The sequence below is a fragment of the Arachis hypogaea genome, chromosome 3 (assembly GCF_003086295.3).
Source record: "Arachis hypogaea cultivar Tifrunner chromosome 3, arahy.Tifrunner.gnm2.J5K5, whole genome shotgun sequence".
NCBI lineage: Eukaryota > Viridiplantae > Streptophyta > Magnoliopsida > Fabales > Fabaceae > Arachis > Arachis hypogaea.
Genome location: NC_092038.1, coordinates 140,162,615 through 140,233,503, shown reverse-complemented (window position 1 = coordinate 140,233,503; position 70,889 = coordinate 140,162,615). Strand labels below are relative to the sequence as shown.

The 70,889-nt window shown below is 34.2% G+C and overlaps 7 protein-coding genes, 1 long non-coding RNA gene and 1 other non-coding gene across 9 annotated transcripts; 7 read left to right on the top strand and 2 right to left on the bottom strand.

Annotated features, from left to right (window-relative positions):
- Window positions 1–25,293: 25,293 nt before the first annotated feature.
- Window positions 25,294–26,914, top strand: LOC112736102 (protein UNUSUAL FLORAL ORGANS-like). The gene is made up of 2 exons (XM_025785447.3): window positions 25,294–26,374; window positions 26,454–26,914. The coding sequence occupies exons 1-2, from the start codon at window positions 25,377–25,379 to the stop codon at window positions 26,761–26,763; spliced, it is 1,308 nt and encodes a 435-aa protein (XP_025641232.1). The 5' UTR covers window positions 25,294–25,376; the 3' UTR covers window positions 26,764–26,914.
- Window positions 26,915–30,689: 3,775 nt separating this feature from the next.
- LOC140183661 (uncharacterized) lies at window positions 30,690–31,859 on the top strand. The gene is made up of 3 exons (XM_072232126.1): window positions 30,690–30,950; window positions 31,064–31,338; window positions 31,848–31,859. Exons 1-3 carry the CDS (start codon window positions 30,749–30,751, stop codon window positions 31,857–31,859), a joined length of 489 nt encoding a protein of 162 aa, XP_072088227.1. The 5' UTR covers window positions 30,690–30,748.
- Window positions 31,860–32,263: 404 nt separating this feature from the next.
- LOC112736101 (uncharacterized) lies at window positions 32,264–32,942 on the top strand. The gene is made up of 4 exons (XR_003168724.3): window positions 32,264–32,340; window positions 32,416–32,490; window positions 32,564–32,617; window positions 32,854–32,942. It is a non-coding gene; the product is annotated as an uncharacterized lncRNA (long non-coding RNA).
- Window positions 32,943–40,202: 7,260 nt separating this feature from the next.
- Window positions 40,203–42,712, top strand: LOC112734644 (uncharacterized). Its single transcript, XM_072233701.1, has 8 exons — window positions 40,203–40,523; window positions 40,625–40,797; window positions 41,026–41,119; window positions 41,271–41,382; window positions 41,491–41,579; window positions 41,898–41,983; window positions 42,130–42,194; window positions 42,330–42,712. Exons 1-8 carry the CDS (start codon window positions 40,272–40,274, stop codon window positions 42,434–42,436), a joined length of 978 nt encoding a protein of 325 aa, XP_072089802.1. The 5' UTR covers window positions 40,203–40,271; the 3' UTR covers window positions 42,437–42,712.
- A 2,232-nt stretch (window positions 42,713–44,944) lies between these two features.
- Window positions 44,945–45,016, top strand: TRNAG-UCC (transfer RNA glycine (anticodon UCC)). The gene has a single exon. It is a non-coding gene; the product is annotated as a tRNA-Gly (tRNA).
- A 220-nt stretch (window positions 45,017–45,236) lies between these two features.
- LOC112734643 (peptide methionine sulfoxide reductase A5) lies at window positions 45,237–47,438 on the bottom strand. The gene is made up of 4 exons (XM_025784051.3): window positions 46,900–47,438; window positions 46,304–46,416; window positions 46,059–46,203; window positions 45,237–45,662 (listed from the first exon to the last, which is right to left on the bottom strand). Exons 1-4 carry the CDS (start codon window positions 47,170–47,172, stop codon window positions 45,465–45,467), a joined length of 729 nt encoding a protein of 242 aa, XP_025639836.1. The 5' UTR covers window positions 47,173–47,438; the 3' UTR covers window positions 45,237–45,464.
- Window positions 47,439–55,012: 7,574 nt separating this feature from the next.
- On the top strand, window positions 55,013–59,631 carry LOC112734640 (cellulose synthase A catalytic subunit 4 [UDP-forming]). The gene is made up of 12 exons (XM_025784049.3): window positions 55,013–55,170; window positions 55,266–55,470; window positions 55,547–55,665; window positions 55,859–55,925; window positions 56,018–56,171; window positions 56,254–56,866; window positions 56,987–57,124; window positions 57,221–57,346; window positions 57,448–57,660; window positions 57,765–58,277; window positions 58,379–58,729; window positions 58,816–59,631. Exons 1-12 carry the CDS (start codon window positions 55,114–55,116, stop codon window positions 59,395–59,397), a joined length of 3,138 nt encoding a protein of 1,045 aa, XP_025639834.1. The 5' UTR covers window positions 55,013–55,113; the 3' UTR covers window positions 59,398–59,631.
- Window positions 59,632–60,773: 1,142 nt separating this feature from the next.
- On the bottom strand, window positions 60,774–63,737 carry LOC112734641 (lysM domain-containing GPI-anchored protein 2). Its single transcript, XM_025784050.2, has 4 exons — window positions 62,415–63,737; window positions 61,424–61,544; window positions 61,112–61,310; window positions 60,774–61,005 (listed from the first exon to the last, which is right to left on the bottom strand). The coding sequence occupies exons 1-4, from the start codon at window positions 63,079–63,081 to the stop codon at window positions 60,973–60,975; spliced, it is 1,020 nt and encodes a 339-aa protein (XP_025639835.1). The 5' UTR covers window positions 63,082–63,737; the 3' UTR covers window positions 60,774–60,972.
- Window positions 63,738–65,841: 2,104 nt separating this feature from the next.
- Window positions 65,842–66,342, top strand: LOC112736100 (probable E3 ubiquitin-protein ligase ATL44). Its single transcript, XM_025785445.3, has one exon. It carries the CDS (start codon window positions 65,842–65,844, stop codon window positions 66,340–66,342), a length of 501 nt encoding a protein of 166 aa, XP_025641230.1.
- Window positions 66,343–70,889: the final 4,547 nt, after the last annotated feature.

Here is a 70,889-nt window from a genome sequence, read left to right as displayed (position 1 = left end):
GTGGCACGCCCAGGGCCTGGCGTGCCACGCCCATTATGTGAGCTTGGTCTTCCTCTCTGGAAAACTGAACCTGCGTGGCACGCCCAGGTTCTGGCGTGCCACGGTTCGGGCGTGGCACGCCCATTTGTGTGCTTGGTCCCTTCGTTGGCGTGCCACGCCCAGAGCTCAAGTGGCACGCCCAGGTCTTCTTTTTGTTGATGGGTGATGTTGGCATGCCACGCCTGAGGCTCAAGTGCCACGCTGAAGTGAGAATTGATAGCTAGCGTGCCACGCCTTCGATGCCAAATGGCACACCCATAAGGTTGGCCTCCTAACTCCTCCTCTGAAAAATATAACTGGCGTGTCACGCCCAGTATTTTGCCTTGGCCCAGTGGCTGGCGTGCCACACCTGGTCCTTCAAGTGGCATGCCAAAGTGAGAGTTGAGAGCTGGCGTGCCACGCCTTCTACACCAAGTGGCATGCCCAACCTTTTTGGCTTGCAACCTCTTCTCTGGAAACTTGTACTGACGTGCCACGCCTTGATGCTCAAGTGGCACACCCACTTCAATGTGGCTCTTTCCAGCTTGGCGTGCCACGCCTGGCTCTTCAAGTGGCACGCCCAAGTGACTTTTGAAGCTGGCGTGTCACGTCTTCGATACCAAGTGGCACGCCCAGCCTTTTGGGTCTTCAATGTTGCTCTCTGGAATCTTGTACTGGCGTGCCACGCCTTGATGCTCAAGTGGCACGCCCATAGTATGAGGGGTTAGGCGTGCCACGCCCAGCTTGGCGTGCCATGTCCCTTTAGTGGCTTTCATCATTGCTTTCTGAAAAATTACACTAGCGTGCCACGCCCATACATTTTCTTCAATCATGCTCCTCTGAAAATCATAACTGGCGTGCCACGCCCAATTCTTGGCGTGCCACGCCCATATAGAGAGCTTGATGATCCTTTCTGGAATTTAGTACTGGTGTGCCATGCCCAACTCCTGACGTGCCACGCCCATACATTTTTGTGGCGTTTGCTCCAGTAAGTGAGGGACATGGAAAATGGGTTATGTAAGGTAAGTGCCGATTTAAACATGTTTAGGGCTAATCCTGGTAGGTAAGTTTGGTTTGGTGTTAACTATCTGTGCTTTTTGTGTTGGAAAATATTGCATAGGGGATACTTTTCAAGGGCACTTACTGGTGAGTTAGTTTATCTCCATGGTAAAATTGAGAGGTTCCCATCCATGGACTTGGATTTTGTCCATTTCAACGATTCAATAACATTGTTCAAATGATTGGAATATCAAGCATCAAAGGAGGCTTACTGGTATGATCCAAATAGTAAGGATATAAAGTCAAGGCTGCATGTACTGAGGGGAGATGTAGACATCAACCAAATGCAGCAAGCTAAGATGAAAAACAAAGACACTAATGAGTTCTATATTTTTTTATCATCCTATTGATGATCCTGAGCTTGCAGAGGGTGCTGGTAAGGAAAATGCTGAGGTAGAGGAAGATGTCGTTCAAATTGAAGTGGAGAATTTGGATGACTCATCATTTGATCATGACAGTTATGAGAGTGCGGAGAATGAGCTGTATGCATCTCCACCTCCTGGTTATAAAAGTAGCAGTGAGAGTTGTAAAGATGGTGTCAATAGTACTAAAGCTGCCAAAAGAAAGAGAAAACAAGTGCCTGATTCCTCTAAGAGAATAACTCGGCCTAAGAAATAACAAAAAAACAACCAACTCGTATGTCTCAGAGGATAAAGTCTAATGTAAGAAAAGAGGGCTGTAGTAGAGAAGGATCCTCAAGAATGAAAGAGCTTGCTAACCCAACACAGGTGGGCCTACAAGGCAACCCAATAGAGTTAGGCCTGCAAGAGAGCCCAATAGACCTAGGGTTACAAGGCTAGCAGTTCTAGACTATGTCAGTAGACACATATGATGATGACATTGTGTGAAAGTATGAATCTGAGGATCTGTATACAGTTGTTTCATCTGAAGATAAAAGAAACAAACATCATTGACCTGAGTTTAATGACCAGTATAATTTTGGAGAAGAAAGATTTGAGCTTGGGACAACATTTGCTACAATTGAGAGGTTTAAAGAGATGTTAAAGGATACATTTATTGCTAAAAGTAGGGAGTTGGCTTGGATTAAGAATGACAGAGAAAGAGTTAGGGTTGGGTGCAAGGATGAAGATTGTCCTTGAATTGCATATTTGTCTTACAATAAGCAATTACAATGCTTCCAAGTGAAGACATATAGAAATGAGCACATTTGTGCTAGAGGCCTGGAAAGCAATGTAGCTGATTAACACTGGATCAGCAAGAAGGTGGAGAAAAGGATGCTAACCCACCCACATACATAGTTATAAAAATCATATTGGACCGACCGGTTCAACTGAAAAATTGGTGAACCGGTCCTCCAACTAGTCCGATCCAGTCCAAAGACCATTTAAGATCAAGAACCGATAAGAATCGGTCAAAAATTGATGAAAATCGGTCCAACCGAACCGCTCAAGAAAAAATTTCAAAATTAATAAAAATGTGGTTTGAACTTAGGTCCTCCTTATACTGATGCTCCCCTTGCCACTAAGTTATGTTATTTCTTGTTATTTTACATGCTAATTGTTAATTATATAGTAAAATCACACAATAATTTTATTAGATATTATTTTTAATTTTACATTCACTTATATTTAAATTGATTATATTTTTATTATTCATATATATTAATATAAATATTATTAAATATGTATAAATAAAAATAGCAAATACTTTTATTAATTACAATATAATGATTTTTTTATGATTATATGATATTTATTAATATTATTTTTCAATAAATACATATAGTATATAACAATATAATAAATATAATAGTCACCAAAAAATATAATAAATATAAAAATACTTTAATATAAAAATAAAATTAAAAAAATCTTTATCATGAAAAAATACTAGAATTTTATATACTTATTTAATAATAACCAAATTATAAATTGTTGATTATAATTTGTTGAAACTTAATTATTTTTAAAATATTAATTAAGATATGTATTTTAAAGTTTAATTTTTTAGATTTTTTACTATTTTATATTTTTTATTTACATATGATCGATTCTACCGGTTCAACCAATGACTCATCGATTAAACTAATGAACCAGTGAACCAATAGCTTGACCGATTCGATCACCAGTTTGATTTTTATAACTATGCCCACATATGACCACTCATGAAGCTATTGATTTCCTGAGCGAAGAGTTTGACCTTACTGTGTAACACCCTACCATTTATTGCCTTATACTTAAGTTATAATTCAATTATGGTTTGGTGCTACGACATAAGGTAAAGATATAAATACGTATACATTGAAAGGAATATTATACTAAAAGTCTGTGAAAGGATTTAAAACTCGAGGAAAAGACAATTCATCAATCGCTCACACTCAATAATGTATATATATAAATGCATTGGAAGAAAGATAGATAATTACAAGTTCAAAGAATGAATAAGAGTAAAGAGACATATATAAATATATATATAACTATCAACTAGTCTCGACCCGCAAAGATTAGGCCGACTAGAGTTACAACAGTAAAACAGTTGGACAAACATAACATATCTCTTCAAAATACATCATAATAAGCCTCTAAAGGCAAGTCTTCAAAACAAGTGTATAATATAAGTGTTTCCAAAAGAAGGAGAGAGAGTCTAAAATTAAAGCAAAATAAAAGGTCTTCTTCGCTGTCCTTCCAGATAAACCTCCCACTCACTGAGAAGTGCCGGGACCTGCATATAAAAAGTAATAATTCTCAAAACAGGTGAGAACATCATCCCTTACGGGGTTCTCAGCAGGGCAATAATTTTAAATAGAGACTATGTAAAACCACATAAACCTGCTAGACAATCCTAATCTCCAATCACAGAAAGTTCAAGTCTAGGGTTCTTACTGATCCGATTAAGGTAGATAAACTAAATCTCAACTATATTAGTGATCTTTAAGTCTCAATTTTCCCTTATACAAATCATCATCTCTCTCAATATCATAAATTCCTAACTCATTTAGTAATTCAATAGTAAAATTTAGTTTCTATCAATTCATTCTCAGTTTCTCCACAAACCTCACTAACCACCTTTCATCAAGAACAACCCTCAACGTCACTACCATCAGTATAAGGGATCTCTCAGTTGTGCAAACATATACAAGACAATACAAGAAAAACACAAATAGAAAAAACTAATGTTTTGAAAACCAGACCAGACCGGCCGATTCGATCGGATTAACTGGGAACCGGTCATTTGTCCAGTCTGGTTAATGTCTAAAATCGGCCTGCAAAAAATCGGTAAAAAAACTGGCCGAACCGGTAATTAATCGGTGAACCAGATGAACCAGACGGTTTTTTTCATGTCTGATTCTCCCACCTAGCACAAAACAGCATCGTTTTGGTTTGAAAAAAAACAAAACAAAACAAAACGTGCACCCCCAAATGCCCGAATCCGCTTTTTCTTCTCTCTCACTCTCAGTCTCACCAAAATGCTAAATCCCTAATTTCAAAGGTGGCAGCTTTGAAGAGCAGCGGAAGAATGGGCGAATCCCTTGTCGGAGACGGTAGCGGCGGAGGAAGGAGGCGGTGGAGCTGTCTCTGAGGTTGATGTGCATGGCTTCTTCCATTGTTGCAGTGTCTCTCATGGTTACTGGAAAACAAGCTACAAAATCCCCCAATCTCTCTCACTCTCACTCTTAGTCGCCGCCACTCTTCTCATCCTTACCATCTCTGTGCTCGTCGTGAATCCCGCCTCTGTCCTTGCCGTCGTCAACCGCCTCTTTCTCGTCATCAAAAATGCCTCTGTCTCTGAGCCATCTCTTTCTCTCTCTCTCTCTCTCTCTCTCTCTCTCTCTCTCTCTCCCCCTCCCTCCCTCCCTCTCTCTCTCTCTCTCTCTCTCTCTGCGTGTGTCGAGCACCACTCTCTGTGCAACCCGTGCCGCCGTGGACGATTCGTCGTCGCCGTAAGTTCTTCAGTCTTTGCTGTCCCTCAACATCTTCTTCGTGATCTTCTTTATTTTCACTAATTTCTTCCTTTTTCACTTTAGTTTTTGATTTGTTTCCTCTGTTGTGTATGGAACGAGTCATTGATTATTCATTATTTTTATTTATTCTGATTTCTGAGTTGCTTCACTTGCTTGTTGCTGATTTTTTTTATTATAAGTTGATAGTGCTATAATGCATTGCTTCACTGCATTGTTTATGGAAATTCATAATATTTTCCATTGTTCTGTTAACGGAATACAGAGATAACAGGGCATAGAGAATAAATGTTGAAAACTAGTGATCACGTGTTATGGAATTCTATATTCTGTAATGTATTCTTCTAATAATCCTCCTAATTTTGATATAATTTTGGATTCTGGATTTTGAATGCTAAATAGAATTTTGATATAATTTTATAATGCTGAACAGAGTTGATATAGTTTTGGATTTTGAATTGCTGTGATTCTGAATTTTCCTGTAATTATTGTAATGGCTGAGGTTTTATTTTGCTGTAATTGCTGTATGTCCATTTGTAATTTGGTTTTGTTTTGTCTCTTTGTTTTATGATCGTTGAAGGTATGCTATGTTGTAAGTTGTAACTGCAACTGAAACATGAAGTTGGGTTTTAGACTTTTCTTCTGAGGTTGTATCAATTTTTATTGCTGAGATTGGTTCATAGGTATTTCTAATTAGTAATTTGGCATCAATTGAGTGAGTTTTGTATAATTAAGTAATTATTGACATTGTTATTGATTGTTGGTGATTATTGATTGAATGTGGATATAGAATTTTATGCCATGAATGATTAAATTTAAATTTTAAAAGATTTATATTGGATCTTTAATAATTTTATTTTATATTTAACAAAACTGGTTCGACCACAGTTGAACCATTAAACTATTGAACCAATTATTTGACCGATTCAATGACCGGTTTGGTTCTCGCAACCTTGGAGAAAACAAATAAAGCAACTAGTTCAATTAGCATATAGATATAATTATTCAAATAGGCAATCCAGATACAAGATATACACCTAAATAATACACATAAATGCAAATGATGTATGCCTGTCCTATGGCCAATGAGCTCATCTATCGGTTATACAGCCAAACCTGACATGTCCGATAGCTAACCCAGGACAGTCCCTCAATGCACGTATCCCCAAGTTTAAACTCATATTCATTGATCAATGTCTATAGGAGAAACATCCGAGAAGGTATAAGTGCCCAGTGCCCCAACCACATTTTGCGACGGAAGATCAACAAAATTTCAATTCCAACTGGGAGCAAGCGAAACAAAACCACCATCCTTGCATATTATCCCGAAAGCTCAAATACCGACTGGGAGCAAGTGGGACAAAACCACAATCTTTGCATCTATCCCAGAAGCTCAAATATCAATCAAACTCATTCTCATTATCCTCTTGAATAAACTCAATCTCATCATTCAATCATATCATATCATCTCATTCTCATTATCCTCTCGAATTAACTCAATCTCATCATTCAATCATATCATCTCATTCTCATTATCCTCATCATTCAATCATATTATCTCATTCTCATTATCCTCTCGAATCAACTCAATCTCACCATTCAATCATATTATCTCATTCTTATTATCCTCTCGATTCAACTCAATCTCATCATTCAATTATATCATCTCATTCTCATTATCTTCTATACTCGTTATAGGATTTACGAAAGTTTGAAATGTTAAGAAAATGGCTTAAAGGCATAAGGTTCATTCCAAATCATAGAAAATAGTTATCGGATCTCAAATAGGGGTTACAGAAATGAAACAGCGGATTGGATAGGCAAAAATGGTTAAAAATTATCATCTTTAAAAAACAGGATAGTTGTGCATACGCATACCTCATGCGTACGCACAAGTTCCCCTTTTGCGCATACGTGTAGAATGCACACAAAAAATATTCAATTCTGGAAATGTGAGTTGTGCGTACGCATGCCTTGTGCGTACGCACAACTCTATTTTTGTGCATGCGCATGAAACTCGCACGAAATCATTTCGCTTCTGTAACATCCCTCATGCGTACGCATACGCATGATCTCAGTTTTCTTCAACTTCTACAGAATTCAGTTTTAAACCCACAAATCCAAACTCTCTAAACTTTTTCTACAAAATTCTGTTTTCCTTCTTATATGGTTTTAAAGATATTTCCACTAGCTTTAATTTAAGACAAATCTCATTCAAATCCAAACTCCGAGCACCAAGTTATGACCCGTCGAAGTTGGTTAAAATTTTATTTTTACCAAATTCTCATAACCCCTCAGTTTCATAGAATCTCAATTCAATTCAACCATAAATCATTCTAAAACCACTCAGACACACCCCAAATACTTATTCAACAATTCTCAACTATTCGAAGCCTAATTCAACTCACTCTCAAACTATTTAACACACTTTATCTAAATCCTTATATTCATCAACAACATACAACATGCATATATCCAATTTCTTAATCAACTAATAATCAATCCTCTTATTCTCATACAACAATTTACACCACTTACCTTAACTTACCACATAGGGGATTTTCTCACCCTATCACGGTCTCCGGCCCAATTTTCACAAATCGCAATATTCATACATCTAATTCTCAATTAAAACTTCAACATGCATACTCATTTTCATGCAACATGACACCAACATATATTCAATATCCACTTGCAATAATATCACATCACACTCCTCAATTTCATGTCAAAACACATCAACCAACATGATACTCATACTATCCATTATTCAAACACATCAACAATCAATTCTATTCAACTTATCCTAGGGGTAAGTAACCTAGGTTTTCACATAACCTTACATAATGCCTACTCAAAACTACCACCTATACGTTAAAGTCACAATTCTAAGCTTCCAAACTTTTCTTTCCAAAATTTTTCTCAAGTCAAGCTTCCAATTACTTAATCTAACACAATATTATACAATTTGGCACAATATTAAAAACTAGAATTTTCATAAATTGATGAATCAAGAGAGAAAAAAGGGTTCCTTACCTTTACTCACTGAAATTAGTGATGGATACTACCAAGAATATAAGCTAGAGAACCCCTAGCTATAACATCAAAATCACCAAAAATCCTCAATACCCAAACCAAAAATGCGATTTCAGCTTTGAATGAGAAACTGGAGCTGGGAGTTTGACTTACTCACCATAATACTTAGGTAGAAATGAAGAGGAAGCCGAGACAAACGCGTGGCTGCAAATGGCTCATCAATCGAAGCTCCAGAGCAAAAGTTATGATAGATTGAAAATGGTGAAGTTAGGGTTTTTGCTCTCACCTCTCTCTTCTCTCTTCTATCCGAACTCTCTCACTCAAATGGGGAGAATGGTGGCTGAAATCTCAGTAAGTGTGGGTATATATATATGGGGGCTTGATCTCACTTGGGCCCGATTCATTTGTTTTAGCCCGTTGGCCCAAAATCTTTAAGATAAGCGTATTAATTTGTATCCTAAATATTTTTATTTTTTCAAATTATAAATATTAATTCTCTAATCTTTTTTTGTTTTCATTTAATTAATTTATTAGTTGTTAATTGATTATTTAGTATTTTGCGGGGTTTTACATACTGCGCATCCGAAGATAGTGTATAAAGCTGTAAAGGAGGCAAGAGAGAGGATGATGGGCAATGAAAGAGAATAGTATGACAAATTGAGGGACTATTTGTTGGAGATACACAGAAATAATTATGGGTCTACTGCCTTGCTAGATGTAATTCTTCAACCACAAGCAACCCCTACATTTGACAAATTGTATATATATTTCGAGGCTTGCAAACTTGGATTTAAGAGTGGTTGCAGGCCGCTGCTTCATCTGGATGGAGCATTTCTCAAAACCTATTATAGGGGGCAATTACTCTTGGCCATTGCACAGGATGCTAACAACTAGTTCTATGTAGTTGCATATGCAGTTGCAAGATCTGAATCGAAAGATACATAGAAGTGGTTTCTTACACTTTTACAAGAGGATCTTGGTGATGTGAGTAACCATGGTTGAAATTTTATGTTAGATCAGCAGAAGGTTAGTTCCTAATTGTCAATTCTTCTACGTTATGTGATTCTTTGGTTGAATTTTATTTGTTTGTTAACTTGATTAATTAAGGATTGTGTTAATTTTATTAGGGCCTACTACCTACATTGAAAGCGATAATGCCTAATGCACATATCAAAAATTGTGTCATGCACATGCGGAAGAATTTTATCAACTGATTCAAAGACTTGTATGTTAGAGAAATAGTGTAGGATTATGCAAGATGCACTACTATCCTTGAATTCAAGTCAACCATGGATAAACTGGAAAGAAGTTAACAAAGATGCTTGGACATACCTCATGAAGTTTGATCCAGCAACATGGCTTAGAGCCTACTTCAGCCATAGTCCGAAGGTAGACAACCTAACAAACATATGCGAGTTTTTCAGTGCAAAGGTTGTGAAGTATAGATGCAAACCAATACTCACAATGTGTGTAGAATTGCGATGCTATATTATGAGGTGAATGGTTCAACACAAGAAATTGCTAGGGATTCATGAAGGGAAAATTGCACCAGTGTAAGAGAAGAGGTTGCAGAGGCTTGTCAAACCAAGCAACAAATAGACTGCAAAGTGGATTGGTGCTAGTAACGAGCGCAAACGTTTTGAAGTGACCTACAAGGGCTCTAAAGTAGATGTGGATCTGATCAAGCATAGTTGCTCATGTAATAGATGGCAACTAACTGGTTAGTGTTACTGCTAATCCCTCTATCAATTTCATTGTTTATGTGTCTGTTTGGAGTTTTCATTGTTTATGCCACCTTAATTCTTATTGTTATCTTGCTGTAAAGGAATGCCATGCATTCATGCTATAGCTGTAATTACGAAAAGACATGATAACCCTGAAAATTAGGTGCATCCATGGTTATGTATGGAGTCTATTAGAAAGACTTATGAACACTACATCTAGTCAGTAACAAGTGAAGAATACTGGACAAGGTTTGAGTATATTACACCTGCTTCACTCATGTTAAGATGGCTAATTGGTCGTCCCAAGGTCCATAATAGACACAAATACCCAGCAGAAGCTGTCATGGAAGGTGACAAGTTGAAGAGAAGTTTTTATGTCACGTGTAGCAAGTGTGGTGAGAGGGAACACAACTACAAGACTTGCAAAAGGGCACTATCCAACCCAAACTGGAAGCCAAAGACGAAAAATCCAAAGAAGAATGTCAACAAAAGTTTCTCACTTGTGATGCTTCCATTGTCACAGTTAGCCCCCAGGGAGAGGTAGTTCATAGTTACACAGGGATGTGACTATCCCTAGGGCTAGAATTGAGTCAATAAGCTAGCTCGAGCTCGATTCGTTAATAGCTCGATAAGCTAAACTCGTGAGCTGGTGAGCCGCGCTTAAGCCTAGAATTAAGCTCATAAATTAAATGAGTTGAGCTTGAATTTGGATAATCTCAACTCATTAGCTCGTGAGCTGGCTCAATTATATATATAATATTAAAAATATATATTAAATACATATAGGATATGCATATTAATAATTTAATATATATATGTTCTTAATTATTTAAAATTTTATAGTCATTTTTTATATATAATTTTGATGTACAACATAAATAAAAAATTTATAATTGATAGATAGACAATATATAAAATTTATCTTTTTTAATAATTTTTAATATATATAAGTTATAATTTATTGATATAGAATTATAAGTTATGTTCCTATTATTTGAGCCAGCTCGTGAGCTTTCGTTAAGCCGAGCTTAAACTTACGAAATAGTCTCGATTGTTAATGAGTCAAGCTGTGAGCCAAGCTTAATTTTCGTGAGCCGAGCTTGAGCTTGGTATAGCTCGACTCAGCTCGGCTCACTTCCAGTTAAGTCTCCCCCCTCCCCCCCATAATAAATTTAGGGATTTAGTTGTCCATTTAAAATTTACTTAGGGTTTTATTAGTCTTATTAATCATTCATTTGGGATTTATATGTCAAAATTTATTCTATGCTTCATTAACACACTTGTAATTAATGGCATTTTAGAGTGGGGAGCAAAGTACCCCTGATGCAACCAACCAGAATCATGTTGATCAGAATTCTACTGACCATTTAGTAGCTAATTGGTAACCTCTCATAAGTTTTGTTGACTTTTATTTGTTGTTTCTGAGTCATTCACAATTCTTTTGAACTTGCTGCAGGTTAACCCAAATACAACATCTGCACCAATCTCTGAGCCAGTCTCTGCAATAGGAGGCATATCAGCACTATTGTTTGCAACACCATCAAGGCCTACATAAGTACCATTTAGACCTCCAGCCCAGTTTGCATCACGGCCAACTCCTAAGCCATTTAGACCTAAGCAACCCATAAGGAGGAAGCTTGTGGCCAAAACCCTCTTCATCTGGACCACATACCCAGCTTGAACAAAATCTATCGTCTTCACATTAACCAACTATAACAGGGGCCTCTCTAGAGACTTTGGCATCGGCAGGCAAAGCAACTCAGAGGCTGTTTAAGTTCATCCCCATTCCAGAACTCAACAAGCTTAGCAAGTGACTCTATTGGTGTAGAAATTTAGCTTAGAAACTCATTTTGGAAACAATATGATTGTATAACTCGTAGACTTCAATTATGCTTTATTTTAGCAGACTTCATGTTTAGACTTCTTTTATGATATTGACATCTCTTTCATGAGATTAATATATGCTTGGACTTATCTAATCATATGTGTGAAGAATATGTCATTATCTTACTTAGTTTCGTAGCTTCACATACATTCTCCATCATTTGCTGGATATAACATCGTTTAATACATTACTTTTGCCTAAAAAAATACAAATCATGGTAACTAATTCCAGACTTCATTATAACATTTTTCCTGACCTACTATTCAACTTTTCAACCAATTTTGGCAATAATGGATGCAACAATTACACTAAATACTACAACAACAATCCAATACACATTAACATTTTTCTTGCTCTCTAGCTATAACAACTTCTTCTCCAAATAAGCTAGTCTCTGTTCCACTTTTTTCTTCCCAAAGTACACTTTTAGATCATCAACCTCATTCTCAGACATTAACTTGTCTTTGCCCCCTTATTGTTGCAAGATGGTCATCCAACCATACGAAGAAATTGTAATGACTGGAATTTTTCAACCACATTTTTATCATCAGAACCAAAATTATATGAAGAAAATCCATATAATCAAAATCAATAAAACAAAATCACCAACTTACCTTAAAGAACGGGCAGTCAAGGAACAAACTGTTAGGGTTCGTCAACAACATAGCATACACTCCACATTTACACGTTGGAGCAATGTTGTCTTTCTCCTCTCCACCTTCCACGCATTTAATGGTGGACGACAGTGGAACTCATCACTACAAGAAAAATGCTGAGTAACGTCAAATTTACCGTCGAAAACAATCAGACAATATAAGTCTAGCTGGTAAATGTTTACCGTCTGAATTTTTTCGTCTGACGGTAATTACCATCGGATTTTGCGACAGATTATCAGCGCGAAGAACCAATTGGTTACTGGCGGATTTTTTTGACGATATTGTTGGCACAAAAAGGTATTGTTTTGTGTACTATTACCGTTGGATTATTCCTACGAAAATTTCGACGGTAATATCAATTTTTTTAAATGTGAAATAAACGGACAATTTTAATTTAAAATTTTTTTTCACACAATTAGTAGTCGATTTATAAATAATGAAAAACTTTCATTTAAAATAAATAATACAATATTCAAATAAATTAAAAGTCAAGTCCGTCAAATAAATTAAAAGTCAAGTACATCAAATAAATACAATGAAATAATAAAATGAAAAACTAATAACTACAGATCTAGGTAGTCATCATCGTCATTGTTGTCATCGGTCTCATGGTCCTGAGTCCGCGGCGCAGAAGACAATGATGTCTGTATGCTATCAACAGGACCGCTAGCACCAGCAGGACCGCTGCCACCAGTAAGGTCGATGCCAGCGGCGCGCATCTGGACCTAGTACACCTCTATTTGTGCCTCCATACACTGCATCCGCTCCAGCAACTCCCTCCACTCTAGCCTGAGCTCATCTGTAGACGTCACGCGGGTGAGGATCTCTTGATCCCTCTCCCGATAATCTTTAAGCTCTTGCAGCCTACGGCTACGTTGGAGCTCTTGCACCTGCAGCCTCAAATCCACACTTTCCTCGGGCTCGACGGCTAGACTGGTGGCAGAGCCTGATAACGGCCTCAACGTGGAGGTACGGAGGCTGCTGGTGAAGAATGACTCCATTCTATATACGCGGTTCTTGTACGGTGCTGATGTGGTCTCGTGCCAAGCTGCATCGAGATCGATGACTGAAGCTGTAGAGCCATCGGTGGCGTCCTCCCCACCCTGCTGAGACTGCTGAGTCGCAACCTCTAGTCTTTGTGTGTAGGACTCCTGTGTAATTAATACAAGTTATTTTGATTAGTACGGCAGATATACAATGAATCTCTAATAATTTTATAGCAGAAGATAATCAGATGTATGTTTCTCACATAATGATCCTACCGTTGATCAGCAAATGTCTCTTTGTTCTCCTTCAGTGTGTGGGTGTACTTGAACGTCTCTGCCAATATCGCCTCGTGATCCAATGACTTCGACTACAAATGTTGCATTGAAATAATATTATTAGGATGCCTAGTAATGATATTCAGAAGAATATAACTATGTTATTAACAAAATTAAAGTCACTTTACATACCAGCCTGGCCATAGTCTTCATGAAGGTTGCTGAACTGTCAGTATACTTAGATGATCTGGCCAAGGCCCTATTAGCTCTGTTGGTGAGATGCCGATGCCAGTACCCCTCGTCGGTCTCCCAATGAACAAACAGATACTTTTTTATGTCTGGTCAGAGCCAGGACATCCGGTGGTCCCGCCCCTGACGAACATCATCCAGCATCTGCTGGAGCCACCAACCCATTCTATGGTCGAATATCTTCCTAATGGTAAGGTCGTGCCCAGCATCCCACCTAAAGTGCAGCTACAACAAAGAAACTTTAAAAATAGTTAAGCAAAATAGAAGATATAAACTAGCTAAAAATGTTTGAAACTTAAAAAAAAGTAATTAACGCCCATTTCTGAAATCATCGCTCCCTAGTCTAAGCGGGGATCTTCGTGTAGCTGGGCCAGGGATGGTTGTACATCAGTTTAATGACATCTCATCTCCTGAGTACATGCATTATTGTTTGGCGCAAACCTATCAACTAAAAACAAGAGTCAACCTAAATCCACTAAACAGGAATCATAATCATTGAAACTTAAAATAATAATCAGGCAACCAAATCAACCCAAATTCACTAAACAGGAATTAATTTTCAAGAACTTTCAGCAATAAAGTTAATCATAATCATTGAAACTTAAAACAATAACTAGGCAACCATTTCAATCTAAATCCACTAAACAGGAATCAATTTTCAAGAACTTTCAGCAATAAAGTTAATCATAACCATTGAAACTTAAAAACACTAACCAAGCAATCAAATCAACCTAAATTCACTAAAGCAGAATCAATTTTCAGGAACTTTCAACAATAACCACAATAATTGAAATTGGAAACACTAACTAGGCAACCAAATCAACCTAAATCCACTAGACAGGAATCAATTTTCAGGAACTTTTACCAATAAAGTTAATCATAATTGTTGAAACTTAAAAACACTTACCAGCCAACCAAATCAACCTAAATCCATTAAACAGAAATCAATTTTCAGGAACTTTCAGCAATAAAGTTAATCATAATCGTTGAAACTTAAAACACTAACCACGGTGGTACCAAAAGAAACCCTTCTTCTACCTCGACCACGACCAGTAGGTTGATCCGCAATACCTTTACCGATCGACATGTCTGCAAATAAACAATTATCAAACAATCTCAACAATAATTTCTTAGCAAAACAATCAACAACGCAACAATTAACACATTAGACAATTCCAAACACTTCAACAATTTAGAACCTAATGTATTGAATCTAACCTAACTTAATCAACCTAAATCCACTAAAATTAGAAAACTAAACTGAACTAACTTTGAAACTGATTCAAAATTAAAATTGAAGTTCTACTCAAACCTAAACTAAATTAAACTAAAGTTAAATAATTATCAAACAATTTCAGCAATAATTTCTTAGCAAAACAGTCAATAACGCAGCAATTAACACAATTAGACAATTCCAAACACTTCAACAATTCAAAACCTAATGTATTGAATCTAACCTAACTTAATCAACTTAAATCCACTAAGATTAGAAAACTAAATTGAACTAACTTTAAAACTGATTCAAAATTAAAATTGAAATTCTAATCAAACCTAAACTAAACTAAATTAAACTAAAATTAAATAATTATCAAACAATCTCAGCAACAATTTCTCAGCAAAATAGTCATCAACGCAATAATTAACACAATTAGACAATTTCAAACACTTCAACAATTCAAAACCTAATGTATTGAATCTAACTTAACTTAATCAACCTAAATCCACTAAGATTAGAAAACTAAACTCAACTAACTTTGAAACCGATCCAAAATTAAAATTGAAATTCTAATCAAACCTAAACTAAATTAAACTAAAATTAAATGATTATCAAACAATCTCAGCATTAATTTCTTAACAAAACAGTCATCAACACAACAATTAACACAATTAGACAATTCCAAATACTTCAACAATTCAAAACCTAATGTATTGAATCTAACCTAAATTAACCAACCTAAATCCACTAAATTTGAAACTAATTCAAAATTAAAATTGAAATTCTACTCAAACTTAAACTACATTAAACTAAAATTAAAGAAATTGGAAAAGAGTTGCTCATCTAGAACCTATAATGAAGAACAAAGCAAGAAATAAGAGAAGAGGTGGATGTTGCAGTCTTGGTCACCAAAGTTTTGGTGGCGGCAGATGATGGTGACAGCAGATGGTGGTGATGGCGAAGGAGAGAGAGACAGAGGGGAAGAATTAGAATAAGGAGGCGTGTGCGTATAGAGTTGACGGCGACGGAGAGGGGGTGGCGACAGTGGTGGTCTCGGTGGCGGCAGATGATGTTAATGGCAGCTAGAGAGAGAGAGAGAGAGAGAGAGAGAGAGAGAGATGGTGATGGTGATGGTGGTGAGGATTCGAATGAGGGGGAAGAGATTCATGATTTGAATTTACGCCCCTTTTATAATTTCCAACGGTAAACCATTATGGGTCACCAAAACGCATCGTTTCACTAAATTGAGTTACCGTCGAATTTTTCTCACGGTAAATCTGATGGTAAAGGATGCGTCAAGAAAAACTAATTTTCATTTGATTCTAAAACAAATCAGTTAGAAGATAAATTTGACAATGCTCAAGAAAAACTAATTTTCTTTTCTAATTATATGAGAAGAGGACAACAGTGTCTTGAAGAAATAGTGATAGAATAACAAAATCCTGCAATATCTTCTATATATAATAATAATGAGAATACTTTTTATATATCCTTCTCAATGTTAATTTTCTAATAGTATTATATACCACGTGTCTAGGTCTTTTTGTAGAACAATAATGCTATGAAATTAAACATGATAAGGTCATGTAAGAATGTATCCTATAAAATAATAACAAATAATTAAAAAATACAACCATTTAATATATTAAAATTAAAATGTTCGAGTAACATTCTTGCTTTTAATATTTTAAGAAGTTTTTCAAAGTCCCTCTTCAATTTTAATTTAAAATATTACAAATTTTGATGACAGCTAAAACGAGAGAGAGAGAGAGAGAGAGAGAGAGAGAGAGAGAGAGAGAGAGAGAGAGAGAGAGAGAGAGAGAGAGAGAGAGAGAGAGAGAGAGAGAGAGAGAGAGAGAGAGAGAGAGAGAGAGAGAGAGAGAGAGATGGTGGTGAGGGTTCGAATGAGGGGGAAGAGATTCATGATTTGAATTTACTCCCCTTTTATAATTTCCAACGGTAAACCATTATGGGTAATCTGATGGTAAAGGATGCGTCAGTCTAATTTATTTTTCCTCCAAATATTACCAACGGATTTACTGTCGAAAAACAAAATCTGTCGATAATTATTTAACCTTACGAATTCGACGTGGTTACCACTGGTAAATTCGACGGTAAATTTGCCGCTACTCTATGACTCTAAATCTAACGGTAAATCTGACGGTACTCAACATTTTTCTTGTAGTGCGTCATGTGCTGGATGAAGCTCCTTCACTGGCCATGGAACATTGCATAATACCACTCTCAAGCTTTCACAGAAACTACAACAATGACACTGCAATTGTGATTGGGTTCAATTTGAAGAGTTAGGGCACATAAGCAAAATGACATCGTATTTTCATCCAGGGTCTTATTCGTTCCTAAATCCTATTCCCGCTTTACACGTATACACTGTAACGGTGAAGTCCCACCATCAACGCCACATAAGTTGTCTCCGTTATGTTTGAGGGAGCACTTTGCACGAGAGGCCCCATTTGTCATGCGTTTTGAATGGTCAGGGGCGATTTTGTATTTTTTAATTCTAAGGGACGAATTTATCCACGAATTAAAAGTTCAGGGAATTATTTGTCCTTTTTCCTACTTTTTATTGATAGTGTCATGAAATCATTTTTCTTAAAAGTTTAAGCTGATAAAAAGAACCAATCTGAATAGTTATATCTCTAACATTTTTCTTCAAACAAGAGCCTCTTTTAAATTTGCTTGATTTTTTGCATACGCTTTCTTTTCTCTTTTTTTTTGCCTTGTATTATTTTTGCATACGCTTTCTTTTCTCTTTTTTTTTGCCTTGTACTATTTTTTTTTTTTGGAGTTTATTAACGATCGAACTCTATATACCGTTTGAATATAAAATTTTGATACCATATTATGAAACTATTTTTTTTTTAAGAAAAATGCAATATGAATAATTATATTTCTAATGGATAGATTCAAAGGATAGAACTTAAAGGAGCATTTGAATGTAGTAATAAAAATTTGATCATACCATAGATCTTCAAGTTTCGAGCAATCATTTTTCAAAAAATTATAAAATTGTAAAGACATACAAAAATACTGAAAGATACTTATTTGAACTAATGTGAGATTCATTGGAAAATATTATAGTACACATTTTAATTAAAATAAAATATTTTGAATTTAATGCAATGCAATAAAATAAAAACATAATACATATATTGAAATATTATATAATAAAAGTTAATCAATTTTAACCGAATTTACACACTATTTTTTTTACCAAAGATAGGAGACTCGAACCCGCAACCTCTTAATTGAATATCAGAAGACTATGCCATTTGAGCTATTACTCATTGACAAACTTACACACTATTGATTTCAATATAAAAATTGTTTATATTTAAAATAATTAAAAAATTGATATGAATTTAGTAATTTCTTATATTTAAATTTTAGAGTAAAATATCGTTTTTGTCCCTAAAGTTTGGGATAAGTTCCAAAGTTATTCTTAACGTTTCAATCGTCCTATTTAACCTTTAGGGATCCGTTAATAGAATTGACGGCGGGACAAAATTGAGACAATTTTAAAACGTTAGGGATTGAAATAGTACGAAAATATTGAAAAAAAAAATGATACATAAAAATAAATTTTAGTTTTATCCTTTAATAATATCAATTTTTTATTATACATAGTATTCAATTATTTTTTAATCAAATCTAAATAAATTATATTTAATGATATTACTTTTACTCTAAAAGAAGTTTTAAGTTGCTACTATGGAACACTATAAATGTATCCCAATAAAATATCGTAATCACTTGTCAATTATTCAAAGTTGCTATCATCAAACATTATGACATAACTGATAAATCCCCAACGGAGATATGACATTTTAAAATAACAATCATAATTGACTAGCATTCTTTGACCAAAAGTGTTAACATCCAAATATTTTTAGTGACAAAGGTAAAAAAATTATAGTATTAATTTAAATACAAGATAAATATAAAAAAATATTATACTATCAAGTTGATGCATTATATCAGAAAATTATAAAAAATACATCCAAACCAAAACTTATAAAGAATTTCATTTGATTCTAAAACAAATCAGTTAGAAGATAAATTTGACAATGCTCAAGAAAAACTAATTTTCTTTCCTAATTATATGAGAAGAGGACAACAGTGTCTTCAAGAAATAGTGATAGAATAACAAAATCCTGCAATATCCTCTATATATAATAATAATGAGAATACTTTTTATATATCCTTCTCAATGTTAATTTTCTAATAGTATTATATACCACATGTCTAGATCTTTTTGTAGAACAATAATGCTATGAAATTAAACATGATAAGGTCATGTAAGAATGTATCCTATAAAATAATAACAAATAATTAAAAAATACAACCATTTAATATATTAAAATTAAAATGTTCGAGTAACATTCTTGCTTTTAATATTTTAAGAAGTTTTTCAAAGTCCCTCTTCAATTTTAATTTAAAATATTACAAATTTTGATGACAACTAAAACTATTTGTTAAAGCTAAAAAAAAATATAGGGTTCATTCTCTTAATAAAAGAATAATATTTTGATGGTATTTAATTATATTAAATACATCAAAGTTTATTATTTGTATAAAATTATTTTTCTTGCACTATGTTATTTAAATTATTTTTTATTAATTTAATTTAGTTGTAATTAATTATAATAAAAATATATAAAGAGTACATAAATTATAAATTGTTTTGAGATTACACATTGTATATTTTATATGTACTCTTACTATAATTAATCACAACTAATATTATTAAACCAATAAAAAATAATCTAAATAATACATCAAGTTATATTATAAGCACTTCTTTTAAGACAAAAACAATGTCATTATGAGTGCCTAAGATTCATTTTATTGGAAATGGAAGCCTTTTGTCTGTTTTTAGCCAACCAGTAGTTAGACTAATTGTACGATTCACTTGAAGTATTCATCACACTCTGAAATAGAAAAGTTATACTTGTGAGTTTAATCTAAAAACAATGTCATCCTTGTTTAATGGGTATTCTTAAATTGTTTTGCAAATATTATTATTAAATATAATTGTTTTATTATATAACATTTTTTGTTACATGTTATTTTAACCTATTTGAAAATATACAACGAGAGATCATATTTAACAATATTATTTAAAAAATAAATAAAAATAATTATCCTTAAAACAAATAGTAATCATTTTAGCAATATATTGAAATGTCAATGGTATTTAACTAATCATTTATAAACAAAAAAATTGCATGTGAAAAAATGAGCATTTTGTAGGGTAAGATTTATCAGTTGTATATTTTGTGTTACGACTTTCTTCCAGGGCACTAAAGTTTGTTTAGTTTTAAAAGTAACGACAAACTATATTGTATTGTAATAGAGTATGCATAGAAAAGTTAAGTATGAAAATAATTGTTAGCAAGGAAAATAATTTGATACTTACAATATAATGTTTATATCTACTAGTAAATTAATAAGCCTTGATGATGTATTTATTAATTAATTTAAGTATGAAATTAATTAAAATAAAAAATATTTTATATTGTAATAAAATTTTTGCAGTTAAGTGATAAGAGTAAGAAAAATGACTTTTTTTTTTTTTTTTTATTATATGAAAATTATATTTATTAATTATTATTTTTTGAAGAAGAAAAGGAAAAAGGAAAGAAAGTTGCATTGTTTGACTTTCCCTAAAAAAAATGAAATAATAAAAGAAGATGAAAGACAATAGGGGATAGGTATGGATTGCTTGGGAGTGAACACAAATTGCTAAATAAGCATAGTTAGGCTTTTTCCAAAAATGGGGGTTTTCTTGAAGGAGGACAAACATTTCCAAAGGTGAGGAAGGCTGCTTTTCCAAAAATTTTCTATATATCGAAGGAAAGGGAGTGTGTGTTGCTGAATGTGAATGTGAATGGCTAAAGTGCAGAGAGAGATTGACACATACAAGACATGTGCACAGTTTTTCTCTCAGAAGAGAAGAGGGAGTGGTGGGGGAAGCCTTCAGGCCCTCTCTGACTGAGATTTTCTTCCCTTAACAAAACCAAACAAAAGCCAATTGCCTTTCTGAAACAGAATATTATTACTCATACAAATAAGTAAGGAATAGTCAGAAGTGTGTTTATGCCATCCTATTATCATCATTATTTCATTGTCACGTATAATTATTATATTAAAATTATTTTTCTTATTATTATATAATTAATCACATACTGGACTTATTATGTATAATAATAATGTTGCTAGATCTCTTCTCCTCTCTCTCTATTCTTTCCCTAAAGCAGAGCAACATCATAATAAGCTTTTGGTGGTTCACGCCTCCCTGTGTTGTGCTGCTGCCACCACAAAAGAAAGAAAGAAAGAAAGAAAACCCCTCATCATTATCAGTTCGATGGGATTGGACGTATGTATTCACTCTGACATACTGTTTCCATTTCCATTTCTATTTCTATTTATCATTAATTCATGCATGTATATATCAACTTATTCCCACTATTCTTTCTTTTATATTTATAACATAAAAAGAGAAAATGGTACTTTTTTTTTTTTTTATAATGACACTTCCTCTTTTGTTTTTAAAATATATGCTCTCTACTTTTGCAAGAATTAAATAATATGTACTTTAATTTATTTAATTAAAATTTTTTAATAATAATTATTATAATTATATATATTAGTAATAATAATATAAAATATATATTTATTATTAATATAATAAATTTAATTTATTTTAAAATTTTAATTTTTTACAAAATATTTAATTTAAAATTTTTTATATATTTCATGATTAATGATAAAATCTTAAAAATAAATAAATTTATTACTTTAATAATAAATATATTATTATTATTACCATTACATAATATAAAATATTTTAACTTACTACAAAAACATTTAATCTATAATGTTTATATATTTCATGATTGATGATAAAAAATTTAAAATAAATAAAATATATTATAATAATAAATATATTTTATATTATTATTTTTACTACAATAATAATTTAACAATAATATAAAATATATATTACTATTAATGTAATAAATTTTAATTATTTTTAATATTTTTCATTAATCAGTATAACAAAATTTGAATGAAATATTTTTGTAACAAGTTAAAATATTAAAAATAAATAAAAACTATTACAATAATAAGTATATATTTTTACATTATTATTTTTTTAAATTATAAAATAATTATCACTAATTTATATGAAAAATAATTATTAAAAATATTTTAATCAAATAGGCTAAGATAGATGTTATTTAACTTTTACAGAAAAAAGAAACGATATGTTTTATAAATAAAAAGAAAAAGAGTATTATTTAAATATTTAATAAAAAATTATCATTTTCTAATATAAAAATAAATACTAAATGCACTAATTATCTAGTAGTAAATTAAATTTTCTTTCTAAGGCTCAGATATCATATTTTAGTAACAAGTTTGAGTTATTTGATCTTATTAATAATGATGAATTATTACTTTAGCCATATATACCTCATTGTCATGTTAATTCATATCTTATGCACTATTGATTGAAATAAGAGAACCTTGGTTTTTTCATAAGTACATTTTATCTGGAATTATGAATTTTTTTCATTATAAAAAAATTATTTTCAAAAATAAATTAAACTAACATTTTCTAGGTCTGAAAATTACACAATTGTATTGTATATTTTTTCATTATATTTATCTTTATTCTTCTATTTTACTATTATAAAAATATTAATAAATACAACAAATAATTACTTGTTAATATTTTTTATTGTACTCATTAGTCATTACCATCTTTAGAGTATAAAAAATATTTTTTTATTTTAAATTTAATTAATATTAGTGTATCAATATTCGTTAATATATTTATTGATTAAATATTTTTATATAAATTTAATAAATTTACACATCAGTACATATTAGTAAACTAATATTAATTAAATTTAAAATAAAAATATTTGTTATTTTATAAATATATTAATGAGTAAAATAAAAAATATTAATGAATATTATAAAAACTATTAATAAATAATTATTTTATTATGATAATTAATATTTTTATAGTATAATGAATATTTAAATATAGTATAAAATAAAAAAAATAAAAATAAATATAATGAAAAGATGAAAAATAAAAAATAACAAAAAATACCGTACAAAGAATTTGATAGTATATGTTAATGAATATTTTAAAAAATATTTAAATATAAAAAAGAAAAAAATTAATGAGAATTTTAAAAAATATTAATCAATAATTATTTTATTATATTTGTTAATATTTTTTACGGTGTAATAAATATTTTATGATAATATAAAATAAAAAATAAAGATAAATTCACCTAAAATTTGGATAACTTCACAAGAATTAAAAAATAAATTCTAATAAATATTATTCCACGTGTATTCATATCTTATTTTGTCCATTTGTATGAATAAATATCCTTTGTTCTTTTCTGTCCTTTCTTTTAATGTGTTATTGAATGCAGAATAACCGTGTGTTTGAACAAGAGCAACAAGACGAGAAAGAAAAAACAAAAAATTAAACAGTAACATGCCAAATGCTTTCTGAGTTACTTATTTCAGGACTCATGTATACATAGTTAGAGTATAACTCATGTATACATAGTTAGAGTATAACAAAATTAGTTCTTTCTAGATCGAATGTGATCATCTTTAATTCTCTAAATTAATTTTTTTCACGAACAATTTCTTTTTTTTTAAGAATAAAATAAGTAAAAAATTATTAAATTACTGTTTTATATGTATTTTCCACTCTTCATTACTCATCAATAATCAACTACTCAAATGATGTTTTATTGGAGGCTTTTACTCGCTCTTTCTTAAATAAGAAACGATACTCGTCAGGTTTTTCTTATTAGAAATTGCCATGTCTTTGGATGGATATTGATGAATATATACCATAACAAGTAATGTATTTATTTTCTGATTCTTCTTATTTTTTTTTAATTTAAAAAAAATAGTAAATGAAGCATGACCCATGTGTTGGTGTGTACTTGCATGGGTTGCTCTTTCATCAATTGCATTTCTCTCTCTCAACTTCGTCTCCAACCTCGGCCTTGACAAAACAACACCGAAATGATAGATATGCATCCATCAAAATCACTTTCCTTCTCAATAAAGACTGAGTTAATTTGACATATAATAATAATAATAATTAATAATTAATAAATAATAAATGAAATTGGTATTCTCTAAATATATTTTTTTTTTCTTACATGAAAATAAATAATAATCAAAACAAATAAATCTAAAAAAGTTTGAGAACTTAAAATTATATATTTATCTAAAGAAAGTAACAATAAAAAATAGAATTTAAAATATTAAAGATGTGAATTATATCAATTTACCTCATAGTCCTTATACTATTAATTATTTGCATTCTAATTTTACTAGTGTTTTGCATGAATAGCATTTATAAAAAATTAATTATTTGTATAAAATATATATTAAAAAATGTTAAATAACATATGTATTTATATCCAATACATAGTAATTAATTTAGTGACTAATTTTAGCATGTACGATATATAATGTTAATTTGGATTGATTTTTTTCCAATAAGAAGAGTACTTTTATAATTAGAGTACTCTTATTCAATTTTTAACCTATTTAAATACATTTAAAAAAAATTACTTTTATTAAAAAGAATAAATTATTTGCATTTTTTTAAGCCAACAATACCTTGCTTTTAATTCTTGAAAAACTTTTTCTAAAAAGTTTATTCAAATAAAAAATAACTTTTGTCTATTAAAAAAAGTTTTTAAAAAAATAATAATTTTTTGTCAAAAGTCAATTTAAATTGACGCATAAGTTTTGTATTTTTTATAAGAAATTAGCTAATGTATACTCTAAAAACACATATTAAAATTATAAATAAAAGAAATTCTTATTAAAAATAAAAATTCGCTAACAATAATCTTATTATGTTCTAAAGACACATATTAATTAAATTATTTTTATAAAAAAATTAATTAATAATGTTAATATATATTGTTATAAAATATAAGTTAACTAAATCGATATAATAAGAAGAAAAATAGTAAATATTCTTTAATAAATAATTAGATAGATATTTAAGAGAATATATTATTTGATTTTATTAATGGTTCAGTACAAACAAAAAGGTATAGATAATGTTAAATTTTGTGGTTAAAAAATTTGGGTGGAAGAAATATAGAATAGGCAGTAGAAATGGTTATATATACAGACACTTGTCTACAGATAGCAACACCACCAAAACAACACAATCCTTTACTTTCTTCCGTTTCTTAATTGCCTTCCTCCAACAAAAGTTAGTAACACAAGCCCCGCACCATAGCTCTTTTAAAACAATTATGGAAAGTTTTCATCATCACCATTCTTCTATCACCTCTCCTTTCTCTTATACCTTTGCCATTACGGGCACCGCAGCAACATCAAGCACCTTCAACACCACACCATGGATGAACAGCAGAATATGGAGCAAGCTTCCTCAGAGGCTCATTGATCGCATCCTCGCCTTCCTCCCTCCTCCTGCTTTTTTCCGAGCTCGTTCTGTGTGCAAGAGATGGTATGCCCTTCTCTTCTCCAACTCTTTTCTCGAATTATACCTTCAAGTCTCACCCAGACGCCACTGGTTCATCTTCTTCAACCACAAGATCAGCAAAAGCTACATCTACAAGAACAACAACAATGGCGCTACTGGCACTGCCTCCAACCACAACAATGACGGTTACCTCTTTGATCCCTATGACATGGCATGGTATCGAATCTCCTTCGCTCTCATCCCATCTGGATTCTCTCCCGCTTCTTCTTCCTCGGGATTACTGTGTTGGGTTTCTGATGAAGCTGGTCCCAAAACCATGCTTCTCTGCAACCCTATCATCGGTTCTCTTACTCAGTTACCACCCACACCCAGGCCAAGACTTTTCCCTTCCATTGGCTTAACCGTTACTCCAACCTGCATAGACGTCACAGTCGCTGGCGACGACATGATTTCCCCCTACGCCGTCAAGAACTTAACATCAGAGAGCTTTCACATCGACGGAGGGGGATTCTACTCCATCTGGGGAACAACTTCTTCTCTTCCTCGGCTTTGCAGTCTTGAATCTGGAAGAATGGTTTATGCAGAAGGAAAATTCTACTGCATGAATTGCAGTCCCTTCAGTGTTATGGCGTTTGACATAACCTCCAACGCGTGGTTCAAGATCCAAGCTCCCATGAGAAGGTTCTTGCGCTCTCCCAGCTTGCTTGAGTGTAAGGGCAAGCTCCTCCTCATCGCCGCCGTTGAGAAGAGCAAGCTCAACGTCCCCAAAAGCTTGAGGGTTTGGACCTTGCAATCTTGCGGAACAATGTACGTACGCCCCTATATGTACTGTTTCAAATGCTAGTGATATCAGTATTTATTTAATTGATTGCATTATTTTGTGTAGGTGGGTGGAGAGTGAGAGGATGCCGCAGCAGCTATACGTTCAGTTTGCGGAATTGGAGGGTGGGAATGGGTTTGAGTGTGTAGGGCATGGAGAATTCATTGTCATAATCATCCGTGGCACCGACAAAGCGTTGTTGTTTGACATTTCTAGGAAGAGGTGGCAATGGATTCCGCCCTGTCCTTATCGTCGTCATCATCATCATGGGTTTGTTGATGAGTTGCATGGTTTTGCATATGAGCCTAGACTTGCTACTCCCGTTACCGGACTTCTTGATCACTTGGCACTCCCCTTTCAGAACTTTAATGCTTAATTTATTTATATATAATAATGAAAAATCAAATATGGGGAGTGATGGTGAGTTTGAATTATTAGTACATTAGTACTAATATAGTACATGAGTTTGAATTATTTGAAATGTTGTTTTATTAGTATATTAGTTAGTTTAATTTTGAGTTTTGAAGCCTGGTTTGGAATCTAATTATGAAACTAGCTTATAGCTAACTAGCTAAGCTTAAAGCTTGGGTTTGGAAATTATTATTACTATTATTATATTAGCTTCCTTTAATTTTCTCTATGTATATTAGTTCCATATACATTTCTATTACCTTCTTGTTGTTGATCATATTTTCTTAATTAAGTCACACTCTTTCATCATTTAGAATTATATATATACATATATGATATCATACATGACTTCGTTGCAATAATATGTATATATAATGAAATCTTAATATGTGAATGACTTATAGCAAAAATATAAATAAATAAGAACTAGCAAGCTAGCTTTCACTTCAACAAACATACTTGTTAATTAATTTATTTAAAATTACTGTTGTTAGTCTGATTGAGACGGTGCTTTGCAAACAGGTGTTTGGATTGGTAAGATTATGAGGTGTTGCCGCTAAATTCAGCTCTGCAGAGTGCAGTTAACTATTACTTAGAAATTAGTGCATTTAGGGCAACAAATCATGTGTGCAAAACTGAAGACTGATTGAGACGCATGTTTACATGTTTGACCAACACTGTATAATAGTAGGGTCAACGCAACTTTAAAATTTTAAAGCAAAGTCTTTTATATGACTAACTATTATTATTATTATTATTATTATTATTATTATTATTATTATTATTATTATTATTATTAGAGTCCCTTTTGTCCCCAATGTTTGGGGTAAATTCTAAAATTGTCTCTAAATGTTTCAATCGTCCTATCTAAGTTGCTAACGTTTCAAAATTGACTCAATGTTGTCCTACCATTAGGGATCCGTTAACAGAATTGACGGCGGGACAAAATTGAGACGATTTTGAAACGATAGGAACTTAAATAGGACAAAAACGTTGAGGACAAAAATGATACATAGAAATAAATTTTAATTTTATCCTTCAATAATATCAATTTTTTACTATACATAGTATTCAATTATTTTTTAATCACATCTAAGTAAATTACACTTAATCATATTATTTTCATTTTAAATAAATTAATTTTTTTATAATTTTACTCTTAAAAATTTTTAGTTATAATGAAATATTTATAAAATGACTAGTATATAAACTTGCAGAAAAGAAAAAAAATAATATATATACAATAAAATATAAATTATATATTTTGTCTCTAATATATCAAAATTCTTTAAAATTATAAAAAAATAAATTTATTTAAAATAAAAGTAATGTGATTAAGTGTAATTTATTTAGATGTAATTAGAAAATAATTGAATACTATGTACAGTAAAAAATTAATATTATTGAAAGATAAAATTAAATTAAAATTTATTTTTATGTATCGTTTTTGTCCCTAACGTTTTCGTCCTATTTAAGTCCCTAACGTTTTAAAATCGTCTCAATTTTGTCCCGCCGTCAATTCTATTAACGGATCCCTAATAGCAGGATAAAATTGAGTCAATTTTGAAACGTTAGGGACAATTTTAAGACTTATCCCTAACGTTGTAGACAAAAACAAATAAGAAGACGCATGCTAGCTAGTAGAATCTGAATTCATTATCTAATCATGAGTAAATTTACTTTGATATATTATATGTTCAACCATGTAAAGTATATATTAAATTTAATTATTAAAATTAATTGTCAATAAATATTAAAAATAAGATATATATATATATATATATATATATATATATATATTAACTGATTCACGTAATATTTTGTATATTTGAGATTAAAAGTTGATGTTTATTTAAAGTTTGAATAAATTATTATTACACGATTATTAAATTTCAAAATGATAAATTGCATTTTTATTAAAAGATAAAATAACATCATTTAAAGAGAAGTTAAATAAATTGACATATATAGAGTAAAATTTATTCTATTATATATATATATTCTTTATGAGTTGTCTATATTTAAATTTGTCGCTATTTTGCTACAATATTTCAGAGTTTAGAGATATATGATCTTACAAATGCTTTTCATATTTTCCCTCTAAATAAGCAAATTATAAAGTTATGGCTTTAACTACAGTTGCATAACTTGAGAAAAAATTTTGGGGACAAAAATTTTTTTTAACACAAAATATATAATGATATCAAAATTAATTTGGAATTTAGTTAAGAATATTTGTTAACTTTTCTCATCCAATTCAATAAATATATTAGGATCTTAACTTTAATTCTTAAATGAAATTTCTTTTGCTTTAGACATTTTTTCAAACATGATATTTATTAGTCAAACTTAGCAAGTTATTTATATATTATAAAATTATCTATATTAAGTATATATTAAAATCAGTTATTAATATAAAATATATATTAAAATATAAAATATATATTAAAAATAAATAAATTAAAATATATATTTATATATAAATATATAGTAACTAATAATTATATTATTGATTTTAGTATATATCTATTATTTTTGTTATAAAATTTAAAAAACAAGATTAATGTGCTAAATTAATTTTAAAGATAAAAAGTATATATGAATATATGATATCTCAATATTATTTTATGTTATTATTTTAATAATTTGAAATCATACTGAACAAAAGAATTTACATTAGTAAATTAGTAAGACAAGTATTTTTATTTTTTTTATTTCTTAAAACAAATGCGGAAGAAAGAGAAAGAGAATATATAAGAGTTAAGATTAATTATCTGAAATAAAATTTGAATCGACAAATCTATATCAGAAAAATTTTTAATATGACTAATGAATTGAACATAAAAACTTATTTTAGTCAATGGAAGGATTTCTTAAGTACTTGATCACCAAACTTTTTTTTGGATAGAAATACATTATATTATTATTTATGTTTATTATATGATTAATTAACATGAAAATAAAGTATCGGGCCTGCTACACATACAATTTTACAAGCATCCAAGTTGGCCCAGCCCAAATCGAAGACACGCGCATAAAGAAGCATAACATGGCGCGTCAAAATCACGCGCTCAACACAAACGGTTACGTATGGCAGACTCTTCCACTTCCTCCACTTCTTCCACTTCTCAAAACGCTTCGAAAACAAGGAAACGCTCCCATTTTCGAGCAAAAATCAAAGTTCAAAATATACAAATCGTTGTTCGAAACCTCCATCAAAACAACATCAAACTCTCCGTGAAGAATCTGAAGAGAAAACAAAGCAACAACACTCAACGTAAGTTCATTAAGATTACTGTATATTCTACTTTTCTTCTACGTCGTTCTTCTAGGGTTTACTTCTTGCTTCTTTGTTACACTGTTCTAAGTTCTATGTCGTTCTTCTAAGTTCTACGTCGTTCTACGTTCTTGTTCTAAGTTCTCCTGCTACTGTTGTTGATTTTTGGGGGTTTATTCCGTAGATTGGGGGGTGTATACTGCTTGAACTTGTATTGTGGCTTGATATTGAAGCATGTTTGACTGATATCTGACTGATATATATGAATGTATCTGAATAATATCTATCTCACTGTTATCAATGGGTGTATCTGATTCTTACATATGGGTGTATCTCACTGTTATCAATGGGTGTATCTGACTCATATATGCGTGTATCTTACTGATATCTCAATTAATTTGATATTGAAGCATGTTTGAGTGATACCTGACTGATATATATGGATTTATCTGAATCATATCTATGGGTGTATCTCACTGTTATCAATGAGTGTATCTGAATCATATCTGTGGGTGTATCTTACTGTTATTAATGGGTGTATCTGACTCTTATATATGGGTGTATCTTACTGATATCTTTGGGTGTATTTTTCGTTTCAGATAAAATGGCAGCAAGAAACCAAACGAAAGACCTTAAGTGTGCCACACATCTCCTGAGTGATAAGTTCAGAAACATGACTGAGGAGAAGAAGGCAATTGTCAGGGATCTCGGATTTGGTGGGTTGATGCACGTCCCACCTCTAAGGGTGGATCACCAACTCTTAAGGGAACTGGCAAACAACTTCAAACTTGGGGAGAACAGACTGAAGACAGGATATGGTTCTTTCCAAATAACACCAAAGACAATAGGTGATGCGCTTGGCATCAATGCAACAGGTAACTAGCTCAAAATTATAGGTGTATATTAAGTTCATGCTTGGGTGTATTTAAGGTTGATGCTTGGGTGTTTTTGAACCGATTTTGATACTTTGTTGTTTTCTTTTGTGTAGGAAATCTGTTTCCTGAGAAAGTTGAGTATAAGCAACTTTCTGATGATGACAAAATAATTTATAGAAGATTCCAGGGTAAGACCCTCAAAAGTCTTACCGATGAAATGATGGAAATAGGCGTTGGCAGCGAAGAGGAACGCCTGATGTTCAAGAGGATATTCATCCTCTACATACAGATGGCGTTCCTTTTGCCAACGACGATAAACAAAATATCGCCCGTGCACCTCGCCCCAATTTTTAAGATGGACGGCATATCGGAGAGAAATTGGGGGGGGGCATGTTTTGACCTTCTTGATCAAGGGCATCACAGACTACCAGGAGAAGAAGAAGAAGGCAATTGATGGCTGCCTCTTTGCCCTCATGATAATATACTTTCATCTTTCTGAAAACAAAGGCAAGAAGAGGGCTGAAAGACCACCAAAGCCTTGGATTGCCAACTGGACTAAGGAGCAGTTGGTGGAAAGAATGACTGCAGAAAGAGAAGAAATTTTGGTAAGTAAACATAATATGTTGCTTGTATTTTATTTACCTGAATGCTGCTAGCTAAAATATCTCATGTTTCAGGGGATTGTGAAGATGGCGGAGACAAGAGCAAGAGAAAAAATGAAAAAAAAAAAGAAAAAAAAAGAAAAAAAAACAAGAAATCAAAAAAACAAAAAAAAGGAAGGCGAGTCCAACATCGTCTTCGGAGACAGAAACAGCTACTGACAGTGACACTTCTACCTCTGAGTCTGAGACTCAACAAGACTCAGAGGATTCAGCAAGAAAACACCCCATCAAAAAGGGGAAAAAGTAAGTACCATACTTGGGTGTAATTTCTTTTTCGAGTTGGGTGTATTTTGTTGATCACGTTGGGTGTATTTTTAGTATGTTCTAAATAATCATTGTTTGCCTTCCAGAATGGACTCCAGAAAAAGAAAGCAGAGGCAAGAGGAGTCAGATTCTGATTCAGAATCTGAATCTGAACAAAGTGATGAGTAATGTCCTGAAATTATTACTCCTTTCTTTTGGCTTCATTATAAAGATTTCGTGTATTAACTGAAGTGTCTATTATTAACTTATAGGAGCGAAGAATCATCACCTGCAGAGAAGGAGAAGGAGAAGAAAAAAACAAAAACAACACCAAAAAAGTAAGCACTTCTTTGCATAATATTCTGTGATAAAATTAATTTTTTATTTCTGATTGGTACTCTTTTTTTTCCATCCAGAACACAAACAAAAAAGAAAAAAGTTGTCGTGGAGGATTCACCTCCTAAAGAAGACCAATACTTTGACGGGTACAGTACCTCGTAAGCTATATTACCGTCTATCGTCGTAATTATTTTTGTTAACATCTTCTTTTATGAATGTAGTGAGACATATGAAATATCAAGTGACGAACTGGATGAATGGCTAGGGCAAAACGTTGATAAATCTGCTGCAGAGGGGTATGTCTTGCTGGGCTGTCTATTTCATCTTTTGTTGTGTTTTGTATGCTAATAATTGTTTCTTGTTTCGCAGGGAGAACCAACCTGACCTGCGATCGACAGAAGGTCGCTATGTGTCGTCTGAAACGTAAGAAGCTTTATTATTTAATAAAATCTTGTTATCATGATTTGGGTGTGTCTTGTGGAACCATTTGGGTGTATTGTGTGGATCAAGTTGGGTGTATGTTGTTTAATAAGTTGGAATATTAACTTTGTTGTGTTGGGTGTATATTGTCCATTCGGTTGGTTGTATCTTGTGCATTCATTTGGGTGTATTTTATACCTGTATCTTATTTTGTCTGAATAACATGAAATCTGTTTTAGAATACCGGCTGTGAACTTGGGAAGTGATGGTCCTTCCTCTCAAGGACACACAGAACAGAGTAGTGTAAACCAGCCGTCACAGAGCATGTAATTTCTCTTTCAAATAACCATTACTTTTGTTCTTCTATTACCCTTCTACTTCTAATTCTGTATATATTTTTTTTAGAAAAAAAAGCCCTTTATTATTTTATTCAAGAAAAAAAAGGCAGGAAAAAAAAGCAAAAACTGCAAGTATGTAAGTTCTCAAAAAAACAAAGCCTGTCTTCTCTTTGAATTGTTCGGGTGTATTTCTTGAATTTCTTTGGGTGTATTTTAGGTTGAGTCTGTCTGATTCGAATATGATGGTTGTGAGGGAACAGACACCGTCGGAAGCGCTTGCAATGTGAGTTTTCCAATAATATTTCAACCTTATAACCTTATTATTTTCAAAGGCGTTGTTAACCTTTCATTTTTCTTCTTGTTTAGAGTCCCGATTCAGGTTTTTGTGCCGGCATCCCAAACAACCACTGAGACAGATTTTAAACCAACCCCTATGCTACAGATTGAAGGGACTACAGAAACGTAAGAAATAGTATTGAGTGTATATTTGTTTAGAGTTTGGGTGTATATTAGCTAGCAGTTTGGGTGTATATTGTTCCTGATTAGTTTCTTTTACGCCGTGATTAATTTTTTGTAACTGTGCAGCACTCCTGAAACCCCTAAACAACTTCAAGAGACCGCACCCACGGTTCCCCCAGCTCCAACTAAAATGTAAGTTCATCAGACTAAAATCAATCTTTGCTTATCATCCGTATATTCTTATTCTTATTCTTATTCTTATACATGATGACGCAGTCATCCAGACGCAGAAGACGCTGCTGCCCTGTTGATGATGGCACGGACAGCGTCCTATGTTCCTAAAACAGATCCAGGGGTGCCATCATTCAGCCTTGGATTTACTGATTCAAGCCAGGAGGGGGCGTCAACGCAGGAGACAGAAAGGGAAAAATCTCTAGAAGCTGCGAATTTGATAGAACAATTGGACAGTTTGGTCCAAAGAATAGCAAGCAGCGCGGCGAAGGGAAAAAACACAAGTCCACAAATTCAGAGGGAGACTGGGGGAGAAAGTTCTGCAAAGTTTGAAACTCCTGGGGGAATGAATCAAATTCCAGATGATATGAAACAAAAGTGCTACATCTGGGGGACGAGACTGAAGGAAGATGCAGATGGCAATACTAACGAGTATGAGGAAATGTGCACTCTGATTGGCCAAGGAGAATACATTTTGATGAGAATGCACCTTGCCTCCCTCCAGGCAAAAAGTGATATAGAATCTCAGGTAATATTAGAATAACATTAATCTTTTTACAGCAAAGTCAATTACAATGCTTATTAATGTAAAATTGATTTTGGCATATATTTCTAGATTGTATCTGCCATCTGCCTCATCCTCAACAACAAAAATGAAAAGAGGTTTAAAGAACAAATATACTGTCTCTCCCCCGATATTGTGGTAAGTGTTACTTCTCCGAACTTTGGGTGTATTTTCTGTATTGATTTGGGTGTCTTTATTACGTTCCATTGGGTGTAAGTTTAGTATTTCATTTCTTGTTTCGCAATACTTGCAGTGCATGGCACTTTCGGATCACCCAAACGGGGAATTCGTATCACCAAAAACGAAAAAGAAATTCAGGGTGGAAGCCTACCCTAGTTTCATTCCCTTCATAGATAGAAAAAAATTGACTTCGCACCCATATGTAAGTTTTCGTTTGCTAAATTTGTTAGTACGCTTATTTACTTATTTGCAAAATAAAATAACACACTGTTCACGTGTGGCAATCCTTTAGATTTTTGCCTCTGTCTGCTACTCGGGGCATTGGTGGTTATGGCTGATAAATACAAGAAAGCGGAAATGTCAAATACTTGACCCGCTACACAAAAAAGCTCCCACCGATGAGAGAAAGGCCATTAATAAATTCACTGTAAGTTGCCTCTGTCTTCTTTACTTTAATAGATAGGTCTATTTCTTTAGTTCTGATGGGTGTATATTGTCCATTCAGTTGGGTGTATCTTGTCCATTCATTCGGGTGTATTACTGATTTGTTTTCGTATTTAAGGGATACGTATTTTCAAGATTGATAACATATGCCGGCGGGGAACCTCTGCAGAAAGGAGAGAGGGAGAAGGAAATTAAATCACCATATGTTAAAATATCAGGCCAAAAAACAAGGTATAAATTTGTGACTCTGAACATTAAACTTTTGTAAATGAGATTTGTAATTTATTTTCTTCGTTTTCAGCTATGACTGCGCTGTGTACGTTATGAAGTGGATGGAGTTAATTGAGACGGAAAACATCAAAAAGGGGAAGTATCAATGGGATAATTGGCCACAGGTAACTCTCTTTAGAACCATATAACTCTGTATTACTTTACTGAATTAATATTGCTGTTTAAACAGAATATACTTTTTAATTGTAGGAGGAGGTGGACCACTATAGAGTGGAGTACGCTTCCCGGATACTATTCAGTGAGATGAATACACAGAGAGATCGGGCAATTAGAGAGAGTAGTGCTATAAGGCTGTCGAAGCCATCCTCTGTATTATTAAGTCCGTTTTGTCAGATTAATTCTGCTGATATAAAAACTGGGTAATCCAACTGCTTGGTAGTTTGTAAATTGAAAAATGATGTAAATATTTGCCATTTATCAACAACTTATATTCCATGTATATTTTTTCCCATAGTTAAACTATCTGTGCTGGTAAACTGTCTGTGATGTATTCAAAAGCTGTATTACAGGTGGTAAAATATGAAGGAAAAAATCAAGGCATATATAAACTGTTACACCCAACGCAAGTCTAATAATACACCCAAGATTGCATAAAATATACACCCAAACTGTCTGCTGTATTCAAAATGTATGAATTACATGTACTAAAATATGAAGAAAAACATCAAATCAAATATAAACCCATAACCTGAGAATTTTTACACCTTTTGTTCTATATGTATCTATATATGTGTCTATATGTAAATTGTGAATTAACGAAAATACACCCAAAATAACGGTGCTTTTACACCCATATTCTGTAAAACTATACACCCAACGAGTTATCCCCTGCTGCTGGTACCCTGAACTGATAACTCATAACGTGTCCTTGATATTGGCTGCAATTTGAATGCGCCGCTGATGCAGCATCAAACATGTTTATCTGAAATATAACACACACACATTACCTAAACTATTAACGAGAAAAATAAACTCAATCGCCACAAATTTAAAGAACAGTACTTTTACCTCGCTTAAAACTTTCGTCTTCTTCTTCTTTGTGGCATTTGCGATCTGTTTCTCCAGCTTTGAACCTAGCCTATTTTTTGGACGTCCTCTTGTTCGAATCCTTGGCGGGCTTTGAAGCTCGTTAACGGATTCCAAGTTGGCGTCTTCGTGGGATAAAGAAGATGTCCCCTTCCTTTTGGCTTTTAATGATTCCATCTCGGCCACGACGTTATCGTACGCACGGTGCAGAATTGCAGTCAGCTCCTCCGATTCGGAGGCAAATTCGCAGATATTTTGGAACGAAAAACCAATTGGTCGAACCTCTTGCTTCTTGGCTCTATTAGTGGCTCGTCGTGGCTGCTCTTGATGTGTGTGTGTCACCTCTTTACCTTCTTGCTCCATCGTTCCAGTATGTATCTCGGTGACACTTGGCTTACTTGTTCGAAGCTTAACACACTTAGTGCGTGACGGCACAGTATCCCCCTCGACTCGAATAATAAGCATTGGCATTTTACCTCGGCTGCCACTGAGTCGTAAGTAACCACGAACTTGTTGAATATTGAGCTGGAAACTTGTTCTCCGACGTCGTATACTGAATAGCCTAGAGCGGAATTCTTTAATTTGGTAATGCAATTCGCTTTTCCTCTGAATTGCGCTTGGACTTCCCTAAACTTTGCGTGAGTGTACGCATCTTGAAATTGAGCTTCAATGCAGGATTTGGTTGCACACGGTATGAGCGTATGAAAATCTGCAGCATCTGATTCTCTCTCTGCTTGCTCCCTGCTTCCGAGGCAATTATCGTATTGTTTGACGAACTGAATAAGCGAGCTGTTCCGGGTGATATACTTGTTAAAAAATGAATGCATGCTCTCGCTCCTTTGTGTGCTTCTCATCCCTGCCCAGAAGTGCTGATCCAGATAGATAGGAACCCATATGTGACGGTCTTCGTACAGATCTGCATAATACACCCAAACACAGGCTGTAAATACACCCGAGGGAACATGCAATATACACCTCTGCTGCAGATTTTAAAAAGACATTACCTGAAAGCCACTTGTTGTCCGCAAGACCAAAATTCAGCAGAAAATCATTCCAATTCCTATCGAATGAGTCTTTGCTGTGAGAGTTCCAAACAACTTGGCTCATTTCTTGTTCGATATCGGCATGTCCCTTGTACCCGTTTAATTTGCTTGGAATCTTCTTCATGATGTGCCAAATACACCAGCGGTGAACTGTTGTTGGCATACAGGCCTCTAAAGCCCTTTTCATGGATGCGCACTGATCGGTGAGAAACCCTTTCGGAGCGTTTCCTCCCATGCAACGAAGCCAGCTTTGAAATAACCATTTGAATGATTCAATTTCTTCGTTCTTCATCAAAGAGCATCCGAGAAGTGTTGACTGACCGTGGTGATTCACCCCGACAAAAGAACCACAGACCAAATTATACCTGAAACAAATTACCATGGTCCAGAATGCAAAATCATTAGTTACACCTTAACAAATGCTTCACATACACCCAATGAAACAGCCAATATACACCTTTGATGCGGATTAGTAAAAATAAATTAATTTAGCATCATAAACAGGGGCAGTTTGTTACCTGTTTGTATTGTAGGTGGTGTCGAATGAAATGACGTCTCCGAAATACTCAAAGGCGGCTCTGCTTCTTGCATCGGCCCAAAAAGCCAGCTTAATCGATTGATCCTCTTCAAGTTGGATCTCAAAAAAGAAATTCGGATTCTTCTCTTTCATTCTTAACAAATATTTTCCGAATTCCTTTGCATCTTCTTGTTCGGAAACATTCCGCACTTCCCTGGTAATGTAATTCCTCACGTCCTTTTCGATAAAATTTAACTCGCGGTGACCCCCGGCAGCAGCAACAAATGATTGGTAGGTTTTGCTTGGTCTGATACCGGCCTCCTCGTTGTTCTCTATCATACGACGAATGGACATGCTTAGTTCCCTGTGCTATTTGAGCATCTCTGCTTTGCTTGGACAGCAGGGGTGTGAATGATCCAGCACAACCTTTGAAATGATCCAAGCACCGACATCCTTCAATGTGTGTATATAAATTCTTGCAGGACAGTTTAGACCGGCTGTCGGATTGGTCTTCTCGGTCGGAGATATTTTAGATTTCCATTTTCCCTCTCTGCTACATGTAACAGTTGGTTCTTAATCTCGTTTCCCTTCCTATTTGTGCACCGAACTCTTGTAGAGAAACCTGCAGCCTTGGCGTAGTTCCTGTAAAATTTTCCAGCATCTTCAAGGGTGGTAAAGGTCATTCCGACCTTTGGAACAAGCTCGTCATCAACAACCGAGAGAGGCTGCAAAATACACAGTGTCAGAACTGTGAATACACCCATAGATATGATTCAAATACACCCAATCATGTCTAATACGATACACCCGAACCGCAACAACTCAACTACAGAATGACTTTTAAAGTCATAAACTGTAAATACGCAGGCTGCAGAATACACCATCTCAAAAACTAAAAACACACCCAATCATGTCTGATATAATACACCTGAACAACAACAAGTCAATTAAAATAACAAAAAACCAGTAAAGTGTAGATACACCCACACTTCTAGCTAAAATACACCCAAACAAGAATTGATCTACACCCGAGCGTCTGCTACAAATTCCAGGTAATTAATCACAACTAATACATTGAATCGACAGATTCAGGTAAACGTGTTACTTTCACAGTCAATGTTCAGCAATTTTTCAACTACACAATGCTATACAAATTACTGAAAGAAAATTCATACTAATCCTATGTAAATCAAACCTCAGGAACTTCATTAGATTCTGACTCATAATCCACTTCGCCTGCATTCAGCTGAGAATCTGAGGTTGAATGATCCATTATCTTCAAAACGAGATCAAACTTTGATTTCAGAAAACAACAAATCAAAAATAGAAAACGAAGGTCGAGTTGCAGAGAGAGAAAAAGGTAACCTAAACGAAGAAGATGCTAGTGAGAAAAGGAGAGGAAAAGAACGATGGAGAAGAAGGAGGGAAGACGCGCGAGAAGAAGAACAACGAAATCTCAAAATAACGAAAACGAAAAAGGAAAGAAATATTTTAAATCTGGTAGTTAGATATACGCGCGATGTTATATAACGCGTGTAATCAACGTACCTGAAGTAGCGCATATTTTGATTTTATTGTTTAATGAACTTGTAAAGCATACAAGCCATTAGGGCTTGTATGCAGAGCTTTTCCGATAAAGTATTGAGTAAATGGTAAGTGATAAGAGCTGATTTTAACTCCACTAATATACAGATTTTTACTCAATTAATAATCTTTGAGGATTTTGATAAATATTTAATAAGTCATTATTTGTTAACAACTCAACTTAAAATTCAAATTTTGATTTTATATTAAAAAAAAATAATTCTCAAAAATAAATACCAGGATAATGAATTATATATGCTATTTAAAATATTTAGGCTCAATTTTATCGAAATGGAATCTATACGTGTGCTTTTCTTGGATATGGAAGCATGGGGGACTAGACGTATATGTGGGACAGCTTTTTGTCAGTTTCACAGAGAAGAACTTGGACCGTGCGTTTTCTTTGTTTATAAATTTTGCCTATCAAATCACACGGTCCGATTTGTATGCTAATGAGAAATAAAATTTGGGGTGCTATAAATCGGACCCTCCATGTTACCTTAACGTGGTTTTTTAATATGCAATGTAGTACAAGTCGCATGGTCCGAGTTCCATGCTTTGATTTTGAAAAGAACTCGGACCCTCCGTTTTGAGTACAGATAGAAATTGTTTTGGTGAACTGAGAGCTGAAATCACATGGTGAATGAAATCGGACTGTCCGTGTGGGTGGTGTCAACTCGCAGGATCCGAGTTGTTCCCTCCTAACACCACAAACATGTTAAGCACACCCCTTCCCCATAATGGAGTCCAGCACGTACTCTAGCGCCATATGTAAATTAAAAAGTGAAATATTTACATGATGTTTTATATATTAAAAAAATTCGTACTCTTATTGTGTAAATTTGTACTCTATTAAATATTTTGTCTTACATAAGTTATAATTTTCCCAATCAATCATATAATAAAAACAAAATGATAAATAAAATGGTGCCGCTTTTCAAAACAAATAGAGACCAAAGGAAGCCTCATCTTCGTTAAGATGGGAACAATGGCGTGTCTCACTTTCACTTCCTGTATTGGGTTCCTCGATTCAATCCAACTCTCTCGCTCACCTTCTGCAAAGTTGACATCTTTTTCGGTATCTAAAGCAACCTATTTGCGGGTTTCACAAGATGCATTCTCACCCACTCAAGAATCACACTCTAATTCTAACCCTGTAATTGGAAACCATGACTTGCTCATTGTGGGTCCTGGGGTTCTTGGTCGTTTGGTAGCTCAGAATTGGAGAGAGGTATCTTTTATACTGTTGTGATCTAACTTGTTCGATGGCATTGCTATTTGTCACTCACTAATCAATGCATTCTAATTGTTTGTATATATGCTTCTGAGAAGGAAAACCCGAGTTGTCAAGTTTATGGACAAACAATGACTAGTGATCATCACAAAGACTTGATTCAATTGGGGATTAACCCCTCCTTGAATTGGACAGAAGGTACCCACAAGTTTTCAAATATAATTTATTGTGCTCCACCTTCCCGGACCCCAGACTATGCGGGTAATGTTAGGTGAGAAATCTTAAGAGTTGATTCCATCATTTTGTATTTGGTAATTAAAGGTCAAAGGGTATAACACTCGGTTATGATCAACTTGAATGTTCCAAGATTGCTTCATTTATATAACTTAGTTATTGGTAACCCTGTGAAAAGTGAAATTTACTTGGCAATAGAAAAATTTGTCCATGTAGTAGTTGTATTCTTATGCACTCATGTTGCCATGGATTGCCAACTAATCAGGCTAGCTGCATTAAGCTGGAATCGTGAAGGTTCTTTTGTATTTACATCAAGCTCTGCTCCATACAATTGTAATGATAACGGATCATGTAATGAGGTGGGTTGCAAATGCGAACTGTCTTTTTTATTTTTTATCCTGTTACTTACCATAAGATACTGGTTTCTTGATCTACTGTGTAATAAACTTGCAAATTGTTTGAATTGCTTCAAGGTTTGTTGATTTATGCTAAAGAGATATACTTCTTTAGGATTCTCCAGTTGTGCCAATTGGGAGGAGCCCTAGAGTTGATGTCCTCCTTAAAGCTGAAAACGTGGTACTAGAATCTGGTGGTTGTGTTCTAAGATTAGCAGGGCTTTATATATCCTTTTATTAGATTGAATTTATCCCAAATTAAAGATTTTCCTTTTAAATTTATCTAATCATTGCTGTGATGTTTTTATCTCAATGCAACCTTGACCAATTACACAAAGCAGATAGAGGTGCGCACAACTATTATTTAGAAAAGGGCGTTGTTGATAGTCGTCCTGATCACATCCTGAATCTTATACATTACGAGGTCAGAATGCCATTACATCTTAACTCATTTTTTGTATTTGGTTTCCCAATATTTTTAGTGATTTCTGCTTCATATTACTGAAGGATTGAAGTTTATTCTGTAAGTGATTTTCAATATTTGATACTTTGAGTTGTCAAAGATTCAAGTTGAGCTTGATCATCCCATGCTTCTAAGAATTAACAGAAAAAGTGCTACTGGAACTGTTTCTTCTATAATATTTTTATCCTATCCTTTGCTTCCTTTGATGTATTTGTGGTTATTATGATGATGGAGATAATATGATCTTCACTTTGAGTTTTGAACATGCTTCCACACCAGGATGCAGCTTCCCTTGCAGTTGCAATTTTGAAGAAGAATCCTCGTGGAAAGATTTTCTTGGGTTGCGATAATCACCCGTTATCTAGGTTAGATGCTTCCTCCTTAGCTCGTCAAATGGCATGCATTCTGATTATTGGATTGTTCATGCACTATTACTGATGCATTTCTACGAGATTTTTTGCTTTCTATTTTTCGTTGAGAGCATTCTCTCACACTGGTCATACATTTGCAGGCAAGAAATGATGGATCTAGTCAATGCAAGTGGGAAGTTCAGTAAAAAGTTTGATAAATTTACTGGTGAGTTCTCCCACTTTTGATGTTGAAACTTAATTAACCCAGAATCTATGATCATTACTATGTTGTGAGTTGAGAGTCATTCATATTTCTGCTCTTATCAGCATTAATAATATATATTTATGTATGCCTATGCAGGAACTAACGACCCTCTAGGTAAGAGATTAAACAATACAAGAACCTGCCACGAAGTTGGGTGGGAACCAAAGTACTCTAGCTTTGCTCATTTTCTTGATACCATGTGACAGATTCTTTAGAATGTGTTTGAGTTTTGATTTTGGAGAAAACAGAAGAGAAGAAAGGTCTGAAGAGTAAATTCTTCCGCCCAAATCAAACCAATTTATATTAACAATGTTTATTATTATCTAAAGCAACAGTGGAAAGTTTTCATGCATATGTCTAAACTCTGGTAGTATGCAAACCTTCCCAATTCTTCACTTTCGATGCTGTGTGTATTATGTATAGGATGCTGATCAGTTGTTGAATTGTTTTAAGAGTTAGTTATTTTATCATTTTCGCAATGCATGTTGTAGTACATGCAACAAGTTTGTGCTCATTCATGTCAAAGGAAAAAAGGAAAGCTGTACATTTTTGGAACTATATCTAAATAAATTATTTATTACTTTTTTATTAATGCAACAAAGAGAGAAAATAAAACAGAAGGTAATTTAATAGCTAGAAGAAAAGGTACAAAAAAAAAAAAAGGATGGAAAGGTATATATTGGATTTAGCAACCGCACTCTACAATTGATTTACAATGACATTATAGATTTATAGTATTATTTTTATACAAGTAATTAAATTTAGAGTAAACTATTATTTCTATCCATAAAAGTTGAAGTCGCTGACATATCTATCCATCGAAGACGAAAATTTCCATTTGTACCCATAAAAAATGGCTTTTGCAAGTAAAAATATCCAAACTCTAAAAAATTAAATGAAATTCTTAAACTACCCTTCTCTTCAGTCTCCACTGCAACTATCATCGTCTTCCCCCCTCTTCCTTTTCACTCCTTCCTAGACCAAAATCTGTTCCAGAGAGCTAGCTTTCCCCTTTTCTCTTCTCTCTCTATTACATGCTATTCTTCTCTCTGGTGGCGTCGTTGTCATCCTGGCCTTGCGTCTCATCTTTCCGGTCTCAAGGGAAGACCACTGTTGAGTGGTGGTAGCATAGCCACGATCAGAAGTTCGCGTTGGAACCAACGGATCCGAGATCTTCGCCCTTCCCCATTACTACTCCATCAAGGTAAATAGAACTTGTTTTCGCCTTATTTGCTTCGCTTCTCCTTCACGACGGCATTGTTGCTGGCCGTTCGTCGCGCGACCCTGGTGTTCAAAGGGGTTTTATTGTCGGCTTCTTCAGCCGAGTCTATTTCGCGCCACCCACAACCGCCTTCGTCCAGAGAGCTTGATTCTGCATCCAGGGAGGTTGGTACCAGATCCTGGAGTTTTTGTTTTTGAATGTTTTGAATGGATGTTGAGTAGTAGAAATTTTGAATTAGAAAATGTCTTGAGTTTATAGCGAGAAAGAGTAGATCTGGCAGGGACTAAGTTGGCGGCAACAATCTGGGGGAGTTGGAGATCACTGGAGGTGGCTGAGCCAGTTGAGGGTGGCGTGCGAGGGAGGATGAAGGAGGTGATTATGGTGAGTGAGGCTGCGTCTGTGATTGAGAGAAGGGAGCGCCAAGAGAGCGGAGACTGCGTAGAGGAAGGTTGTCTAGGAAGCTTGTGGATTTTGGATGGTGACAGTGATGGTGGTAGTTGGCGATGAGAGTGGTGATGAAGAAGAATTTGGGTAGTGGTAGAATTTGATATTAGAAAAGTGGTGGTGAAGATAAGGGTAATTTAGAGATTTTAAGTGATTTTTTAGTGTTTGAATAATTTTGTTGTGCAGAACCCATATTTCATGGGTACATATGGTAATTTTCTTCTTTTATGAGTAGATATGTTAGCGTAGGGATGAGCACGAGTCGGTTTGGTTTGGATTTAAGGTGAAATTAGAATCGAACCAATTGAATGGTAATTGGCTTGATTTGGTTTGGATTTACGTTTTTTGTGTACCCGAACCAAACCAAACCGATTAAAAACGGATTGGTTTGGTTCGAGTAATTGGGTACCCGATAAAACAGAAATTCATAAAAAAAATAAAAAAATGAAATTTTTATCTTAAAAATTCTGTAAGTACAATAAACATGTAATATTAATAGAAATAATCCAAACATATTAAACACCAAATACATTAAAATCCAAACATATTAAATACTAAAGACATTAAAATCCAAATATATTAAAAGGCATATATGTATTTTAAATTTTTATTTTTTATTTAATTAATATATAGTCGAGTCTACGGGTTGGTTCGGTTTCCGCACCCCCAAAACCGTTATCCGAACCAATTAGTAGAGATAGTTATTGGTTTGGTTCGGGTTAGACCCGATTACTCGTTGGTTTCAAAACCAATTTAATTGGTTCGGATTCGGACGACTAATCGGGTACTCGCGACCCATGCTCACCCCTGTGTCAGCGTTTTCAACTTTTGTGAGTAGAAATGGTAGTTTATTCTTAAATTTAACAGGGAATAGGACAAAAATATCAATTTTCTAATAAGATGGGTCATGGGACTGTAAATTGACTAAATTCTAATTTTTTAGAAGCAAACGTTATTTTTTAATTGGTCAAAAAAAATAGTTTTGAAGTTAACTTTGCAACTTGAAAGTTAATATTAACATTTTAAGATCCTGCTTAGAAAACAAGCGTTTGTAGTCCAACGGTTAGGATAATTGCCTTCCAAGCAATAGACCCGGGTTCGACTCCCGGCAAACGCAAAGTTTGGAAACTTACATGTTCAGGTACATCATTAGGATTCATACGGGTTGATTGCTAATCGGAATAATATAACCATCTATTTTTTCATTTTGTACTATGTACTATTTTTTTTACTAAGTTGCTAAGCACTCGTAATGTAAAATTTTACACCGCCAATCAATTAATTACTAAAAATTTACTACATTAACTGTTAATACTTAAAAAAAATTGCCCAAAAAATACAGAAAGAATCATAACTCAATTTAAGAATTTCAACGGGGACATATAGACCATGTAATAAACCAAAATATCATTAAAACATTATCCGATTACTTCTATTATGAGCCATACCATATATCATATCGGGGGAAAAATGGTTTCTTTAGTACAATAATTACAAGGGCGCCATATGCTTTCTTCTTTTTCAACTCAAGAATAAGGATCTGAGCAACTCTGCCAAAATAGCAGCTACAATTCCCTCAAAATAGGCCAACCCTTTTTTATGATATCATTGATCTTTGCATCAATATGCCTTTGGATATCTGGAGGGCATAGCTCAGCTACATATCCATTCAATTTTGTTGCCAGTGTTGACTTCTCAAGCTCCTCTTGAGGCAGGTTCCCAATTAGCTGAAGAAGGAAGGGATTTTGCTTCAGTTCAAATTTCTGCGTATTTAGAACACAACATGGAATGTCAGTGATTTCAAATGCAACACAATTTTCTAAGGCAGTTTCTCTTTAGGTGCTACTAAAAGTGAACTCACTGAAATTGTTTGATCGAAGAAAAGAAAAATGAGCTTAAAATTTCCAACTCATAACTACTTATGCTAGCATGTTATTACAATTATGTAGATGAATTGATGCATTACTGCTCAAACTTTATAAATATAACTCTCATACGTGGCTGAGCTTCTCTGACAAGAAACACTATGTCACTATATGGATTGAGTTCCGAAATCTAGCATGCATCTAATAGAAAACCCCCTTTTTTTCTAACTATTTTTCAGAACCACCAATTAAACTTTGGAAGTATGGATAAACAATAATTCTGACATCCATAACCTGGTGCTCAGGCTCAGCAGGATAAAATGGTCCAAGCTGAAGAATTTGAGTAGTCACAATGCTGCTTCTTGACCTGGTTTGTTCTTGTTCTTTGCTCAGTGCGGCCATTCTTGATTCTTCAGTTCCATTACAAAAAATGATGGATCTGCAAGATCGCAAGAGAGCACAATACTTAGCAATTGGCATGGGGTTTGATATGTAAGATCATTACATGCAATTGCAAACAGCAGCAATAGTTCTCCTACCTGTACTGATTGCCGACATCGGGACCCTGGCCATACACTTGCCTGGGGTCATGGTTTGACCAAAAGACATCCAGGAGTTCCCTAAAGCCAATCAGCCGTGGATCATATTCGACCTGTATTAGAACAGCAAAAAACATGGCAGCAAAGTTCAATAAAAGCATCCAAGTAGCTACATTTGGATACTACATAACATGGATAGTTCTAGTTTCTACATGGTAAAAAACAAATCAATCTATCTGATCAATGCTGTGAAAAATGGATAAGGAGGTGTGGAAAAAAAGCTAAATTGACTATGGAGGGTTTGAAGGGCTCCTTGAATTGCCCTCGGTTAAATGATTCTGAGTCAATTCACCATTGGAATTTATGCATCCAAGGATGGGGATCACTAAATTGTCCCTAGAGTGTTCTTTCTTCTAAGTGAATTCTTCTTTGGAACTTATTATCAAACCCTAAGACATGGATTCTACCACAAGAAAGCCACAATTCAGGATTGTTATCTATTGAAAGTTATAATTGATGAAATGAGGTTCTTTCATGAACATCAAATTCAAACTATGATTCGAAATTGTATGAGCAGAGAAACAAAAAAGGCGGACCTGAACGGACTCGGCGTGGTCAGCCAAGCTTCTATATTCGGGATTGGGCTTGGAGCCGCCGGCGTAGCCTGCGGTGGTTCGGACAACGCCGGGGAGGCAACCAAAAACGGCTTCGGATCTCCAGAAGCTTCCGAGAGCGAAGACGGCAGTCTTGAGGCGTTCGGGGGCGTCGCTGTCGGGCTTATGGATCCGATCTGGGAACCTAATGCAGAGAGCTCTATCGATTGCAAATGCAGCGAGGATCATCAGATTCAAAATGCGGAAAAGTGACATCTTGCAGTTCTACAGCTGCGGCATAGGACGGAGGTGCACTAACACTTCAATGGTTCCTTCAAGGCAAGATTAAATCTTGAGTTTCGATCGCTGCCTGCAACTTATCAATCAATTCAAAGATTAATTCTTGATGGCCACTCTCAAACTCAACACACAATAAATATTTTGATTAATTTTACAAGTTGATCCAATTAAACTTATGTTTTAAATAATTATTTTGATAATAAATTAAAAATTAATTATTTTTAATGGCATAATATATGGTTAAATATTTATATAAAATTATGTTACATGTTTAATACATGAAAATTAAATTCATACAAAAATAAAAAAATTAAATGTAGTTGAATTTAGATATTTTTACATAAATTGTAAATTATTAAATTGAATGTGATTAGTAATATTGTTGACCAAATGGCTGAAATGGTTAGATATTTTATGTAATTTATGTATCTCGTTAATAAATTCTTTGATTTAATTTAAAATTTTTAATTCTTGAATCACAGAGCTAGATGAAATTAAGGTGTGTTTTTTTGTTGTTATTGTCATGTGATCAGAATTGGGGATCCAAATTTTATAAAGTTTATGACGAAGAGTCGTGTTCTTTCCATCAAAGAACAGACCAACTGCCAATATAATTAATGAATAATTACAACACCACCCAAACTAATTTCTATATTAACAAATTGGATCACAATTAGAATAAAATTCTAACATTCTCCCACTTGGTCCAACATTTGTTACGTATAGTTTGCAATTACATACTATATTTAAACAATTAAGACAAATTACACGAATCATAGCGGTAGGTTCTCATTAGTCGAGTATTACCTTCTATGTATTATAATGTAACATTTCCTAATTGAATAAACTCTTTATGTGGTATTTTGTAGGAATAAGCCCAATGCTTATCCTAGGTTCTTCACTGAATTTTATTTGTCATTCTCAATCATGTATGCGCATATATACTAACCAAATGAGAAACAAACAATAATACGAATTTTATATCCAAATATGTCATATGATATAACATAAGTCATGTAAGTGACGTTATAGAACATAAACCCATACTAATTACATGATCCTTAAACAATCCTGGTGGCATGCCTTTTGTCAAAGGATCAGCTATCATCTGTTTAGTACTAATATGCTCTATCTGTACCTCATTAGACCTAACTCGGTCTTTAATGGCTAAGTACTTAATATCGATGTGCTTATTTCGACTACTACTTCTATTATTCTTAGCCATAAATATAGCAGCTAAATTGTCACAATATATTCTCAATGGCCTAGAGATACAATCCATAATCTTAAGCCCAGAGATGAAATTTTTTAACCAAACACCTTGTGATGTAGCCTCAAAACAAGCAATAAACTCGGCTTCTATGGTAGAAGTGGCTATAAGTGATTGTTTTGCACTCTTCCAAGATACTGCTCCATCAGCAAGCATGAAGATGAATCCTGACGTTGACTTCCTAGAATCAACACATCCTGCCAAGTCTAAATCTGAGTATCCAATAATTTTCAAATTGTCGGTTCGTCTACATGTAAGCATGAAGTCCTTGGTCCCTTAAAGGTACCTTAAGACCTTCTTTGTAACTCTCCAATGGATAATTCCTAGATTACTTTGATATCTTCTTAACATGCTAACAGCAAAAGCAATGTCAGGTCTTGTACAGACCTGAGCATACATTAGGCTTTCAACGGCTGAAGTATAAGGAATATTTTGCATCTGTCTCTTTTCAAGTTCATTTTTGGGACATTGATCTAAACAGAATTTGTCACATTTCACAATAGGTGCAACACTTGGTGAACAATTTTTCATTTTAAACCTCTCAAGAACTTTATTAATATAGGCTTCTTGAGATAAACCTAAAATTTCTTTATGTTTATCTCTATAAATCTTTATGCCAATGACATAAGATGCATTATCCATATCTTTTATATCAAAATGTCTATAGAGAAATTGTTTCACTTCATGTAACAACCCTAAATCATTTGTTGCAAGCAAAATATCATCTACATATAAGATGAAAAATATGATCTTACTCCCACTAATCTTGTGATATATACATTGATCAGAATTATTCTCAATGAACCTAAATGAAGAAATCACATTGTGAAACTTCAAATACCACTGTCGGAAAGCCTGCTTTAGACCATACATTCCTCTCTTAAGCTTGCAAACTAACTCCTTACCAGCACTTGAGATAAACTCTTCGGGTTGTCTCATATAGACCTCTTCTTCCAAATCTCCATTAAGGAATGCCGTTTTCACATCCATTTGATGCAATTCCATGTCAAAATGTGCTACCAATGCCATAATGATGCGAAAAGAGTCTTTCTTTGAAACAGGAGAAAAGGTTTTCCTGTAGTCAACTCCTTTCCTTTGAGTAAATCCTTTGGCAACAAGTCGAGCCTTGTAGCGCTCAATATTACCTGATGAATCCTTCTTGGTCTTAAAGACCCATTTACAGTCAATGGCCTTTTCTCCATCAAGCAATTATACAAGATCCCAAACTTGGTTATCCGCCATAGAATTCATTTCATCCTTCATAGCATCTAGCCAGAAATTGGAATTACGACTTTTCATTACTTATGAAAATGTCGTTGGGTCATTTTCATCACAAACATCATAGTCAGACTCAGCAAGATACACTACATGGTCACTAGAAATTGTAGGCTTTCTTATTCTTATTTATGTTCTTAATGTTGCATCATCAACCTCTTGTAAAGGTGGTGGCATAACAGGTTCTTCCTCTTCTTGAAGTTGCTCTTGAGCAATATGTTCTTGAACAACATTTTCATTATGAAGAGTTTGATCCTCCACCATATGATCTATTTGAACATTATCTTCATGATGTGAAATATTAGTAATATGTTATTCTACATTGACCCTATCTGTATGGGCATTGTATTGAACAATCACTCTTGTACATGGAGATGTTTGACAAACATTCTCAACAACTTTAAGAGGATGATTTCTCCCACTTTTCACATCATGCTCTAAAAACCTTACATTTCTAAATTCAACTATTTTACTTGAATGGGAGGGACAATAAAATCTGTAACCCTTAGACTTTTCTGCATAGCCGATAAAATAGGCACTTATCGTCCTTGGGTCCAACTTTCTTTCTTGTGGATTATAAACCCGAACTTCATCAGGACAACCCCAAATGCGTATATGATTCAAACTAGGTTTTTAACCTTTCCATAGCTCAAATGGCGTTTTAGAAACTGCCTTTGTTGGAATTCTATTTAATATATACACGGCTGTTTTAAGGGATTCACTCCACAAGGATAAAGAAAGATTGGAGTTGCTAAGCATACTTCTCACTATATCCAGCAATATCCTATTTCTTCTTTCAACTACACCATTTTGATCTGGTGTGACAGGCATGGAGTATTGTGCCACAATACCATGCTTTTGAAGATACTTTGCAAATGGACCAGGTACTTGTCCACTTCCAGTATATCTCCCGTAGAATTCTCCACCTCTATCTGATCTCATGATCTTAATTTGCTTTCCACATTGTTTCTCTACTTCAGCTTTATAAACTTTAAAAGCGTCCAATGCCTCATATTTATTATGAAGCATATAGAAATACATATATCGTGAATAATCATCAATAAAGGAGATGAAGTATTTCTGACCACTTAACGACATATCAGGACAACATATGTCAGTGTGAATTATTTCTAATATGTCAGAACTCCTCTTAGCACCTTTTTGAGACTTTTTGGTTTGCTTTTCCTTAATGCAATCCAAAAACCCATCACTTACTAATTTTTTCATTCTCTCAATGGAGATGTGTCCCAACCTTCGATGCCACAACATGGAGAATTTTTCATTCATACCATTATCATGCATAACCATAAACCAGATGGAACATTATTAGTTAAATGGACTTTAAAGAAATCACCAATTAAAGTACCACGTCCAATAATATTAGAATTTTTAATAATGTCAACAGAATCATCATAACAATTTATACATAATCCTTGTTTTACAAGCTTGGATAAAGAAATAAAATTTTTAGAAAAATCTGGAATATAAAATTTTTTTTCTAAATCTAAAATACAACCAGTACTTAATACAAACCTAAATGTTCCAATAGCTTCCACACGTGAATGCATCCGATTGCCTATATAGATGCTCAGTTCACTTCTTATCGGTTTCCTTTTCCTTATGAAACCCTACATGGTATTTGAAATATGAATTTCAGCACTAGAATCAATCCACCAAGTGTCATGACATATTTCAACAAAATTAGATTCAAATCACAATGAAGGGATAAGATTACAAAGGTTAGTACCTTTCTTTTCAAGCTAAACTTTAAATAATTTTGGGCACTCCTTCATGTGTCCTTTCTTTTTACAAAAGAAACACCGTGCACCTTCTTTCTTCATAGGATGGGATACAATACCCTTTCCTTTCTTCTTATGAGCTTGCTTTTTACTACCCTCATTTGTCACTAATAGTGCACTTTCACCAAGTTCTTGAATTAGCCTTCCTTCCTCTTGCATATACATCACCAGTAATTTGTTAATGGACCATTTTTTCTTATGTGTGTTATAAAAAATCTTAAATGGTCCGTACTGGACAGGAAGAGAATTTAGAATAAGATGCACCAGAAATGAGTTAGAGATCTCAATCTCTAAAGCTTTCAGTTGTGCTACAATGTCTTTCAACCTCATGATATGTTCATTAGGGTTCTTGTAAGTGCCTCATGGATGATAATTGTGCCATTAGAGTGCTTGCAAATGCCTTACTAAAAGACTTAAACTGTTCATCAATAACCTTCATGTAATCCTTGACATTCTTGCAATCACGAATTGAACATCGAGTACTAGTTGAGATACGAGACTTAATGAATATCATACTTAAATGGTTGGATTTCTCCCACCGTTCGTATAATGCTACGTCGACTTGAGAACTAGCATCAGTAGGTGCCGGAGGCTCTTCCCTACGAAGAGCATAGTCAAGGTCTGCACACCCTAAGTGAAAGAGAATCTTATCTTTCCATTCTTTATAGTTGTCACTACTTAATAAATGAACTTCAGATACAATTTCAGATATCATTATTGCTGCAAATAATAAATCATGCTAACATTACTCAACTTTAAATAGGCACATCAAAATTCATAACATATGATAATACATGCCAATGCAAGTCATATTAAAATAAATATGAATCATAGTGTCATTAAAATCTACCTGTGGGCAAAGATTTTAACACACATAATATTCACTATATTAACTAAGGTATTGAAACTAAAAAATAAAATATTATTTTTTAATACCTGTAGGCTAATTAAGAAGTAAAAAATATTTTCTATTTCAACCTAATTATATGTGAATAACATAATAAATTCTTGTGGGTAAGTTCATTATATAATTCAAAATAATTACAAATATATCATATTAATATTTATGTGATTTCTTTAAATATAATTATTATCAAGAATGTTGTGGCTATTACTCAATAAATCATATATTAATCACAATATAATATGCAGCGGAAGAATTTATATTGCATGCAAATATAATCATCAAATAAATAAATTCAGTAATATGAATAATATCAAAGTGGAGATGATCTAGTAGACAAATATTTTGACAATATTTAGAAGATCCAAGTTCTTTCTGTCTTCTTTCTTCCAACGTCTTCCCTTTCTTCTTCTCTCCTTTTTTTTATATTCAAGAATAAGAAAACTTATAGAAATCATGGAAAATTATACTATTATAAAAAATCCTTCTGACTTCTTATGGTGTATCAATTTCAATTTCAATGGTTTCTTTTTTACTTATTCTAAAATTCATATTATACATTTTTCTTTGAAAACAATTTATCAAAATAATGCACAGTAATTAAATTTTAAAATGGCAAGGTAGAGACAATTTTGCTCTGATACCACATGTTAGATATTTTATAAAACCAGTAATTTACGTACCTCCCGCCATTGCCAATAAATTCTTTGATTTAATTTGGAACTTCCAATTCTTGAATCACAGAGCCAGATGGAATCAAGGTGTATTTTTTTGTTGTTATTGTCGTGTGATTAGAATTGAAAACCCAAATTTTATAAAGTTTATGATGAAGAGTCGTGTTCTTTCCATCAAAGAACAGACCAACTACCAATATAATTAATGAATAATTACAACACTACCCAAATTAATTTCTAAATTAATAAATTGGACTACAATTAGAATAAAATTATAACAGAAATTACCCATGTATGATGGCTGCCATGAGCAAAAATAATTGAATTTTAGAGAAATTAAATTAGCCAGTTCAATTTAAGCTTTTAATAATTTAAAAGATTTCACTTCACTAAATTGTATGTATGTTTTTTCACGTTTTAAAAAATTTAAAAATTACAAATCACTAAATTGTATGGTCTAAATTCAATATCTTCAATTAAAAAAGTAACTACAAAATACACTTTTTAAATTATTTTTTTGCAAAATAATCCTACTATTAGTGTAAAACACAAAAAATATCAATATTTTTAAAATTCTCATGTTAGTCTCCAATATATAAAAAATTCAGCCTACAAGTTGTTTGAGATAAAATTCTAATGCAGAGTTATATTAATTATTTTTATCATTTTTGGTCTGAGTTTGAATTAGGCTTGACCAGGGCTCAATATTTCAATTTGATATGCCTATAATTAGGTCTTTATACTTTTTTTTTTTCAATTAGGTCCTTACACGATATCAGATTTTGTAAGTAAGTTCTTATCGTGACAAAAATATTAAAATTAACATAATATTATGTTAATTCTATCGTTTTTGTCATACAAAATTTGATATGGTATAGAGACTCAATCGAAAAGAAAAAAATATAAAAACCAAATTTTTAATTGGATAAAAAGTATAGAAAAGAATAATTGAATTTTTTTTTTACCCAGTATCGAAGAGTTTGAACTAAGATTTTCAGATTGATAGGATAGAGTATTCGTACATCAGAAAAAAATTTTAAATATGTAAATTTATCCTCGAAAAAGAAAAAAATGGAATGAATTGATTGCAAATTATTAAAAGATTTTATGATTTCTGCTTCCTCTAAAGAAGAACTTAATTGTCGGAAAAATGGAATTTCCATGACAATGACAAAACCCTCTGATATTATTTGAGAATACAAATTCTTGTTAGAGCCTAATATTACAAATGTATTCGCATTACTGCTTTGAACCCTTACGCCAAGGCCTCAATCTCGGATTTTCGAACATGCTTAAATTTTCTTACCGAACAACAAATGAGAATGAGTGGAATTTTTGTTAAATTTCCAGCCCAATTAGGCCCATTTAGTGGCAAAATCTTAGTTAAAAAACATATTGAAATGTCAGTCATGGCCCTGGCATAAATCTGTGCGCTTAGTTATTTAGGTTAGCTGAAACTTTTGCCAGAATTTTCGTTTCAGCACCGATATATTTCAATAAAAAATGAGAGCATAATGAGAGTAGTGCATTGACTCACAAGTTACTAAATGTAGAACATGTGATGCTATATAAATTCCCATAATTGATCTGTGTGTGAACTGCACCCTTTCACCTACAAATAAATATGATGCGTCCGTTTTTGGTATTTTGAAGTAAGCGATGTGGGGACAATGACATTATAACAAAGCTTGTGCGAAAAAGTGCAATGCGTATCTTGTTGATGCATCATATGATATCAGAGTAAGACAACTAGAAATGAAATGTGGTCTCCTTTGAGACCAAGCAATAACAGAAAAACAAACACCCAAACTAACAAACATGGACCTTCACTTACGTTACGTCTCTTAGACTCAAACGAATCCAATGACTTCCCAACTCACAGTTTGGTAGACTACTACTCACTCTTGTATTCATTCATGTCTTCTACTATGATGTCTTAACTACCCCATTTCTTTCTTATTTATATCACTACACAACCCTTCATCTCATTACACCATGGCTTCCTTCACAATTGGTCCTCATCATCGCCATTTGTCACATGACTCTGATGAGGTATTGCGCTCTGCTTGCTTCTTCAAACAATGCTTATACATTTTCTTTATTATGAACTACTACTCTCTTGCACTTACACCGGTATTGAATGGCAGGTTCGCCCTCCTACTCGACAATCTGCTTCATCGAAAGTACAATGCCGAGTTTGTGGTGATGAGATTGGAAATAAGGAAGATGGAGGGTTATTTGTGGCATGTTATGTGTGTGGCTTCCCTGTTTGTCGACCCTGCTATGAGTATGAGAGAAGTGAAGGCACACAGTGCTGTCCTCAGTGCAACACTCGCTATAAGCGTCACAAAGGTTGGTTTTGCTTACATTCTATTATTAGATCACTTTTATATTACTTGATTATGTGACTTGCTTTGCTTCACTGCAGGATCTCCTAGAGTAGTAGGAGATGAAGAGGAGAACTTTGATGCAGATGATTTTGATGATGAATTTCAGATTAAGACTGGCCATGATCATGATCATGATCATGATGATGTTAATCATGCGGTAATGCATGCCTTTGATCATATTAAAAGATCATGCATGAGAATATTAATATGGCATGTTGCAGCATGGAATGCAGAAATTTTATTGATATTATTTTCCAAATGAGATTTCACTCAAATGAGTTAGCATTACCAATTAATTGAATACAAGTAATCAAAAAAGGAGGCTAAGGGGCTCTTTGTGATTTCAACAGGAAGATAAAGACAAGAAGGAACAGCAGTGGCATCCCAATGCTCAAGCTTTTTCTTCAGCAGGAAGTGGTAATCATTTTCATCGTTTAAAAAAATGTTGTTCTTACCAGATTTCTCTTCAATCTGTATATGATTTTATAAGTTGGTTTACTATTCTTTAGTTACCGGTAAAGACATTGAAGGGGACAAAGAATTCTACAGCAATGCAGAGTGGGAAGAAAGGGTAGAGAAATGGAAAGCCAGACAAGAAAAGAAAGGCCTCCTAAACAAAGAAGAAGGGAAAGACGATCAAGATGAAGAAGAAGATGAGTACCTGTAAGTGTTCATTCTCTTACCCTTGAAATTGCATTCTTATGAAAACGTGATATGCATCAAATGAGACAAAATTACATCACAGTTTGGCTGAAGCTAGACAACCATTGTGGCGTAAAGTTCCAATATCTTCAAGCCTGATCAACCCATACCGGATAGTGATTGTGATGAGGCTGGTGATTCTGGCTTTCTTCTTGCACTTCCGCATCATGACTCCAGCACATGACGCTTTCCCACTGTGGTTAACATCTGTGATATGTGAGATATGGTTTGCATTCTCATGGATCCTTGACCAGTTCCCTAAATGGTTCCCCATCACGCGCGAGACTTACTTGGACCGCTTGTCCATAAGGTTCGAGCGCGAAGGGGAACCAAACAAGCTTTCCCCTGTTGATGTCTTTGTCAGTACTGTGGACCCTTTGAAGGAACCTCCAATCATAACAGCCAACACCGTCCTTTCCATCCTCTCCGTCGATTACCCGGTCGAAAAGGTTTCCTGCTATGTATCAGATGATGGTGCTTCTATGCTTCTCTTTGACACACTTTCGGAAACCTCTGAGTTTGCAAGAAGATGGGTTCCATTTTGCAAGAAGTATAATATTGAGCCAAGAGCTCCTGAGTTCTATTTCTCTCAGAAAATCGATTACTTGAAAGACAAGGTACATCCTATGTTTGTCAAGGAACGCAGGGCCATGAAGGTATATATGCTATTTATTTATTCATTCATTTTTTCAATGTTATTTTGTCAGTGTTCAACTGTTCATTGGGAGTTTGAGACTCATAGAAGCTGTTCTTTTTTGTTGTTTACTAAATTGCAGAGAGAATATGAAGAATTTAAAGTGAAGATTAATGCTTTGGTGGCAAAGGCTCAGAAGAAACCAGAGGAAGGTTGGGTAATGCAGGATGGAACACCATGGCCTGGGAATAACACTCGTGATCATCCAGGAATGATTCAGGTTCACCTTTTGCTTCTTCCTCTTGTCATTAAGAACATAATATCTTATAAACAATCGTACAAGAACCACCATGATTCAAAGAAATGTTTAATGTAGGTGTACTTGGGAAGTGCTGGTGCACTTGACGTGGAAGGCAAGGAACTGCCGCGACTTGTGTATATTTCGCGTGAAAAACGTCCTGGCTATCAACATCACAAAAAAGCTGGTGCCATGAATGCTTTGGTAAGTACAAAAACTTGTGATTGATGGTGATTAATCCATTCAAGCAAGGCTAATAGGATGATGAAATATCTGTTTCTTTCTTGGTGTTTATCCTTAAAAAGGTTCGAGTTTCTGCTGTGCTTACAAATGCACCTTTCATGTTGAATTTGGATTGTGACCACTACATAAACAATAGCAAGGCTATAAGAGAAGCTATGTGCTTCTTAATGGATCCTCAGCTTGGGAAGAAGCTCTGCTATGTCCAATTCCCACAAAGGTTCGATGGTATTGATCGACATGATAGATATGCCAATCGCAACATTGTATTCTTCGATGTAAGTGGTGCTACACATTCTAAACTCTTCATTAACGAAAATGTGTAAAGATTAAATTTCATTAAGTTCTAATGCTTGTCTTCAAATGTTTGATTTCATAACAGATCAATATGAAAGGCCTAGATGGGATCCAAGGTCCAGTGTATGTTGGTACTGGAACTGTTTTCAATAGGCAGGCATTGTACGGATATGATCCACCAGTGTCCGAGAAAAGGCCAAAGATGACGTGTGATTGTTGGCCTTCCTGGTGCTGCTGCTGTTGTGGTGGTTCAAGGAAATCAAAGTCAAAGAAGAAATCAGGTGGAGGAGGTCTTTTCAGTAAATTGTACAAGAAGAAAAAGATGAAGGGGAAGAACTATGTTAGAAAAGGGTCTGAGCTGATGTTTGATCTTGAAGAGATTGAAGAAGGGCTTGAAGGCTTTGATGAGCTAGAGAAATCATCTCTAATGTCTCAGAAACAGTTTGAGAAGCGATTCGGGCAGTCGCCTGTTTTCATTGCTTCCACTTTGATGGAGAATGGTGGACTTCCTGAAGGCACTAATTCTCAAAATCTTATAAAGGAGGCCATTCATGTTATAAGTTGTGGTTATGAAGACAAAACCGAATGGGGAAAAGAGGTAATCCTACTATTCAGTATACGAGACAATGAGTACACAAGCCATTCCTCTTTTGTACTTAAAATCTTTAAGTTTGTACTTAACTTATCAAGTCCTTGCAGATTGGGTGGATTTATGGCTCAGTGACAGAAGATATCTTAACAGGGTTCAAAATGCACTGTAGAGGGTGGAAATCAGTGTACTGCATGCCAAAGAGACCAGCTTTCAAGGGATCTGCACCAATAAATCTATCAGATAGGTTGCACCAAGTTTTGAGATGGGCTCTTGGTTCTGTTGAAATTTGCCTTAGTCGCCATTGTCCCCTGTGGTATGGCTATGGAGGAAAGCTTAAGTGGCTAGAAAGGATGGCTTATACCAACACCATAGTATATCCATTCACTTCCATTCCTCTCCTTGCATATTGCATACTACCAGCTGTGTGTCTTCTTACTGGAAAATTCATCATTCCCACCGTGAGTACATAATTTGTTTTAGATTTCTTGCAACACAAGTTATGCTAGTTGTTACTGATTTACAGGTTTTGAATTGGTTTGTGCAGTTGACAAACCTTGCTAGTGTTTGGTTCATGGCTCTATTTATATCCATCATCCTAACCGGTGTCCTTGAGCTTCGGTGGAGCGGAGTTAGCATCGAAGATTGGTGGCGAAACGAGCAATTTTGGGTGATTGGAGGAGTTTCGGCACACCTTTTTGCTGTGTTCCAAGGCCTCCTGAAAGTTCTTGGAGGAGTAGACACCAACTTCACAGTTACAGCAAAAGCAGCAGATGATACTGAGTTCGGAGAGTTATACCTTTTCAAGTGGACAACACTTCTGATCCCACCAACCACCCTCATAATATTGAACATGGTTGGGGTTGTGGCTGGTGTCTCTGATGCCATTAACAATGGATATGGCACATGGGGACCTTTATTTGGGAAGCTATTCTTTGCATTTTGGGTTATTGTTCACTTATATCCTTTCCTAAAGGGTCTCATGGGAAAGCAAAACAGGACTCCAACCATTGTGGTTTTATGGTCAATTCTGCTAGCATCCATTTTCTCATTGATTTGGGTGAGGATCGATCCATTCTTGCCTAAGCAAACTGGTCCAATACTCAAGCAGTGTGGAGTTGAATGCTAATTAAGCAACTGCACCACTGGCTGCAGGGGTTCATCTATTCATTTGATATGATGCAAATGTATCTTTTTTGTTTTCTTATTATTATATAGTTAATTGAGGCTTTAATTTGTCTCTCTCAGAAGAGTTTATCAAGAGTATATGTATAGGCTTAAAATGCAAATGTGGCTATACTTGGAAACTTTGAATGGACCATACACCAAACCAGATACATGTACTTCGTGAAACTATTACAAACTTCTCTTTTTCTCTCTCTCTTAAAAATTATGTCTAAATATATAGTATATTAAAAGTTTAAAACATACTGAACAAGTACTATTTAAGCTATTACATAAACTAATTCCTTAGCTTGTTCTTGTTGCCAACTTGATTTTTATTTAATTTGTTGGTCACATTTCATCGTCAATTATGGGTACTTCTCTACTGTATAGCCAACAAATAATGCTTAAGTTATTACTATTGTTGTCATTATTATAACCTTAGAAGGAATCCTAGTTCAGCAAGGACATGAGACCTTCATATTCAGTTGCTTTCTTGGGCAGCACTCAAATGTTGGCGGTGACAAAGGCGAGAAGGACTTCTCCGGGATGACGGGATACGGGATCACCATTGATCTCACCAGCAATTATAACGCGGTCACATATGTCGTGATTTTCTCAGCAGCCGTTGGTGTTGTTCTGAGAGGCCAAGACAACATTCTAACCGGGGTGCATTGCTATAACAAAGCATCATCTTTTGGTGGTGTGGGGACCTTGATGAATGGGTTGTTTCTTGGTGATGCTAATGTTTTGTTGATCAAGTTGTAGTTGATCGGAACAATGTGAATGGAGCAAATTGGGTGGCTCATTTTTCAACGGTTGTGGTGTTTCCTAATCGGATCAGTCATTTTCAATATTCGTTCAGTCGTTCTATGCACAGGAGGAGCCTAATGCGGTTGTTACTTGTGGAGAGTGATAAAGAAACTAAAGGGTTGGTGTCATTCATTGTTGAACAATATAGAAACAAACATGCTAGAGGGTCATTGCATACTCATTTACTTATTAATTAACCATACCATTCATTATGTAGAATTTACTGGTAAACTTTTTTTTTCCTTGTAATAATAATGTAATCCCTAGATAGGGATGGAAACAGTATGCAAAATAGTATGTAGCCGCCACAATAGTGACGTAGTGCTGAGGCAGCTTGTGCGTGTACAAGTTGGCTCAGTCAGTCCCCACTCTGTATATATATCTCAATTCCACGTTCGCAATTGGATATATATGTGGTGAGTCTGTGTGAATTCAATGAGATTACAATTTTAGACTAATAGTCAGCAATTTAGCTTTTGAGTCTTTGATGAATCATGAAGGGGGTGAATAAAGTGAGTCACACACTAGTTATTATAAATTTATAATCACTCTTATTTTCTTCTTTCAAACATGATACTGTTACAAAAAACAAAAATTTAAAAAGAAGAAAAGTGGGTGGAGGGTATTTTATTTTACTACAAAAGACACAGAGCAAGGAGGATGAAGTGGAGAACAATGATAAGACCGAAGGTAGTCCTTGACGCTCCTGATCCTGAACCACCTGGTCCTACTGAACCGCCACTGGGTGCAGGTGCCGGTGCTGTTTTTCGACAACAATCACAAACAAACAAACAAACAAACAGTACCATTGTCATTCACCACATGCATACCATACACAAAAAGAATCCTATATAGAATGCACTAACCAGGACAAGTGGACTCATTAGCAAGAATGGTATTGATTCTTTTGGAGCTATAACCCGCATAGGCACAGAAGGTGCGGTGCATGGATCATCTGAAGCAGATGTCAAGTTGCCAATTGTCAGGTTCCCTGTGCATTTCATGGAGGGGCATACCGACCACTTTCCCCCTGTTGGTTTAAGCTGCGATGGCTCGCATTGCAATCTATACTTAAATTAAAGTATTAAACCCACATCACACAACTCATTAATTAATTGATATATTTTCATTGCATTCTTGGTACGATCAAATTAATCACAAATCAAAAAGGTACTTACACATAGTTGTTGCTGGAGTCGCATTTGCATTTTACGCATTCGTTGGCAGTGTAGACGTAAGTGGAGTTTGAAACCAGCAGAGGGTAGTCCATGGAATTGTTTTTAACACTTGTGGAACAAGCTGCCACAACATACATCGTTATCATTCACAATTTTATAATCCATGTCACTAGAATAATTCTCAACTATATTCTCTCATCGTGATTCCTTAATCTTGCTTACAAAACTGGCAAAAGGAAAAAAAAAAAAAGTGGTGCCATATTCTACTCGTAGTCTAACATCTCCATTATTGCATTCACAAAACTGAAGAATTAAATATAAAAAAAAAAGTCATTTCTTTCTTTATCAGTGAGAGGCATCTAACAGTAGATTAGCTAGGAATAGTTCAAACAATTATTTATTTATGGAGAAGAATAATTGCAAGCGGACACATCTATTTTTTAAGAGTGATGACTAATGTGAAGTTGTCTTAGTATAAATTTGATAATTAAAAATCATTAAATAATAATTTAATTAAATATATTAAATTATTTAATAATTCTTACCTAACAAATGAGAAGTCGTTTTGAGGTGAGACAAGCTATTCAAAAGTTAATAGAAATTTCAAGAAAATAGGTTTTCAAACGGTTATTGAAAGTAATTATTCATCTCCATAGTATTTCAACAAATTAGCTTTGGTTTCTTTACAAAGAAAGTGAATATATATAGCTGGATGCAGCACACAATATTGTAAACTTCCGTTGACTTTATTTACCAAAGTGGGTGTGATTCCACATAGCACATTCAAAAAAAATCAAGATAACATTTTTTTCCTTTTAAAATTTTTATAATTGATAATTCTCAAACCGATAATGATTAATGAAGGAGGGCGACGGTGTACTCCGCGTCTCTCTGCCTATCCTATAAGGCTATAATGATTAAATTTTCTTTGGCGAATTTAATTTTACAAACAAAAAATTATAAAAAAAAAATAGAAGGGAAAATGAAATACCTTTGAGAGGGACATCGATAACCTGCTGAGCCTGAAGCTTCTTAGGGTCATCAATACCGTTGAGACTAAGAATGATCTGTTCAGTGGTACCAAACTCCTGTGCAATCCCCTCCACGGAGCTTCCAAGTGGAACTATGTAAGCATAGTGCACCACACTGCTCCCTCCAACACTATCACAGCTACAAGGCAACGGTATCCAAATGGAATCCCCAGCGATGATCTTATTGGGGTCAGAGATATTATTAGCCTTCTGGATCTGCTGAAACGTCACCACGCCCGCGAACACTGTCCTTGCTATGTAGTCCAAGCCATCACCAGGCTTGATTTTGTACAACGGCACGTGGTTCGACAGCCCCGTTCCGTTACTGCACTTGCACGGAAACGGAATCCTAACTACCTGCTTGGGCGCCACGCTGTAACTGCCTGACGCGTTTTCCGGGATCGTGTTGGCATTTGCGCCCAATAGGTCCGGGAGGTGCTTCACGTTGAACAGCTTCTGGATGTCTCGGAGCGTGGTCGCATTCTGGCTAAAGTAGTCGATTAGAGCTCGACACGTGGCGTTCGTGCTGCTGCTGCACTTGAAGTTTGCCTCTGGCTGAGCCCGGGCCGTCAGGAAGCCCGTCAACACGAGGGTGAATGTGGTGAGCCAAAGAGCCGATTTGCCCATTTTGATATTGTGTATGTTGGGGGAAGATCAGATAATTGGTGTGGGCTTTTTGTAAGTTGATTGGTTTTAATTTATTTATATAGGGACCCTCACTTGCCTGGCTGGCTGCTGTGTGGTCTAAGTGTGAAATTGAGGTTGTGTCTTGGTTTGAACATGGAATAATAATTTTATTTGAAGATTGAACCGTTGACTTTGACTCTGACTGTGCAGGAAGAACTTGTTATGCGGGTTGCATACTAAGCGACTCCGAGACACTCTCACATGGAGTGTATGGTACTCCTCTCCATAGTTTTGAAAATTATGATCTGACTTGCTAATTATGCTGGGAAGGGAAAAGAGAGTTGGAACAAGAGTTTAGCGTGTTGTGTTTGTTGCATTACAGTTTCTGAGAAAACCTTGGATTCTGTGGAATATACTTAGTGGTTGAAGCAGAAAAGGGTTAAGCAGTTAAGTGCGGCTCAGATACGCCTTCATGGATCATGACCAAGAAAGAGCGAAAAGGAGAAAACAGAAAAGGTCGTGTGGAACGGAACAAGTATGAAAAGTCTCACCTCGCTTTTTATACCCTAATGCTTTTATATTAGAAATAAGAAATGTTCATCACTACTTGAAATTCACAGGAATAACCAATATTAATAACCAATATTAGTGAAATTTATTATTTACATCTTCGAAATTTAAAATTTTTTTAGAGAATAAAATATTCTTTTATTATTTATTTTATAAATAAAATAAAAAATAAAAAATTTAAAAATTTAAAATTTAAAAAATTCAAATTCATAGCATTGTATAACTTTTTGGGTTTATTTTTTTTACTTTGAGAGTTAGAAAAGAAAACGACATCAGGCACATGTATTCTTATTCTATTGAAAAGAATTCGTGAATACAATAATACATATTTTGCGGGATTGTATATCAGCAATACCACCAACATAAGTAATAGAAATGTTAATCTAACATGGAGCTTCACATAGATATAAAGAACGCTTGGAACCACGAGTAGACATTGGACATTAAAGCTGCATGGAAAATTATTAAATACTCGGTATATAGTAAAAGGTATCCAATATGAAATCAACGTTCAACGTTTTCTTTCTCTTAATCTCTTGTCTTAGGTTTTCATTCTGGTCTCCATTTTTATTTTGGGCGGGTAAAATCATTTGTTATCCTTATATGGGTTCTAGCTAGGTCCCAAGTATCGATAAATTATTGTTTCCTTTTGGGCCTGATATGGCCCAGTTTAGACAAGAGTTTTTCTTTTTGTCAACATCTCTCATTCTTATGCACATGTCATTGTTGGCCATCGTTGGGTCAAAAGATATGTAAATCCTGAATTTGATCTAGAACTTATCTGTATTGAAAAGTCTAAATTTCATTTTTTACTTTTTTTTTTCATGATTTTTTTCAAGCAGATTAAAAATTAATCTGATTTAAAAGTTTGTTGTTGACAAATGAATTACATCACCAAAAAAAAGACAAATGAATTCCTTACTTTATTCTTTGACCATGCACTCCATTGAGGCTTTGAATAAACTTTTATGGAAATACTAACCGAAAAATATATATGATGAGAAATACAATTGAAAATTGTTTTAAATATTTAGATCTAATTTCAATTTTGTCTCAATATGATTAGTGGACTTAGAAATAATAGAAAATAGAAATATCACAAGAAGGGAACATCACAATTCACACAATACAAGAAGATAGTGATATTGAATTGCCTTATCTAGTTTAGAATTCAAACGTGATAAATTCAATAATGGTTTCCACCTTTACAATAATATATTTTGGCAGATTAATATTGTTGAAAATAGTATACTGTTTCTTAAGGGAATTTTGAGTGTACAGTGTCATAAATAAAAGAAATTAAAAGGAAAGAAACGTTTGAGAATTGAGATGGTCCACATTCCACAAGAAGCGGCATCTCCACGCCGCGCCTTTACTGGAAAGTGGAAAGAAACATAGCATTAGCAACAACATTGCTTTTCGTGGCGAAAGAGAGATAACTACGCTAGTGGATTAAATCATTGACGATGACTTCCACCACATCAAACTCCTGTATAAATTAGTAATAGATTATGGACAAATTTTGTATTTTTCTCAATTAATATGAATATCCAAGTATAAAAACATGTTTAAAATATAGTTACTTGGCATGTAGCTTTTACTTGATAACTACGATTCATTTGGTATATTGAATCCTGGACTACCCTTTTTCTTTTTAGGACATTAAGCATGTATTGATGTAGCAGGTGTATGTATATCTAAATAACAAATTCTTATGACAAAAGTAGAGTTTATCAACATCCAATAAATAATAGAACATCGTTTTCACTTTTCACGCACTATATATATAATTATATATATATATATATACAACACTCTCTATGTTTTTGACATGTGTATATAGATGTTTTATTTTATGACTGTATTTTAAATAAAAGTTATAAAGTGATAAATGTAACATGAGAGAAAGAAATGTTTGTTTTGAATAATAAAATGAGTAGTAGTGTATGTAAGAGTAAGGAAGAGTGATGGGATGGGATAGGAGTCATAGGACATAGGAGGAGGAAAGAGAAAGATATGTAATGTAAGAGATGAGTTGCTTTATATAAAGAAAAAGGGATGAGAAGATGGAAGTGGATGATTAATTAGAAGGAGGTCCCATTTATGTCCACCAATATAATTTCTATATGTTGTTCCATTTCTCCATTCTACTCTTCATGTTAATTAGTTAGCTTCTTCTTTCTTTCTATTATGGAGGCTGAAACTACTCTTGTCCCTCCCACGGCCACACCGCCACCACCTCATAATGGTGGTTTGGATTGGACAGTTGTAGCGGCGGCCATCGTGTGTGCCTTGCTGTGCGCTCTAGGGCTCAACACCATGCTACAATGCGTGTTTCAGTGTGCGGGGCGTGTTCTCACGCAGCCTCTTCAATGGATCGCTTCTCGAAGGCTCAATTCCGGTCTCAAGAGGAAGGACATGGTGGCTCTCCCTACCTCAACTTTTTCTTCTTCTTCTTCTTCTTCTGAAGCAGCTCCTAGTAACAATAATAATAACAACTGTGCAATATGCTTAGCAGAGTTCAGTGATGGTGAGCAAATAAGGTTTCTTCCGCAGTGCAGTCACCATTTTCACGTGGTTTGCATTGACAAGTGGCTCCTCTCTCATTCTTCTTGTCCTACTTGCAGGCACCTCCTCAAGTCTAATGCTGATTCTTCTTCGCTCCACTCTTTACATATTCTCTTAGCTTAATTCCTAGCTAGTATAGGACTAGATTTTTTACATGCTTCCTGTCAAATATTTATTTTCTTAGTTGTTCAATTATTATTCAATACATACACTACTTTGGGTAATGGTACGACACTAAACATATTTAGAAGTATTGGCTAAAAACATCCAGTTAAACTGTTGGACTAAAGATATTTAACTGCTAACTAAAAATCTAGTTAATATAAACTAAAATTTTGACCTGAGTTTTTCTCCACTAGTTATTGGATTAATTACTCTCTTCTTAAGTTTCATTGAACAAGTTTTAATTTAATGTCCGTTTATTATATCCTTATTTCAAATTTTCAATTTTGAATTCTGATATTTTGGAGTTCTATATATCCATAAAGTTTCAGCTTAGTTATGCATACTTATCCATTCCAACTTTACTACTTCTAAACAATTACAGCCTTAACTTTGGATGGTACATATAATGTGCTTGGTCAAGTAAAGTTGGTGAAACGATGGAAATCTCATCAGCAATCGGTTGTAAACTTGTAATATTGTTTTGGATGAACATATTATCCCAATTATTATTATTTATTAACATGTTGAATTGCTTTTAATTTGACATATGATATAAGGACACGTATTTAGAGAAACGTGGTATTTATTACGAAAATGAGATGAATAAATTTGAATTGCATTACCATGTATAAAAAAAATAACAGACAAATTTATTATTTTTGACTAACCGTTAATAAATAATATTTAAAAATATTAACTAAAAATATATTATTAGATTTTAGATTAAAGACATTGAATTAATAATTAAAATATTAATAAAAAATAATATATTTTATTAACTTTAGTATTTTAAAAAAAATTAAATAAAATTATATAAATATTTAAACATTTTTGTTAAAAAAAAATACTGCTACCTTTCTACTCATAAATGATTTTTTTTTACTTGATCATCTCCTCTTCATAATTAGAGCAATTTTTTTGATATTGTAATAAAATGTGTGATACACTTTATTATATATTTTTGTGCGACTGAGTTTTATTTTCTGCCAATGAACTATAACTCAAATGATATAATTTTTTTATATTCATTTAGAGTAGGGGTGGCAACGGGGCGGGTAGGGGCAGGTTTTTGCTCTACCCAACCCCGCCCCGCCCTACAGAAAACCCGCATCAAACCCGCCCCGTCCTACCCGCGAATTGTAAAATGTTAAACCCTAACCCGCCCCGCCCCTACCCGCCCCTATAATTATTAAATCCAACAAATAAAATTAAATTTTAAAAATTATATAACCACCATTTACATACATAATATAAATTAAAGTAAAAATTTATATATGATATAATATTATTAATCATTTTACTAATTATTTTATATATGTTACGTATATTATATATTAAAAATATATATATTTACATATATATTATATATACCGGGCGGGTAGGGGCGGGTTCAACCTAAATCCGACCCCGCCCCCGCCCCGCACAAGAACCCACCCCGTTAAAACCCGCCCCGGTGCGGGGGCGGATAATTACCCGCTCCGAGCGGGTAGGGGCGGGTTCGGGTAGTGTTGCCACCCCTAATTTAGAGGTCACAGATTTAAGTTTCTATATCTTTGATTAAAAAAAAAGTGAGTTTTACATATATTTTAATTAAAAAGAATTTTTTAAAATTTTGTAATACCAGACGTTGACTTCTCATAACAGGGTTAAACACATTTTTTGTATTATTTTGGTGAGATACATCATTACAAATTCAATATTAAAAAAATAATAAAATATACATGTATTTTTTTGAAAATTTATTATGGTCGGCCAGATATGGATATTGATTATGAGTTTGTGCAGTTCTAAATCGAGTTAAAATTTATTTTGGCTTTACGTCAGCCTCAATTTTGACTCCGAACTTCTAAGTTATTTAATTGAGACCCCCAAATATTGAATGTTGATTCATGTTTATCTCTGCAGCAATCTCCATTAATGAAGCACTAATGTGGCACATTAAGTTGCCAAGCTGTGTTGCCACTTAAGTTTCAGATTGCCATGGTAGAACGTTGATGGATACGTAATGTGGACAAGGTTAAAATAACCCAAATAAACCTCTGAAAATAGACTTAAAATCCTAAATTGCAGCCCCATCTTCGATCTTGTTGAGAAGATGATGGGTTCAGGAAGTCAATCTGCGAGCTCTACAAGGTTGCGTTCTTATGGCATTTCTGAGAGGAACCCTAATAGTGATAGATTGGGGAAGATTTTAGATTGGTGTGGCTATGAAATGCGTTCTGTGCTTCGATGGTTTGGGACACATGCGAATCCTAAGAGACCCTTTTTATGGGTGCCCAAATTATAATGTAAGTTCTTTGTTATATGATTTTTTCTTGTGCGTTGTCTTCTTCAATCTGTTACTGGACTAAAATTTCTCTTAGGTATTCTTATAATATTTTATTTCTTTGTTGTGCCTGAAATGACAGACAGCTGGAAGGATGTGGTGTGGTTTCTTTGTGTGAGCAGATGATGAGAAAGAAAGCAGCATAGTGGGATGACAAGTACCTGCAAACAATGATGATAATTGAAAAATGAGTTTAGCATGAAAAATTAACACAATAGAATCTAAGATTAGGTGTTTGAAATTATGGATAAAATTTTTTTAGTTTGATGATTTGTATGTTTGTATCTTTGATTATTATTTATGGTGTAAATGTAGATAAGATGTGATTAGAAATATGTAGTTGTTTATATAAATTAATAATATGAAGTAAGTCAATGAAAAAATAAATATGTTATTGAAGCATCCTTCTTATAATTGGGATATTATAGTTGTTATGCAATTCTTAACAAATAAATTTTAATATATAAAACTTACTAGAACTTTTTATAAATTTCAAACTTGTCACTATATAGATGTATTCAAAATAAGGCATGCATATCATAACTAATATTCAAGGACATTGTTTGCCATAAATCAACCAAAACAAATTGAGCAACATAAACTTGGTAAGTGTATGAACAAAATATAACTTAGAAAGATATTACTAGCCAAGTCATAAAATAAGATAACCATGCTCCAATCACGAAAAAAGAAGAAAAAATCAACATAATACTAATGCATATTCTTAATCTAACTATCCATCACTTCTTTTTAGGAGGCTTGAATCCTGGTTTTAGCCCAGGTGTGAGGACAAATTTTATATATGCAGCTATTCTTGAAGATATTCCAGAACTTGCTCCCTACATTGGGTCAAGATTTGCTGAGTTTGGGGTTGGAGAAGATTTTCTTTTAGGCAGCAGTTTGTTAGACCTCCCTGCTGGGATCACCTATTTTACCATACCACAAATACAATTTGTAACAGCCCAGGCCACCCGCTAACACGATATTGTCCGCTTTGGCACACAAGGCCTCACGGTTTTGGCTTCGGCTTTATAAGGTCCCATATCGGTTGAGGAGGAGAACGAAGCATGCCTTATAAGGGTGTGGATACCTCTCCCTAGCATGACGCGTTTTGACGAGTGAGTGTGGGGGGGGGGTTTAGGCTATCATCCATATCGTCAAAGGCAAAACCGTGAGGCCTTGTGTGCCAAAGCGGACAATATCGTGCTAGCGGGTGGTCTGGGCTGTTACAGATGGTATCAGAGCCTGTGCCAGCGAGGGCGCTGGACTCCCTTAGGGGGTGGATTGTAAGGTTCCACATCGGTTGGGGAGGAGAACAAAGTATGCCTTATAAGGGTATGGATGCCTCTCCCTAGCATGACGCGTTTTGACGAGTGAGTGTGGGGGGCTTAGGCTATCATCCCTATCGTCAAAGACAAAACCGTGAGGCCTTGTGTGCCAAAGCGGACAATATCGTGCTAGCGGGTGGTCTGGACTGTTACACAATTAAGTTAGTGACATAATTATAACAAGTATATAATCATAAATACAATTTAAATCTACAAATAAAATTAAGTAAAGATGAAATCACTTGATATCTATCTTTTGATTGTGAGTCAAATGGTTGGACTAGTACAATTTTTGAAGGAGTGACAACATTTTTAGGAGCATCATTAGTAATAACATCTTTAGTATTATCAATAAAAGTCTCCAAAGGAGTCACTAGATTAGAGGCACCATCTCTATCTTGATCAGTTGTAACAGCATCATATCCCTTACCTTTTTTCTGAACAAGAACAGTTGCGGTTGCTTCAGCAAGGACAACTGCAACATCATCAGCCTTCTTGTATGAGTAGCTTCTCTTGGTGTTGCCTTTTGTGCCACAGTAAGTACAAGTAAACTCTTTTTACTTTTTATTCAACTTGGTAGTTTCAGTCATAGATTTTTTTTTTGTCTCCGAAGGCTCTTCATCAGCATCCTTCCTTCTCTTATTCTTCTTTAATGGACCTGGCTTTCTTCGAATTTTTGAAACTTGAGGCCTACTATACTAATACTTCTTCCATAAGGCTTGTCCAGGAATCAGATTTAGAGTATGCATATATGTTTGTCTAAAGAATCCATAGTTAACCAAGAGTGACAGTAATCTTCAGGATTACCATTCAATCTGAAAATGACAACACATGCATAAACACATGGCATG

Excerpts from the sequence above, each read along its gene's own strand:
- LOC112736100 (XM_025785445.3), top strand. The coding sequence starts at position 65,842 with ATGGAGGCTGAAACTACTCTTGTCCCTCCCACGGCCACACCGCCACCA.
- LOC112734640 (XM_025784049.3), top strand. The coding sequence starts at position 55,114 with ATGGCTTCCTTCACAATTGGTCCTCATCATCGCCATTTGTCACATGAC. Across the intron at positions 55,171-55,265 it reads TGTCACATGACTCTGATGAG|GTTCGCCCTCCTACTCGACA; the intron begins GTATTGCGCTCT and ends ATTGAATGGCAG. Across the intron at positions 55,926-56,017 it reads TTTTTCTTCAGCAGGAAGTG|TTACCGGTAAAGACATTGAA; the intron begins GTAATCATTTTC and ends ACTATTCTTTAG.
- LOC112736102 (XM_025785447.3), top strand. The coding sequence starts at position 25,377 with ATGGAAAGTTTTCATCATCACCATTCTTCTATCACCTCTCCTTTCTCT. Across the intron at positions 26,375-26,453 it reads TTGCAATCTTGCGGAACAAT|GTGGGTGGAGAGTGAGAGGA; the intron begins GTACGTACGCCC and ends TATTTTGTGTAG.
- LOC140183661 (XM_072232126.1), top strand. The coding sequence starts at position 30,749 with ATGACTGAGGAGAAGAAGGCAATTGTCAGGGATCTCGGATTTGGTGGG. Across the intron at positions 30,951-31,063 it reads GCTTGGCATCAATGCAACAG|GAAATCTGTTTCCTGAGAAA; the intron begins GTAACTAGCTCA and ends TCTTTTGTGTAG.
- LOC112734643 (XM_025784051.3), bottom strand. The coding sequence starts at position 47,172 with ATGTCACTTTTCCGCATTTTGAATCTGATGATCCTCGCTGCATTTGCA. Across the intron at positions 46,417-46,899 it reads ACCACGCCGAGTCCGTTCAG|GTCGAATATGATCCACGGCT; the intron begins GTCCGCCTTTTT and ends GTTCTAATACAG. Across the intron at positions 46,204-46,303 it reads GATGTCGGCAATCAGTACAG|ATCCATCATTTTTTGTAATG; the intron begins GTAGGAGAACTA and ends GCGATCTTGCAG.
- LOC112734644 (XM_072233701.1), top strand. The coding sequence starts at position 40,272 with ATGGGAACAATGGCGTGTCTCACTTTCACTTCCTGTATTGGGTTCCTC. Across the intron at positions 40,798-41,025 it reads GACTATGCGGGTAATGTTAG|GCTAGCTGCATTAAGCTGGA; the intron begins GTGAGAAATCTT and ends CCAACTAATCAG. Across the intron at positions 41,580-41,897 it reads TGAATCTTATACATTACGAG|GATGCAGCTTCCCTTGCAGT; the intron begins GTCAGAATGCCA and ends CTTCCACACCAG.
- LOC112734641 (XM_025784050.2), bottom strand. The coding sequence starts at position 63,081 with ATGGGCAAATCGGCTCTTTGGCTCACCACATTCACCCTCGTGTTGACG. Across the intron at positions 61,545-62,414 it reads TATCGATGTCCCTCTCAAAG|CTTGTTCCACAAGTGTTAAA; the intron begins GTATTTCATTTT and ends ATGTTGTGGCAG. Across the intron at positions 61,311-61,423 it reads GACTCCAGCAACAACTATGT|ATTGCAATGCGAGCCATCGC; the intron begins GTAAGTACCTTT and ends ATTTAAGTATAG.